The following is a 72,089-nucleotide window of genomic DNA, read 5'->3' on the forward strand; positions in this document are numbered from 1 at the left end:
AGGTTGAGCAGACAAAGAAAACAGGCATCCAAGAGTGGATTCATCCTAACCTGCCTCTGTTAGACCCTGGAGTCCAATTCGGGAAGGGGGTCATCGCGAGAGACCACTCAAGTCACACAGGCTGGAGGTATAGGTATAGGTAAAATTTATTACTGAAATGTCAAAGGTCCCAATTGTTGATGTGTCAGGGTCCCTCAGCACTCGGGAGGTGAAAGACCCCGAGTAGCTGTTACAGGCTAGTTTTAAAGGCAAAAACCACAAAGCAGGTGGGTGGGGTCGATGGTCTCTTGTATCCTGATTGGTTAGGGAGAAGGGGGAAACTTTTGAAACCTTTTTGTGCCATTAGGGACATCTGTCCTGGGGCAATTTTGCGGTTATCTATTCCTGGAACCAGGGGCCGGGTCAAGTGATTATCTATTCCTGGAACCAGGGGCCAGGTCATCAAGATAAAAGTTCAAGTTCTCAGGCTGTTAGCTGGGGTAGGAATCAAAATGGCTACTGCATCGTCTTCTATATTTTATAATTTTACGGTTTCTCACCTCCTCTGGAATCAGACACCCATCTGATGTTTAGTTTCCTGGTCTTTAAAGGAGATTAAAGAAAACATCAATCAAAACTGTACTGAATGCTGAAATAGCAGCACCCACCTATAGCCTGAGCTTCTGGGGAAGCTGGAGGAGGTATAATCATTTATACATAGGAGTTTGAGAGAAACTTAAGACCAAGTGAGACTTGTCTAAAAAATAAAATGGCACATTGGCTGGTGAAGTAGCTTAGCAGATAGAAGGGCTTGCTCCCAAGATTGATGACCTGAATTCAACCCCTTGAACTTGCATGGTGGAAGGAGAAACTCCTACAAGTTTTCCTCTGACTTCCACGCATATAAATATGCATGCCCCATGCCCACACACATTACTTTTTCAAATGCTTCTTAAAATGACACAGTGTCACTGGAGACCCAGTGACACACAATAAGTCTTTAATAATGACACTTTTTTCCCCCTTGGCACAGTGTCCAGGATCCCCATCTCCCAGGGGCAGAATAAGTCCATGCAGAAGATCTCTGAGCAACTGACACAGCTGAAGGATGAACTCTGTGAGTAAGAAGCCAGAGGTCCAAGGCCTTGGGTCCCTATATGGGATTAACTTTCCTGAAGCATCAAACCTCTTTGAGCCTTTGGCTTCCTCATCTGTGAGTTGAAACCACCAAGTAACAACAAGGATGGTATTTGCTTCTTACAGGGACTGTACACACAATAGGCATTCAGGCTCCATTCGCAGAGGTTGTACACAATGTATGCACTCAGTACTCACAAGGACCACATGTACACCAGGCACTTAATGTTCACAGAGGTCATATACACAATACAAAATCAATGGTCAAGGTGCTGTATGCAAAGTAGGTACTCATGTTCACAGAGGTTGTACACAGGATAGGCACTCAGTGCTCACAAGGACCATGCGTACATGAAGTGCTTGATCGCAGGGGTCATATACACAGTGTGAACTCAGTGGTCAAAGTTCTGCACATACAGTAGGCACTAAATTAAGCCAATATTTTGACCTCTGTTTGGGGTTCTATCTAAGTCTATTTCTTCCTGCCTGAGGAGGTGGGCAGGGGACTCCTGGGCATTCCTGGGGTTGGAATGGATTTAGGAAGCAAAGAAGGAAATAGTTCCCTGGGGTTCTGTGCCCAAGGAGGACCTTCATTCTGGAGGGCCTAAAGGTAGAACAGGAAAGGAACATAGGCATCCAAGTGTGGGTTCATCCTGACCCACCCAGCCTCAGCCCCAGGATGAGATGTCCATCTGTGTGTTTAGTTCACCAGTCTTCAAAAGAAATTAAACAAGACATCAACCAGAAACCGTCCCAGAATCTGGGGCAGCAACCTGTGCCTGCACTCCCAGCCACTCAGGAACTACAAAGGGTATGCTCATTTGTGCCAGAGTTTATGGCAAACTGTGACACAGTGCAGTTCGTGAAACATGACATAAGACCCCACCCCAGGGGCCCAGCATAAGCAATGGCACACAGTAGGTACTTAATAATGGCAGTTTTTAAATTTTTCTTGGCACAGTGTCCAGGATCACCATCTCCCAAGGGCACAATGAGTCTCTGCAAGAGAAGATCTCTGAGCAACTGATGCAGCTGAAGGCAGAACTCCGTGAGTGACAATAAACCAGAGGTTCTGAGGCCTCAGGTTGCTACAAGTATCAATTTTCTTGAGTCATCAGACCTCTTTATGCCTCAGTTTCTAGGTCTGCAAATTGAGGCCATGGGTAACAGGGAGGAAAGCAATTGATGTTTACAGAAGTAGGCTTTTCCAGGAGACACTCGGTGTTGGTAGGGACCATACATACACCAGCTATTCAGGGTTCATGAAAACCATGAACACTCAATGTTCACAGGGGCATGCACACAGAAGGTACTCTGTGTTCATAGGGATTATATACATGGCAGGCACTCAGTGTTACAATGCCTGTACTGGTCAAGGACAGACTGTAGAATGAATATATATATATCTCAAAAGGCTCTGCTAGATTAGTTTACACAGTATGGTCTAATAAGTCCATAATGGTTGCTTGCATGCTGCATACCTGGTAGCCACTCAGTCCATGAGTCTGGGTGTCTTGGAATTCCAACCGGGGAGGTGGGGGCGGGCAGTTGGGGGATTCCTGTAGATCACAGAACATCAGGCCACAATGAAAATCTGAAGGAGTGAGAAGCAACATCAGTAAAGGATAGATGCTCCAGAGGCAGCGACAGGATAGATGAGAGGATGGGCAGACAGCAGCAGCCTTGCTTTTTCCTCGGCAGTTTTATATCTGGCCCAGCATGGGGAGGTGCTGCCCACTAGGGGAGGGTCTTCCTGTCCTGTAAATCTTTCCTAAAATTACCCTCATATCCCTGTCCTAAGGTTTGTTTTCTCTTGGTTCATTCCATATACAATCATGTTAACATCAACTGTGCCATGAACACAGTAGGGACACCATCTTCACTGAACTTGTGCACACAGTAGGCAGTGCTTCTCAGGAAGCTGAGGGAAGCTGTGTCCTTGTGCCTAGGAGTGTGAGAGGTTTCAGGAACAGAATGAGATCAGCCTTTAAAAAGAAATGGCACAATGTCCCGGGGAAGCCAGTTCAAGTCAGTGCACACAGTAGTTGTTTAATAACTGAAATTCCTCCTTTTTTTTCTTTGCCCAGTTTCCAAGATGCCCAGGCTCCCAGGGCAGGATGATTCTAAGAAGGAAGAGATCTACCAGCAACTGGTACAGATGAAGGCTGAACTCTGTGAGTGAACAGAAACCAGAGGCCTGGGGGCCTCAGGCAGTCATTACTGTGGGTCAGTTTATTTGAGTCCTCAGATATCTTTGAACCTCAGTTTCCTCCTCTAAGTTGGGTCTAAAACATGACGTCAAGGCTGGCACTTGGTATTTACAGGGGTCAGGCAAACAGCAGGCAGGCAGTGTTCATAGGAACCATTTACAAATTAGGTACACAGTGTTAACAGGGCCTGTACACGCACAGTGGACACTGAGTGTTCATAGTAGTTTTGCAAACAGCAGAAGCTCAGTGTTCACAAAGGCCATGAGCGCATCTTCTAGTCTCTCTTCTGAGCTCTAGGCTCCTACATTTTCCAGCCAGGAGGAAGTGGAGCTTGGACTCCTGAGTTCCCCTAGAGTTTCAAAGGAGTGTAGAAAGGGAAAAGGAGATGGCTCCACAGGGTGCCATGTCAAGGGAAGAGAGTGACTCTGGAGAGTTTGAAGGCTAACCAAGAACAGAGTCACAGACATCTAGGTGTGAGTCTGTCCTAACCCACTTCCCCCAACAGCCCGCCTGTGTCGCCCCTGTCTCTGGGACTGGACATTCCTCCTGGGAAGCTGTTACTTCTTCTCCAAGTCCCAGCGGAACTGGAACAATGCCGTCACAGCTTGCCAGGAAGTGAATGCTCAACTAGTCATCATTGAAAGTGATGAAGAGCAGGTACATCTTGGGGGTTATGCCATCCTGTTCTGCTCTGTGCACCTGGATCCTGATCACGTGGGATTAGGACAATTTTCCAGAGTTGTATGAGGAAGAGCAGAAATAAGGGAATTCTGAGCCCTCGACATAGAATCAGGTACTGAGCATTTGAGTGCTTTAGGGACATCTAAAATGCAGTAGATATCATCTCTGTGCTGATCGGTATTTAGCCATCTGCTCTCTGAGACATAAAAGACTTGGTGTGCAGGCCGATTAGTTAGCATCACAGACAAAGGTGCTTGCCTCTCAGCCTCACACCCTGAGTTCAATTCCTAGGACCCCCATAGCATTAGGAGAGAGCTGACGCTTTTAAGTTGCCCTCTGACAGACATACTTTCACTGTGGCCTATGCCCATCCAAACAGACATATAAGTAGGTGTAATTAAAAGGAAAAATAAAATCCTGATGTGGGCCTGCATCGAGAGCTTGAGGACCTGAGTTCAAATCCAAAAATAAATAAATAAAAATAAATAAATAAATAGAGAAATGGAGTGAAATGGCTCACTTCCTGTCAAGCTTGACAACCTGAGGTTTATCCCCTGAACCCACATGGTAAAAAGAAGAGAACTAAGCCCTACAAGTTATCCTTTGACCTCTACATATGTGGTGCAGTATGTATGCCCACACCCACATATACATATGGACATACACATATTCACGTATATAGCACACACGTAGCACACACACTCAGATACACATCCCGTTTGCCAATTCTCCTGGTGTAAACATCCTCGTCATAGATAATTTCACATTTATAATGGGATGTCACTGAAGAGCTGATAAGAAGGGGTATGTAGCTTAAGCAACCATGAATTAGTATAATCTGCTTCCAGCGCATTAAAGCCAGCCACGAGAAAATTCTACAGACTCACTTATCCTTAAGAGCCATCCTGTATCATTATCCGTGTGTGTGTGTGTGTGTGTGTGTGTGTGTGTGTGTGTAGAGGCCAGCTGTGTATTTCTTTTATTTTAATGTAGTGTTGCTATCTTTCAGACAGGGTCTCACTCTGTAGTCCTCGCTGGACTGGAACTCACAAAAATCCTGTGGAGTTCTGAGATTAAAGACATGTGTCTCTATGTCCAACCAGCCGGGTACCACCCTGTGCCAGAGTGAATGTTCCCATGCCTACAGATGTAAACACAGCAGACATCACCTAAGCACACATGAGTGTGCCCATGGCCTGATAGAGCAGAGGGGAAAGATCAGATTACAAGTGCAACTTCCTGCAAGAGTTTAGGAAGACACAAGCTGAAAGGGGGAGAAATAGCTCTCCCCTGACTCTCCTCCTCTTCCCATCCAGACCTTCCTGCAACAGACTTCTAAGGCTAAAGGATCAACCTGGATGGGGCTGTCAGACCTGAAGAAGGAAGGCACATGGCTCTGGGTAGATGGTTCACCTCTATCATCCAGGTAGATTTAAGGAAAAGGGAACAACTGGTAGAGTGGGGTGTAGGCAGGTCTCTGATGCGATGACTTGAGCTACCTTATGGGCTCATCCTCTCCCTTGCCCCTCAGGAATAAGAGTGGCCCACATTTGTTGATAGAAGGAGGTCTTCCTACCCATGCACAGATAGAAGAGCAGCAAATCCCACTAACAAAACAACAAAAGTCCCCCTGATGGATGTTGACTTTAATGTAGGGTATCAGTATAAAATATAAAATAAAGTAAAGCTATCAGGTGAGGGGACTGTTAACACTCAAAGATGGCTTGTTGGGTTGGAGATACGGGTACGTTCATAAAGTAACATAGTGATTCCCAGCACTGTAGAATCTGGTGTGGTGGTCCATGCCTTTAATCTCAGCACTTGGGAGGTAGTTGGAGAAGGATTAGAGGTTCAGTGTTATCTTCAGCTACATAGTGGGTTCTGACCAAGCCTGGGCTACATGAGACCCTGCCTTAGAACATATTTGGCCCTGCCTCAAAACAATTTTTGAAAAGAAAGAGTAGAAAGAAAGGACATGGAGGAAAAGAGGAGGAAAGAAGGAAGGAAATGGAAGGAAGGGAAGGAGAAGGGCAAAAATAGCTTAAAGGTTGTTTATGAAGATGTTTACAAATCCCACTGTACTACCAATCAGAATAAAAGGGAAAGAACACACACTGGGAAAGATCCTTTACTTTGGTAGCCATGCATAAGAACAGGAGGGTCAGTGGCTGGAGAGATGGCTCAGAGGTTAAGAGCACTGACTGCTCTTCTAGAGGTCCTGAGTTCAATTCCCAGCAACCACATGGTGGCTCACAACCATCTGTAATGTGATTTGACACCCTCTTCTGGGCTGCATGGATGCATGCAGACAGAGCACTGTATACATACTGATAATAAATAAATAAACAAACATTTTTTAAAAAAATAAAAGAAAAAGAAGAAAGAACAGGAGAGTCAGGCTTGGCATCTTTCAGGGTCCTGATCTCTAATTGTCTATAAATTGGTATGGGGCAGAGTGCAAAACCCTAGTAGGGAAGATGGATTCCAGATTGGTTTGTTTACATCTGAAAACCACACTATCTCAATATAAGACATAATAAGAGTCAGAATCCGAAGCCAACTGACTCAGGCATATCACTGGACACAGAATAAGGTCCATCTACCATATGTATTCTGGAAGGATGTGAAGACATTGAGTTCCAGAAAGCTAAAAAGCATGGTTCACAGCATGCCACCAGAGCAGACTAACATTTTGTTGACTGACTTTTCAGATTCCAGAAGTATTGGAATAGAGGGGAGCCAAACAATATTGGGGAAGAAGACTGTGTGGAATTCGTTGGGGATGGCTGGAATGACTCCAAATGTGATATCAAAAAGTTCTGGATCTGCAAGAAGTCTGCAGCCCCATGCACTGCCAGCTGAGAGCTAGCTCCTCTCAACTTCCGCTTTCATTCTGCTCTGCGAGGTGGAATAACACACCTCACGTTCATGCTGACTCTTTCTCCCTCCCTGTTGGCCTCAGGAGATTGTAACAAAAGTCCTGGAATTCCTTTTTTTTTTTTTTTTTTTTTTAAATCAGAGTTCTCATCCTCTGTCTGTGTCCTAGTTTCATTTCTGTTGCTGTGATAGAATGTTTTGACAAAGAGCAAGTTAAGGAAGAAAGGGGCTTGTTTTACCTTATGTTCCATGGGACAGTCCATCACCTCAGGGAGGACAGGTGGCAGGAGCCTGAGACACCTGCTTATATAACACACGAACAGTCAGGAGCAGACATAAATGCATGCAGTTTAGGGACTCCGCCTAGGGAATGGTGCCTCCCATCTCGCATCCCCACATCTGTTAACATAATTAAGACAATTACACACACACACACACACACACACACACACACACACACACATGCAGACATGCTCACAGACCAACCCAATGCAGGCAATCCCTCATTGAGACTCTCTGCTCAGGTAACTCTAAGTTGTGTCAGGTTGACAATTAAGGTAACTGTCACAATGGGTACTGGCTCACTGCTGTCCTTTCGCTGTAAAATTTCACCGGGCTTCAGGCTCATGGTTGTACGCTCTTCAACAGACTTACCAGATGTGGGGTGCTTTCAGAACCTGGGTGTGTTCCATTAATCTACTCCACCTTTCTTACTGAGATCAGAGGTGTGTGTGTGTGTGTGTGTGTGTGTGTGTGTGTGTGTGTGTGTGTGTGTGTGTGTTATGACTGATACATACACTCAGATGCCAGAAGAAGACATTATTGGTGTCTCCTCTATACCACCCCACTCCATTCCCTTGAGACAGGAGTTGGAGTTCACTATTTTTAAGCACGGCTAGTACTGTCCCTATTCCCCTCCTAAAATGGGGCTACAGGCACATGTGCCCATGCCTCAGCTCTTACAAGTCCTAGGGGTCCAAGCTCAGACCCTTTCATTTGCACAGCAGCACTCTTATCCGCTGAGCGTCTCTCCTGCCCTTGGTCCGTTGTCAGGTGTTCTACATTCCTGTTGCTGTAATAAAACATCCTGGAAGACCGCAAGTTTGGGGGGAGAAAGTGATTATTTGGCTAACAAGTCCAGGTTGCAGCTCGTCACTTCAAAGAAATCAAGGCAGGAACTTGAGGCAGCTAATTACATCATATCCAAAAGCAGAAAGAATAAGTTGCATGCGTGCCTAGCATTTTCTACATGTATAGAGTTGCCAACTCCAGAGAATGCTTCTGCCGTGTTAAGATGAGTCTCTCCTCAACTGACTTAAGACATTTCTGTAAGCCCACCAAGACCAGGCAATCCCTTGTTGAGGCTCTTCTTCAAAGTTGTGTCAGACTGATAATGAAAGCTAACCATGACATCATGTCATATCTGCCTTGTCCCCTGAGACTTGATTCCCATTCCTGTATACTTTCATCCTATCTGCTCAATTTTCATCAATCTGCATGAAACCCTTTGGCAGGGAACCTTCCCTGGTCTCTGTAGACCAGGGAAGGAGGCAAGTCTTCCTACCTACCCATGACTTCCAAGCTTTGTCACACAAGTACTTCAGCTCAGGAGCTGGAGAAATGGCTTAGCAGTTAAGAGCACACACATTGTCCTCCCAGAGGAGGCCAGCTCCCGCCATCCTTTTCTAGTGGAACTCCAGCTCCAAGCGATCACCCTCTCATGGTTTCTGTGGGCATTTGCAACCTATGTGGGGTGCATATGTGTGCATACAGGATCAGGAAAATGGCTGGCTCCATATGCTACGGGTGTGGTGGAAGGACTGAAAGTGTTTTCTGCATGCCTCTGCTGATTACAAGGGAGGTGAAGACATCTTAATTTATAAATAGCAACCCACATAGGGTTCTCTTCTGGCTGACAGACAGAACCTAAGTGTTTATGTTGTGTGCATGAGCATGTGCACACACGCACACTCTAGATAGATAGATAGATAGATAGATAGATAGATAGATAGATAGATAGATAGATAGATAGATAACCAGCTCCCTCATGGTGGATACTGAGATGATCTCCCAGGTTTCTCCTCGGAGGAGAACAGGTTTCCCCTGATGCTAGGCATTCTGTCAGAAGCAGCTATGACCTGTCAGCCAGTTCACGTTTGGATGCTGATGTGAGGAGCTGCAGTCTCCAACACAAAACTCCTGCCTGGGACATCTCAGGTGTAAGGGACAACGATGTAGTCTATCCTGTTTCTTAGTTCATTTTTCTTAACAAATGTGTTTGCTTTACTTATTGCGTGTGGTATATTGATTATACTTATCTTTCTCTTCATTCCCAAGTCTGGTACCAGCCACGGCACTTGTTTGTGTTAGATTATGAGGCTGTACCTTTAAGATATTTTAACCTCTCATATTTATGAGAAACCAGGCCACTACCCCTCCTAAAGTTGACAAGCCCTCTGGAGAAAATTGAAGTTATCTCAAAGGGAAGAAGCAATCCCCAAACAGAGGAGACCTAGCCATGCCTCTCCTAAAGCTTCTGAAGGATGCTGGGACTGGCAGAAACTATAAACAAAGTCCCTCCATACCTCTGAAGCCCTGACCTTGAGTAATGATCAGCCTGATGCCAGAAAGCCTAGAGACCCTGGAGGGCAGTTGATAGACCCAGTAACATTCCACTGGATAAAATTGATTTTTTTTTCCTTTGCTAGTCAGTGTCAGTTGCAAAGACCTTCTTGGTTGGAGGTAGGACCCTGTGTCCGCTAACTTGTCTCACTTCTGGGCCCTCCATCTGATTTAAACCTCAGGGATTCTTCTGCACAGTTTCTCACCAGCTCACTTGAATCAAATAGTCCCCTTCCTAGACAGATGCGCATGTGAATACAAGAATCTTCTCCCACCACAGACCAGCCTTGGTCCTTGTGTATGAGCCTTCACCTTCAATGTTTGTGTATGAACACTCAGCCTTGGTCCCTGTATATGAAACTACAGCCTCCGCGACTGTGTTTGAGCCCACAGCCTCAGTGCCTGTGTTTGAATCCTCAGGCTAGGTGACGGTATACAAGCCCACAATTCTCAATGCCTGTGCATGAACCTGTAGCTTCTGTGCCTGTGTGTCCCCCCCTCCACTTTCCCCTGCCTCTGGAGTAGTCTTGACAGCCGTTTCTCTGTTTAACAACTGAGCAAAACACTTCCTTATCCTGTTCTTATTATGAGTGGTCCCCTCTCTTCTGCAATTATGTCAGGGAGCTTTGTTTTGTTTCCATGTTATCCATCATTCGTATTAACATCGTATTCCACAGAAAGCAATCTGTTTGCCATGGTCTTATTACAGTCACCCTACCCCCGGTGTTTCCCAGCACATCACCAACGTGTCCAATACACCCGCCAACGTCCCCAGCATATTCCCAATGCCCAGGCTTTGATTGCAGATGAGATCACAGAATGTGCCCTCCTTTGTCTGGTGAGGCACTGGTACCACTTTTGCAAAGGCCTTTTCATGTATTTCAGCTTTGTGGCTGTAGTTGAGAATCCATGGAGCTGCTGAGGAAGCTCATCGGATGACATCACTTGCTGCCAAGGCTGACGACCTGAATCCAATTCTCAGGGATCCATATGGTAGGAGAAGACTAACTCCTCACAAGTTGTCCTCTGACCTTCACATGGATTGGATGCTTTGAAGCCTTACAAGTATCAAAGGGGACACACACACACACACACACACACTAAAGAAAAATAATCAGAAACCCATGGTTACCCTATCACTTTGTATTTGTTTATAAATTACAAAATGACTACAAATCTTCCTTTCAAGGCCCCAATAATATACTTCATAAGCCTGCAGCAGTCACCCCCAAGCCTCCTGCTCCTAAGCTACAGCCAACCCCTCATCCTTCTGCCACCCCCCCACTCTCCTTTCCCTACCCTGTTTCAACCCACCATCCCTGTTGGTCCCCCTAGTACTGCAGAACTCATTATTGATCTCGCTAATGCCTCTATCCAGACCCTTAAAGGTACTAATTCCTCGATGTACCCAGAATGTTGGATATGTTTCTTCCCCCCCCCTTACTATGAGGGCATCGTGCTCTTTTCCACCCCTTCCTTTACTAATGAGACATCATCTGCCCTTCCCACATCTGAACCTGACAATAACATTACTGTACAATCTATTTCTGGTTTTGGCACCTGCGTTCTGGGCCCTAATATGCTCCCCCCCAGAGCCCTATTGGAGGTTTGCAATCAGACTCTTGTATTAAATACCACCTTCCAATTCGTCTTGGCCCCTAATGGTACTTATTTTGCCTGCTCTTCAGGCCTGGCCTCTTATCTCTTTACCCCTTTGTTTGTACAAAAACATATTTGGTGTGTGACGGTTCTCCTATTCCCTCGCTTTTCCGTCCACAACCCTGAAGACTTCCTAAACTTTGTAGATAAGGGCATCTCCATTCACCCCAGATCTAAAAGAGAGCCCATTATGACCCTCACCATAGCCACTATTTTGGGCCTTGGTGCGGTGGGGGCAGGTACAGGAATTGCCTCCTTGGTGACCTCCAAACAAGGTTTTGCTGAGCTCCAGACAGTTATTGATAAAGATATTTCTAATATGAGAGATGGAATTCAGGAAATAAAAGACTCCCTTGATTCCCTTGCAGAGGTAGTCCTTCAAAACCGCAGAGGCCTCGACCTCCTTTTCCTCAAGGAGGGGTGGCTCTGTGCTGCTCTTAAAGAGGAATGTTGCTTCTATGTCAGTAAAACAGGCTTAGCACAAAAGAGCCTTGACAAAGTTTCCAAGGCCCTGGAGGAACGCCAGCGAGCCAGAAAGAAACAGGAGTCCTGGTATCAGAACTGGTTCTCCTCCTCCCCCTGGCTCACCACCCTCTTGCCCAGCCTTCTGGGACCCTTTGTGGGCATTATTCTCCTCCTCTCCTTTGGTCCTTGGGCCCTTAACCACCTTTCCAGTTTTGTTAAAGCACAGGTGGATGCGGCTACCAACCCTGTTCAGGTCCATTATCATCGCTTGGACACCGAAGACCCCCCAGCTGACTTTACACCCAGGACTTCCTCCAACCCTGGGCCAATCTCGTTTGGCCGCCCCCTCAATTTCAGGGCCCTGGACAAAAAGCAGTGGCTAGGAGGCCGCTGGCTGGCAGGGCTCCGCAAAGACACCTCTTAGTGGCTCCTCCCTAAAATCTCCCCTCATTCTACTGTACAGTCGGGTTTTCTAATACAGGCTGGTGTCCACACAGACGGAGACCATGCCCTTATTATTCATGCCTTCTTGCCATTAAGGCCAGGTAGCCTCCTTAGGCTTGGCTGACAGCCTTTAAGCCCTAATTCTCATCATGTTCAGGGTGTGAGGCAAAGCACTACACAGGAGGTACATTGCCTGCTGTTAATGGCATCCTGGGGAGCGTGTCTGATTGCATGTGGGTTGACACCCAATGTCCCACCTCCAGCCAAAAGGTGTCGGTCGGATCCAGAGCCAGGCTGGGGCTGAGCACTCAGTTAAGCTCTGAGCATATCAGTGGCCCTATAGGGGCCGATCACAGGGTTGACAGCCCTGCGTATATCAGTGCCCTCTGGAGGTCAGACCTCTACTCTCACCCGTTTCGTCAAACATGGGCAAAATACAGAGAGCTGCGAAGTACCATGCCCTGACTTGGCGCTGGTTTCCGCCTTCCGCCATCCCGACGGCGAGCGCTCTCCGGGTTGAGACCTTGATTGGCAAGAGACTAGACTATGTTAATTGGCAATTGCCCACCAGTCACTGTATTAGTTAGAGTAGGGGGAGATGTCAGGAGCCATAGGACCTTGCCTGACCTGCCCCAGTGGCTGAGAGGCCCTGCTGGCTGAAAGCCACAGCTGTCTGCATACTTGAGATAATTATTCTGCCTGACTACCACAAAGATCCAGCCTGACCTTGAGAAAGAGAACATTCCGTGTATCGAGACTTCTGTATAATCGCCCCACTCCACACCTGCTGTCCTTGGGCCTGGCCCAGAAGATTTTGTAACTTTCCACTACATTTCTTCCTACCCCCGCACTTTGAGAAGCTTATTATATATTTGGATACCCCCATACAATAAACAGCCCTCGATAAGCAAAGTTTTCCTGGGCCCATGTCTCTATTCTTGCCTATTCTTTATTCACAGGTCGCGATCCTACTCGCCACTCCACAAATAACTGAACCCGCGGGTCGGGAACAAAATCATATATTTACTTCATACTCTCTAGTGATTGCCATAAAATACAGAGGATCCAAATACCTATATATCAAGATGTATCAGCAGATAAAGGTGTTTGCCAAACAAAGTTGATGACCTGAGTTTGATTCCTAGTCCCATGGTGAAAGGGGAGAATGATAGAAGGATGGACAACTGCAGGTTTTCAGCGGCTGTCTCCACAGGCCCTGGAGCGCATGCTCTCGATCCTCTAGCTAGCTCTCTGCTCTCTGCGCTCTCTCTATCTCCTCTCTCTCTCTCTCTATCCCTCCCTCCCTCTCCCTCCCTCTCTCTCTCTCCTCTCTCCCCTCTCTCTCCTCCCTCCTCTCCTCTTCTCCTCTCTCTCTCTCTCTCTCTCTCTCTCTCTCTCTCTCTCTCTCTCTCTCTCTCTCTCTCTCTCTCTCTATATATATATATATATATATATATATATATATATACACCACAAGTGTTTCATAACCTTATAAAGATTTTCTGGGTTTTGCCAAGCTGATGCGTTGCAGTTGGGTCACACCAGTGTTCACACTGATATGCTTTGCAGAGCACATTTCCCCCAGGAAACATTCTTTTCATGCCTCCCCATGGCACCCAGAAGAGCACTCCACACACAGTGGTTTATGCTGAGTGACAAACTTTGCTGGATTCTACAAAAATAATTTTCAAGACTAGCAAGATAGTTCAGCAGGTGAAGGTGCCTAAGCATGCACACATGTTTGTGTGTATACACACACACACACACACACATACTCACAAATGTACTTTCATCATATTCTTGCCCATTGTCCTCGCTTATCTGTTCACCTTCCCACCAATCTCTATTTCTTCTCAACAAGCCTCACTTCTATTTCTTTTATTTCTTCTTTCATTACTTCTTTTGTTCTCTTCTTCCAGGAAATTGAACTTTGCTTGTCAGGGTTGGCACCATGTAGCTTCCCCTAAGGCACCTTTCTGGCCTACTCAATCCCATTTTCATGTCCCAACCTAGCACTGGAATTTTTGCTTAGTAACCTATGGTTTCTGGAACCATGATTACCATCTCTGGTCTTAAAATACAGGCAGAGCCAAAAAGGTGCTGTAAACCACTGGTGATCTCCCCAGAAGGTGCCAACTAGCATAGGTGGTCTGGGGATGTCCCAGCATTGTCCCCTCAGGTGTCTCCAGTCCGTTCATGTGCGCCTTCTCTCATATTCTTTTCCCAATGCATCTTTTCTCAGCTGAGCATCTTCTCAACTGAACTTTAAACACTTGGGATTCCTCCTCCATTTTGACATCTGTTGACATCTAGTTGAGTCGCCTTCCCATTGGCTTCACATCTGGGCCCACAACTCCACCATAAAACTCATCCTCCACTGGAAGCCATGTTGGTACTAGAAACTAGAGGAGACTCCTGCTCTACCTGAGGCCGCACTAGTACTAGGAGCCCTAGGAAATCTGAGTTACCTGGAACTGACCAAGCCAGTTTCCCGAACCCCCAAACCCTAGAAGTCAGGTCACCAAGCCACTGAAACCCCAGAGAAAACACACTACCGCACCTGATGACCAGAACCATAGGCCACTTGGGACAGAAGACCAGAGAGGAAACAAAAACCAAGGAAGAAACACCCAAAAAGCATCGATCCAACAAAGATAAAGTCAGAAATAGTTACCTAAACCTATAATATCCCTAAACCCAGAAAACTAGAAGCCAGCATAAGAACACACTCAACAATTCCTAGGACAATATGGTACCATCAGAGCCCAGCTATCCAACCATAACAAGCAATGGATATTCCAACACAGCTGAAGCACAAGAAAATTACCTAAAATCTAATCTTATAAAGATGACAGAGGGCCTTAGGAGAAATGGAATGAATCCCTTAAACAAATCCAGAAAAAACAAACAAACAAACAAATTAACAGGTAAAGAAATTGAATAAAATTGTTCAAGATCTGAAAATGGAAATAAGAAGAACAAAGAAAACAGAAACTTAGATTGTTCTGGAAATGGAAAAACTAGGTAAGTGAGCAGGGACTACAGATGCAAGTATCAATGACAGAATACAAGAAGCAGAAGAAAGAATCTCAGGCACAGAAGATATGATAGAAAAATTGATATGATATTCAAAGAAAACTGTTAAATCTGAAAAGTTCCTGACACAAAACATCCAATAAATCTGGGACACTATGAAAAGACCAAACTTAAGAACAATAGGAATAGAAGAAGGAGAAGATTCTCAGTTCCAAGGGCCCAGAAAATATTTTCAACAAAAGCATAGGAAAAAACAATCCAACCTAAAGGAGCTTTTTTTTTTTTCCAAGCAAATGGACTCATGAAGTAAGCTGGTGTAGCAGCTCTAATGTCATACAAAAATAGATTTCCAACTGAAATTAATCAAAGTACATGGGGGATAATATTCTATTCTCATCAAAGGAAAGAATCCACCAAGAAGACACCTCAATTCTGAAGATCTATGTCCCAAACACAATGGTACCCACATTTGTAAAAGAAACATTACTAAATCTTAAACCACACATTGAAACCCACATATTAATAGTGGGAAACTTCTACACCCCACTCTCAGCAATGATCATCCAGACAGAAGCTAAACAGAGAAACAATGAATCTAACAAATGTTATGACTCAAATAGACCTGAAGGATACCTACAGAACATTTCATGCAAACACAAAAGAATATACCTTGTAAAAAATAAAAAAGAATGTACCTTCTTTTCAACATCTCATGAACACCCCCCCCAAAATTGGCCACATACTCAGTCACAAAGCAAGCCTCAACAGATACAAGAAAACTGAAATAATGCCCTGTGTCTTATCAGACCACCAAGAATTAAAGCTGAAATTCAACAAAAATAAAAAAAAAAATGAAAACCTACCAACTCATGGAAACTGAACAACTCTTTACTGAATGACTATTGTGTCAAGCCATAAATAATGAAGATATTAAAGATTTTCTAGAATTCAGTGAAAATGAAGGCACAATATACCCAAACTTATGGGGCACAATAAAAGCAATGCTGAAAGAAAAGTTAGTAGCACTAATTGCCTTCATAAAAAAAATTAGAGAAATGTTAAACTAACAATTTAACATCACACCTGAAAGCTCAAGAATAATAAGAAGCAAACACACCCAAAAGAGTAGATAGCAGGAAATAATTAAACTCAAAGCTTAAATTAATAAAATAAAAGAAAAAAAAAAGAATCGATGAAACAAAAAGTTGATTCCTTGAAAAAAATCAATAAAATAGATTAACCCTTAGCCAAACTAACTAAAAAACAGACAATAAATTAATAAAATCAAACTAAAAGAGGGACATGGCAACCAATACCTGGATACTCAAAGAATCAAATCTGTACTCTCAAAAACTAGAAAATCTAAAAGAAATTGACAACTTTATTGATAAAGACCACTTAACAAAGTTGAATCAGGATGAGATAAACCATGTAAATTTGCTTATAAACCCTAATGAAATAGGAGTACTCCACAGCAAAGCTGAGCTAGGAGTGTGACCCAAGTCCCATTGTCCACCATCTCAAGAAAACCTGTCAGGCACTGGAGCAGCTCATGGGTTAAAGAACTTTCTGCCTACTCCCCAGCTGCCTGGCTCACCTGGGTCAGAAACAGTGAGCTCAGCAGAGACAGGAAGTCCAGCAGAGTTGAATTCTGCCCTGAAGTGGCCTATGTGGTGACCAGAGCAGCTCTCTGCTCAAGGACCATTCTTCCTGACCCCAGTTGCCTGGCTTACCTGGGTCACAAACAGTAAGCCCACAGAGACAATGAACTCAGCAGAGGTGAGTAGGGCATGAGACCAAAGCCCCTTTATCTATACCTGCCCCAAACTCTCAGACCACCAGGGACACCAAACCTGCTAACACCAGAGACATCATAGTGGGTAGAGGTCAATGTCAGAGCACAAGCAACAGCTCCCAGAGCCATTTGACATCACCAGAATCCAGAAGTCTTACCACAGTAATCCCCGGAGACACTATCACATGCAACAAACAGGATAAAGATTTCAAATGTGACATTATGAAAATGATAGAGGCCTTAAAGGAGGAGAATAAATCCCTCAAACTAGAATGGGAATGAACAAAGAAAGAGGTGAAGAATTGAACAAATCACTTAAAGAAATTAGTGAAAGGCAGGAAACTACAATCAAATGGAAGAAGGAAATGAATAAAAGGATTCAATGCCTGAAAATGGAGATAGAAGCAGCGAAGAAGGCACAATCTGAGACAATCCTGGAAATGGAAAACCTAGGAAGGAGAACAGGAACTACTGTCACAAGATACAAGAGATACAGGATAAAAGAGATAGAAGAAAGAATCTCAGGGGTAGAGGATATGATTGAAGAAATCGATGCAACAGTCAAAGAAAATGTTAAATCTAAAAAGTTCCTGACACAGAACATCCAAGAAATCTGGGCCACTATGAAAAGGCCAAACCTAAGAATAATGAGAATAGGAGAAAAAAAAAAGACTTTCAGCTCCAAGGCCCAGGAAATATTTTCAACAAAATCATAAAAGAAAAATTTCCTGATCTAAAGAAAAAAGTGCATATAAACATACAAGAGGTCTGCAGAACACCAAATAGAGTAGACCAGAAAAGCAAATCCGTCTACAAAATAATAATCAAATCATAAAATGTACATAACAAACAAAAATATTAAAAGCAGCAAAGGAAAAGAGGTCAAGTAACACACAATGACAAACCTATCAGAATCACACTCAGATTTTCAGCAGAGACCATAAAAACCACAGGGGCCAGTCCAGACAACTAAACCCAGCAAAACTTTCAATAACTATAGATGGAGAAAACAAGCTATTCCATGACAAAACAAATTTAAACAGTATCTATATACAAATTCAGCCCTACAGAAGTCTCTAGAAGGAAAACCCCAACCCAAAGAGGCTAACTACACCCAGAAAAACACAGGAAATAGATAAAAATCACTTTAGCAAAACAAATACACAAACACACAACCACAACCAACATCAAAATAAAATGACCTAACAGTCACTGGTCATTCGTCTGTCTCAACATCAGTGGTCTCAACTCTTCAATAAAAAAGACACAGGCTAACAGAATATATGCATAAACAAAACCCAACATTCTGTTACATTGAAGAAACACATCTCAGCCACAAAGATAGGCATTACCTCAAGGTAAAATGCTAGAAAAAGGTCTTTCAAGCAAACAGACACAAGAATCAAGCTGGAGTAGTCATTCTAATGTCTAATAGACTTTCAAACAAAATTAATGGAAAGAGATTAGTAAGGACACTTGATACTCATCAAAGGAAAAGTCATCCAAGACAACATCACAGTTCTGAACATCTATGCCCAAATACAAGGGCACCCGCATTTACAAGAACCATTAATAAACCTTAAACCACACATTGATCCCCACACGTTAATAAAAGGAGACTTCAACACCTGACTTTCACTAAAAGTTAGGTCAAGAAAACAGAAAGTAAACTGATAAATAATGACACTAATAGGTGTCATGAATCAAATGAACCTAACAGATATTGACAGAACTTTCCACCCAAGCAGAAAAGATATCTTTTTCTCAGCAACTCACAGAACCTACTCCAAAACTGAAGTATAGTAGCTCACAAAGCAAGCCTCAACAAATACAATAAGATTGAAATAATACATTGTATCCTATCAGACCACTATGGACTAACGCTGGACTTCAATAACAACAGAAATAACAAAAGGCCCACACACACACATGGAAATTGAACACCTATCAACTTAATAACAACTGAGTCAGGGAAAAAAAAGAAAGAAATTAAGGGCTTCCTAAAATTCAATGAAAATGAAGGTAAAACATACCCAAATTTATAGGACACACTGAAAGCAGTGCTAAGAGGAAAGTTCATAGGACTAGTTACCTTCATAAAGAGGCTGGAAACATCTCATATAGGCAACTTAATGCCACATCTGGAAGCCCTAGGGGAAAGAAGGAGCAGAAACACCCAAGAGGAGTAGACATCTGGAAATAATCAAACTCTGGGCTGAAATCAATAAATTAGAAACAAAGAGAACAATTGAAAGAACCAACAAAAGCAAGTGCTGGTTCTTTGAGAAAACCAAGAAGATAGAAAAACCCTTGGCCAAACTAACTAAAAGGCAGAGAGACACTATCCAAATCAACAAAAGCAGAAATAAAAAGAGAGACATAACAACAGACACTGAAGAAATACAAAGAATCACTAAGTCTTACTTCAAAAGCCTATATGACACAAAATCTGAAAATCTAAATGAAATGGACAGTTTTCTTGATAGATTCCACTTGCCGAAGTTGAATTGAAATCAGGTAAACAAATTAAATAATCCTGTTTCTCCTGAGGTGATAGAAGCAGTCATCAAAAGTCTCCCAATCAAAAACAGCCCATAGCCAGATGGTTTATGTGCAGAATTCTACCACACATTCAAAAAAGAGCTAGCACCAACACTGTTCAAACTTCTCCACAAAACAAAAATGGAAGGAATATTACCAAACTCATTTTATGAAGGCATAGTCACCTTTGTACCTAAACCTCACAAAGACTGAACAAAGAAACAGAATTTCAGACAAATTTCCTTTATGAAAATTGATGCAAAAGTAATCAATAAAATACTCACAAACCAAATTCAAGAACACATCAAAAATATAATTCATAATGACCACATAGGATTCATCTCAGGCACACAAGGATGGTTCAATATACAGAAATCCATCAATGCAATCCATCATATGAACAAACTGAAAGAAAAAACCCACATGATGCCCAAAAAAAAGCATTTGACAGACTCCAACACCCATTCATGTTTAAAGTCTTGGAGAGATCAGGGATACAAGACACATACCTAAGCATAATAAAGGAAATATTCAGGAAACTGATAGCCAACATCAAACTAAATGGAAAGAAATTCCACTAAAATCAAGGACTAGACAAGGCTGCCCACTTTCTCCATACCTCTTCAATATAGTACTTGAAGTTCTAGCAAGAGCAAAGATAAAAGGATATCAAGGGGATCCACATCATAAAGAAAGAAGTCAAAGTATTGCTATTGACAGATGATATGAAAGTATATAAAACTGACCCTAAAAATTCCACCAAAGAGCTCCTACAGCTGATAAATATCTTCTGCAAAGTGGCTGGATACAAAATCAATTTTTAAAAAATCAGTAGCCCTCCTATATACAAATAACAAATGGACTGAAAAAGAAATAAGGGGAACTACATCCTTCATAACAGCCACAAATAATATAAAGTATCTTGGCGTAACTCTAACAAAGAAACTGAAAGACTTGTATGAAAAAAATGTCAAGACTCTAAGGAAAGTAATTAAGAAAGATATCAGAAGATGGAAAGCTCTCCCATGCTAATGGATCAGGAGCATCAACATAGTAAAAATGGCCATCTTACCAAAAGCAATCTACAGATTCAATGCAATTCCCATAAAAGTGCCTACAGAATTCTTTACAGACCTAGAAAAATCAATTCTCCAATTTATATGAAAAAAAAAACAAGAATAGATAAAAACAATTACGTGCAATGAAAGATCTTCTGGAAGAATCTTCATCCTGGATCTCAAGCTGTGCTATAAAGCAACAGTAATGGAAAAGGCATGGTACTGGCAGAAATAGGCTGATTCATCAATGCAATCAAATTGAAGACCCAGAAAAAACCCACACACCAGTGGACTCTTGATTTTTTACAAAGAAGTCAAAGCATACAATGAAAAAAATGATAGCATCTTCAACAAATGGTGCTGGTCTAACTGGATGTCTACTTGTAGAAAAATGCAAACAGATCCTTATTTATCACTCTGAACAAAACTGAAGTCCAAGTGGATTAAAGACCTCAGCATAAAACAAGACACACTAAATCTGTTAGAAGAGAAAGTAGGCAAAAATCTAGAACTCTTTGGTACAGGAGACAGTTTCCTGAACAGAATGCCAACAGCTCAGGCTCTAAGAAAAATTATTAATAAATTAATAAATTGGACCTCATGAAATTGAAATGCTTCTGTAAGGTAAAGGACACTGTCAACAGAACAAAACAACAGCCTACAGACTAGGAAAAGATTTTCACCAACCCTACATCTGACTAAGGGCTAATATCCAAAATATATAATGAACTCAAGAAACTAAACACCACCAAACCAAATAACCCCATTAAAACAGGGTACAGAGCTAAACAAAAATTCTCAACAAAAGAATATCAAATGGCCAAGAAACACTTAAAGAAATGCTCAATGTCCTTAGTCATCAGGGAAACACAAATCAAAATAACTCAGAGATTCCATCTTACACCCATCAGATGGCTAAAACCCAAAACTCAAGTGACAGAACATGTTAGCAAGGACGTGGAGAAAGGGAAACACTCCTCCATTGGAGGTGGGAGTGCAAACTTGTACAACGACTTTGGAAATCAATCTGGCACTTTCTCAGAAAATTGGGAATAGTGCTACCTCAGGACCCAGCTATACCACTCCTGGGCACATACCAGAAAGATACTCCACCATACAACTAGGACATTTGTTCAACTATGTTCATTGCAGGATTATTTGCAACAGCCAGAATCTGAAAACAACTTAGATGTTCATCAACTGAACAATAGATAAAGCAACTCTGGTACACTTTGAAAATCTATCTGGAGCTTTCTCGGAAAAAATGGGAATAGGGCTTCCTCAAGACCCAGATATTCCACTCCTTGGAATATACCCAGAAAATGCTCCACCACCCAACAGGGACATATGCTTAGCCATATTCATAGCTGCCCTTATTCATAATAGCCAGAACATGGAAACAGCCTAGGTGTCCCTCAGTGGAAGAATGGATAAAGAAACTGTGGTACATTTACACTATGGAATACTACTCAGCTATTAAAAACAAAGAATTTCCGAAATTTATGGACAAATGGATTGAACTAGAAATTATCATAATGAGTGAGTTCACCCAGAAGCAAAAAGAGTCAAATGATATATACTTACTTTTATTGAGACACTAGCCCAAGGGGCATGTCCCATGAAAGTCTTCACTTACCAGGAAAGTGGGACAGAGGGGAGGACATCCTATTGAGACTTTAGGTGAGAGAAGCATGGGAGAATGGGGAAATAGAAGGTTCCAGAGGGTCCTAGAAACCTACAAGAAGAACATTATGACAGCGGATCTGGGTCCAAGGGTTCTGCTCAAACTATGGCACCAGCCAAGGACTATACGTGCAGTAAACATCGAACTCCTACCCAGACCTAGCCAACAGACAGGACATTCTCTACAGTTGAGTGGAGAGTGGGGACTGACTTTCACATGAACTCTGGTGCCCCATATTTGACCACGTCCCAATTATGGGGAGACCTACTGGCACTCAGAGGAAGGGAATCAGGCTACCAAGAAGAGACTTGATACCCTATGAGTATATACAGGGGGAGGAGGTCCCCTCAGTCACAGTCATAGGGGAGGGGAGTAAGGGGAAAATGGGAGGGAGGGAGGAATGGGAGGATACAAGGGATGGGATAACAATTGAGATGTAATATGAATGAATTAATAAAAAGGAAAAAATAGAAGTCAATATCAATGTATTTGCCACTATTATCACATTTTACTATGTAAAGACCAACATTAAAGGCTCCTGAGTGAAAGACATCTAGGAAATTTTATTTTGCCATAATGCTATAAATCTGTAACTACTACAAAATGAGAACTGGCATTCTCAGAAGCGGGGAAAAGGCTGTGAAGGGGAGATAAACCTATTTCTGTTTTTATCCCAAGTGTGGGATGGAGAAGAGGGCAGGATGTTTACCACTTAGATGTGAGAAAGCTGGGTGTGTTTTCCACTTAGATGTCAAACTACTTCATGGGGGAGCTTGGTGAAAGATATGCTGGAACAGACTGAGAGGATATATATACTTGGTTTTTGGCTGTTCATCCCTGCACTTCAAGAGGCTCCTAAAGAGAACTGCTCCAGGGAAAGTTCCAAGGCTTTGGACTCCAGCTGAGGCTTGAGGTTCCAGCTGCTGCTCCCGGTTCCAGCAGCAACTTTGGTTGACTTGCTGGTCTGCTGAAATCCTGCTCACTACGCCAGGAGAAGCATTCTTCGGAACTGATATCCTTAGGTTTCATTATAGTATTCTTTAACATTCTTTTTTCGATTGTTTGGGTTACCCATTTGTTAAGGAGGTAGTCTCATTTAATAGGTCCATAATAAAATATAATTGATAAGAAAATTGAGCCTACACGCTTGTGTTAAAGATTATGCAAATCCATGGTGGTTAGATTTGATTGTTAACTTGACAAACCTAGGAGTACCTAGGAACAGAGTTTCAACAAAGGATTGTCTACACTGCATTGATCTCTGGGCATGTCTGTGGGTAGTTGCATTAAATTAAGTCATTGATAAGAAAAAGCCCAGTTCACAGTGGGTGGCACATTCCATAGTCAGGGAATCCTGCACTCTATAAGAGTGCAAACAGTATACTAAGTACAAACAAGCCATCTAGCATGATTTTATTTATCTCCCTGTTAGTCAAGAATATGATAGTTTTCTGAGCCCCTGCCTAGTGAGTTCCTTGTGGAATTATAAGGTGAAATCAACCCTTTCTCCCTTAAATTGTTTTTTGTCAGGGTTATTTATCAGAACAACAGAATCAAAATTAGAACGAATGATAAATAACTGAGCTTCAAAATTGTAGAGTGTTAAAATGACCACAGCTCAAAAAAATCGCCATGTGTAGGCCCTCTGAAAACCATTTTTTTGCTACCTCTGTGTTGTACCCAACATCCCTATGACTGACTACCAAAACTTGTCACGCAGCATGACGAATTGAGTTTGGACCCAATGTGAAAATCCAGGTATGGCAAGATTATATCTGTAATCCCGGTACTGGGAAGGCAAAAACAGGATTCTTGGGACACACTGGACAGCCAGTCTAGCTAAACCAATGAGTTCAAGGTTCAGTGACAACCTGGTTCAAAAAGTGGAAGGGGGCCAGCAAGATGGTTCGGTAGATAAAGGCACTCACCTCCAATCCTGCTGGCCTGAATTTGACCTCCCCCTTCCTGGTCCCACATGGAAGGAGAGAACCATCTCCCAGCTTCCATGGGCTTCTTTCTGTCCCTGAAGAGTTTCCCAGTTTTTGGGAGCAACAAAAATATGTAGCCTTTTTTTCATTCAATACGTGCTGACGGTTAGGAAACGTTTTGCTTTTCCTTGAGACTACTTGATTTCTCCTGGTTTTACAACGAAGATTGTAGAGTCATCTCACCATGAAATAGCTGTGTGACTATGGGCCTGTTACTTAATCTGGCCGTGCAGAAACGGAGAGCAGATCACATAGCAGAGCGTAGAGGGGGTAAAAATGAGTATATCTGCAGCAAGCGTTACATTAATAGGAGTGTGGTGATCCCAGCAGCACACCAAAGTCAGCAGAAATCTCAGTTGAGTCTGCATGCCAGCAAAGCACAAGCTAGTGGGGGCAGAGCTACTAGGGACGTGCGTTATGGCTCTCCAACCCTCAGCCCAAGTGAAAAGGGCCTAGCAAAGCAGATGTACTCTGTAATAGACCAGCTCTTCCTGCCACACACCTTAAAACTTCCCAAACCTCTCCCTAAAATTCTTACATTATCTGGCACCAGACAAGCTATGTCAGGGGTTCGGTTTCTCCCTGTAGCTTTCTGCACGCATGCCCAGTTCCTTTTTCCTCTTCCTGTCAGAACATCCGGGAAGTAGGCACTAGGGGACAACAGATAAAAGCTGTGCTCTCTGGCAGTCCCAGGCACTAAGAGATAGCAGTGACCATGAGTGACTCCATGGAATCAAAGATACAGCAACTGTAAACTCTAGGTGAGGATGCCCTGGGACAACTGAGGGGCAGCTCGCAGTTGAGCCTGTCCAGGCTTTGACTGGTGCTCTTTTCCTCCAGAGGATGAAGAGTGTCTCATCAGTGGTACCAGGTATTCTGTTGTCAGCTCTGAATTACGACGAGATTTTGGCATCAAGCGTTTAGCAGGTACAGCAGATTAAGGGGCTGAGGAAAAGTGGGCAACCCTCCCCAGAAGTGGGTCATGGGAAATTGGAGTCAAGAAAGACCCTAAACTTCTCAGTCCTGGGGAGATGGAGGCTGGGGGGGGGAGGGGGATGGAATCGTGGACCATAAGGAGGTAGAGGCTGAGAGTCCAGACTCATGGGTCCTTGTAGTAGGAAGATGGTGGCAGTAAGTCTGTCCTGTTGCCACACTGAGGCAGGTGCACTACGGCTCTAACAGCACTACCTTCTGTCCTGCAGAGTACCTGAAGCGGAGCCACAACTCCTTGGTCCTGCAGCTGCTCTCCTTCCTGTTCCTGACTGGGCTCCTGACGATCATTCTTGTCCTAGGTCAGGCACAATGAAGGGCTCAGCTCCATGGCCTGGCCATAGGGCCTGTCTGGGAGTGAGATGGGGAGTGCAAGTTGGGAACATAGCCTTCAGTGGCTTCCAGAAACTCCTCAGGGACGCCTCCCCTTCTCCAGTATAAAAGAGGGAAGGGAAAGGTCTCAGAGAAGAGCTGTGGTTTCTCCTCATGGTTCACCCTTCTCTGGGTGTCTAGTTTGCTAGCTTTTAAATAATATTAACCAAGGACGGGAGAATTGGCCTAGCAGTTGAAAGCTCTTGCTGTTCTTGCAGAGGACCTCGGTTTGGTTTCCAGAATACACATCATGGCTCACAGCCATCCATAACTCCAGTTCCAGGATATCTAACACCCTCTTCTAAATACCTCAGGCACAAGACAAGCACATGTAATACATACATACATACATACATACATACATACATACATACATACAAAGACTCATACACTTTAGATAGATAGATGATAGATAGATAGATAGATAGATAGATGATAAATAGATGAGAGAGAATATTTAAAGACGTTAGGCAGGAACCTTACTAGACACTGAAGTGGAAGCATGTTCCTGAAATCCTAACTACTTGTAAAACTAAGATAGGATGAGGGTGTATGCCCAAGAATAGAAGAAATCACTGACAAAATAGTGAGACTCTGCTTCAAAAACAAATGACACAATGTTTCAAGGGACCTGGTATAGGTCCTTTCAAAAAGTAAGTACTTAATAAATTAAGAGATTTCTTTTTCTTTGTTGCCTAAGTCTCAAAGGTCCCCAGCTCCCAGGTTCAGAATAAAATCTACCAGGAGCTCAGGCAGCTGAAGACCAAAGTTCATGGTGAGTGACCAGAAACCAGGGATTAGGGACCTCAGGTCTCCATAGGAGCAGAATCAATTTCCTTTAGTCATTAGACCTCTTTGAGTCTCAGTTTCCTTTTCTGGGAATTGAGATCACGATGCAGCACTGAGAATGGAGTTTGGTATTTACAGGGGCCATGCGCACAATAGGCACTCAGTGTTCACAGGAATTGTGGGCAATATAGATAAAATTCACAGTAGCCATTCACACAGAATTCAGTGTTCAAAGGGGTTGTATACACAGTAGGCATACAAGGTTCACAGGGGGCTATGCACACAGTAAGTACTCAGTGTTCACAGGAGTCCTACAAACAGTAGGCATTCAGCATTAACAAGGGTTATCCATACCATGGGCACTCTAAGTTAACAGGGGTTGTGCATTCAGTAGGCACTCAGTCAAATTAGTTCTGGCCCCTTCTTCTCCATGTCTGGAGAGGATGGGCTCAGGTCTTCTAGATTCTCCGGGGTGAATACTCAGACAAGGAAGCACAAAGGGGAATGGCTCCCCAGAGTGCAGTGGTGAGCAAGGGCCCCTTGTTCTGGAGAAATGGGGACGTGAGCATCGAAGTGTGTCCATCTGATCTGCTCCCCCCAACAGATGGTTTCTGTCAACCCTGCCCCAGGGACTGGATGTTCTTCCATGAAAACTGTTATTTCTTTTCCAAGTCCCAACGAAACTGGCACAACTCCCTCACAACCTGCCAGGAACTGGGGGCCCAGTTGGTCATCATAGAGACTAACGGGGAGCAGGTACACTGGGGGTGGGGTCCATCCTTTTCTAGAACATGCACCTGGCTGTGGTCACCTGAGAGTGAGACCATTTGCCCGACAAGGCTATGATTAAGATGACGCTTTTCCCACTTGAACACAGAAAGTTACGGATGAGCGACCCCGAATACTCTCCGCAGGATCACACACAGGACTTAAACATTCCGGATGCTCTGGGAGGACAGCTGAGATGTAATTACCACCTTTGTGTGCTGAGAAGTGTAAAATCCCTTCCTCACCGAGGGGTAGATGTCCTGCTATGCTAGACCACAACTAGGAAGATGTGTCAAGAAGGTCCTTGCAAACACAAGGACGAGTTTGAAACCACATTTTGAAAGCTGATCATGAGCTTGGGAAGATGTTCTAATGTGTAAAAGTGCCTACACACTAACTCAGGCATGAAGACCAGAGTTAGGGATCCTCAGCATCCATGGGGGGAAAATATCATGGGTCACAGGTGTCCCTAAGCCCAATGTAGGGGATGGGGCCTGCAGACAGGAGGATCCCTAGGGCTTGCTAACTGACAGCCTAGCTCCAAGCCCAGTAAGAAATCCTCTTTCAAGAGAACTAAGTGGAGAGCAATGCAGTGGGATGCCTGATATTTTCCTGTGGTCTCTGCATGTGCACTCATGTTTTAAAACACCTGGACACATATGTATACACAACACACACACACACATCTCCACACACACTCGTAAAGCTAGTTATCATGCCCACATTTTCAAATATATATTTCCTCTGCATGTGCACTCACGTTTGCAAACACCTGCACACACATACGCACATACACCACACACACACACACACGTGCACATGCACACACACACATATGAAGCCAGTTATCATGCCCATATTTTCAAACATATCATTTTTATTATTTGATATTTTATGCATGCATACAATGCATTTTTGTTCCTATTCTTACACACCTCCTTCTCCCTCTGATGCCTCCTGAATCCATTCCCCATCCCTCCCAACTTCCCATCCCCTCCTTTTTGTGTATTTCACTGAGTACAATTATGTTTCCCATATCTAATGGACATGGCCCACCCTAAAGCTTAGTCAGCCTGCTGGTTTTAAAGAAAACTGACTCTCCCTCCCTTAGAAGCCACTAACTTTCCTAGTACCTCATAAAAATCTTCCCTCTCTGTGTTACAATGCTTACAAGCTAGAGCTTGTGCCAGTAACCATACCTGTTGTGAGTTCATGGGCACAGCAGTCCTGTTACATCCAGAAGACTTCCCCAGCCTCTGTCTTTTACAGTCTTTCCGATCCTTCTTCCATGATGTTCCCAGGGCCTTGAAAGTACTCAGGATACATATGTCCCATTTAGGTCTGAGCACTACACAGACAGTTGTTCTCTGTGATTTGGCAAGTTATGAGATTCTGTCTTAGCCTCTATCCACTACACACACACACACACACACACACACACACACACACACACTTAAACAAAAAACCTTCTCTGATGAGGTCTGAGATATGCACTAATCTGGAAGTATGGAGACATGTATTTAGAGGGCAGTTTTACTGTGTATAGTAGTAGTTTCATACCTAGGCCTATGAGATCCCCAACTGTGGGTGGGTTCTTGGTCAGATTTAGAGTGCCAGGAATGCATTTCCCCTTGTGGAATAGGCCTTAAATGCAAGCATAAAGCAGTTGGCCACCACCAGATGTTGCACCCATGCACCCCTAGCAGCCTGCATAGCACTTCTAGATACTTTGCAAGCTAGTGAACCACCCCCTTAATGCCTCCACTAGGGAATATCCCTGAGTCTTGCTGAGCAGCTAGTCTACCTGATTTGGTGAACTACAGATCCGGTGAGAAATCTTATCTCAAAAAAACAGTAGATGCCAATTGAAGTAGATACCAAATGCCAACCTCTGACCTCCACCCCCATTTTCACATGCAGCCACACTCACCTATGCCACAAATATGGGCACACATATACGAACAGACACCACACATGTATGCACATGCAAAAAAACCTATCTTAATGTATAGTGTTTCCCATCTCCTTGTTTTTTCTCCTCATCAATGGGATGTCACCCATTGCAGAGCTGGACAGGGCTGATAGGTGTCCTGAGCAACCATGAACTGGTGCAAATGTTCCCATCACATTAAATCCAATCGCAAGTGAACTCCTGCACGCATTCTCAGAATGCCCAAGACAGACAGCCTTGAAGCATTATTAAGTGTGTCTAAAGGGAAGCCAGCTAAGTGCATTTGTGTGCCATAGTCCATCTGCCTATAAGATAGATACATGTAGATGGCTGAAACCACTTAGGTACCCACAAGTGCCCATGGCCCAGTGGAGAAGAAGGGTGGGAGCTCATGTTGCAACTAGAACTTCCTGCAAGAGTTTGGGGGAGAAAAAGGGCTCCCCTCCTTTCACTCCACCTCCTCCTACCCCACTCCAGACCTTCCTGCAGCAGACTTCTAAGGCTAGAGGACCAACCTGGATGGGGCTGTCCGACGTGCATAGTGAGGCCACATGGCACCGGGTGGATGGATCACCTCTGTCACCCAGGTAGGTCTAAAAATGAAAAGTATACTCTGTACAGTAGCACAGGTGTCTCTGACTCTCTGACTGGAGCCATCTTTGGGGGACCATCCTCCTCTCCCTGACCCTTTAGAAATAGATGCCCACACCTTCTAAATGGAGAGTGGTCTTCCTAACCCATGCACAGACAGAATAGCAGCGAATCTTACTATTAAATCAGAGAGAGAAACTTCCCTCTGGTGGGTATTAGTTTTAATGTAAGGTAATAATCGAAAAATAGAAAATAAAATAAGGCCACTGGTGATGAAGAGGACTGTTACCATAAAACAATTAGTTAGGCTGGATATGTAGCTGTTGACTGAGTGGTTGCCTGACATGCATAAAGCCCTGGTTCTGTCCTTAGCACCATGTATACCAAGTGTGGTGCTATAGGCCTATATCCCATAAATTAGGAGATAGAGACAGGAGAACCAGATGTTTGAGTTCACTCTTGGCTACATTGTGGGTTTGAAACCAGTCTGGGCTACACAAGACCTTATTTTAAAAAATAAAAATAAAAATAAAAAAGATGAAAGGAAGGGAGGGGAGCAGGTGGAGAAGTAAGGGATGGCACGTGCATCTAGGGAGGCATGAGGGCATCAAGCTTCCAGAAGCTAAAAGTGTGGTTTGTTGTATGCCACTGGGACAGTTTAATATTCTGTAGACTGGTGTGCTAGTTTTCTGTTGTGTGTTGGGGATGTTGTTTAGGAGGTTGGGTTTTGGTACTGTGATCACTATCCTGGCAAAAGCAACTTTAAGGAAACAAAGGGTTATTTGGCTCATAGGTTCAGGTTCTAGTCTGTCTTATTGCTGTGATAAAACACCATGACCAAAGCAAGCTAGGGAGGAAAGGGTTTATTCGGCTTACACTTCCTTAGATGTAGTCCATCACTGAAGGAAGTCAGGACAGGAACTCAAACAGGGTGGGGACCTATAGTTAGGAGCTCTAGTGGCCATAGAGGGGTGCTTTTCACTGGCTTGCTTCCCATGGTTTACTTGGCCTGCTTTCTTACAGAACTCAGGACCACCAGTCCAAGAGTGTTCCTACCCACAATGGGCTGGGCCTTCCACATCCATCACAGATTAATAAAATGTCCTACAGGCTTTCCCACAAACTAATCTTTTGGAGACATTCTCTCAACTAAAGCTCCCTCCTCTCTAATGACTTTAGCCTATGTCTAGTTGGCATAACTAGCCAGCACTCCATCCATTCTTGCAAGGAAGTCAAGGTAGGAACTTGAAACAGCTGGTCACATCCACCGTCAAGAACAGAGCGAGAGAGGATGGCTACACGTCTTCTCTCAGACATTAACAGGGCAGCCTGACATAGACAACGCTTCATTGAGAACTCTGTTCTCCAGTGAATCTAGATTGTGTCAAGTTGACAATTAAAACTGTCACAACTGGCTTTGCAGCTTTACACAGTATTGGAATAAAGGGGAGCCAAACAACGTCGGTGACGAAGATTGTGCAGAGTTCTCTGGAGATGGCTGGAATGACTTCAACTGTGATGCTGTAATTTTCTGGATCTGCAAGAAGGCGTCAACCTCACCATGCACTACCAAATGAAAACCAGTTTGTCTCCACTCTTGCGATCCAAACTACGCCGAGTGAATGAACGTGGCTCACGTCTGTGCTGTTTCTTTTATCTCTCTGTTGACAGCAGGATGTTAATAAAAAAGCACTCACTCTTTTCTGTCAGTGTCCTCATCTCCTATGTGTAGGGATTCTGCCGCAGGAGCGGTGGCCAGATCAAAGGCCACCGCCTCCTCAGTTGTGGCCTCCCAGACCTCTGCCACTGAGGTCATTGACACCACCACCAGGCCTCCACCACTGCCACTGAGGCCTCTCTAGGTCACTGATGATGATGATGATGATGCTGATGCTGGGGCCACCACTGCTGCCACCAAGGCACACACACAAAATCACATACACACACACAATCACACACACTCACACACACATTCATGTAGAGATCTCTCCACTGCCTCTGCTGCCTCAATGGCCTGCTGTCCCCACCTAACTCGATGACAGGATACCTTCCCCAAGCTGCAGGGAGCCCACAGCCCCCTTCCCCAGTCCTTCTACCCAGAGTGCCTAACACTACCACAACTCCCAAGAGCTATGTAGCCCTTCAGTAGTGAGCTACTAAATTTTATTTTTTCCTTTTTTTATTATTAATTTATTCATATTACATCTCAGTTGTTAGCCCATCCCTTGTATCCTCCCATTCCTCCCTCCCTCCTGCTTCCCCCCTATTCCCCTCCCCTATGTCGTGACTGAGGGGGACCTCCTGCCCCTGTATATGCTCATAGGGTATCAAGTCTCTTCTTGGTGACCTATTATCCTTCCTCTGAGTGCCACCAGGCATCCCCATCCAAGGGACATGGTCAAATATGGGGCACCAGAGTTTGTGTGAAAGTCAGATCTCCTTCTCCACTTAACGGTGGAGAATGTCCTGTCCATCGGCTAGTCTGGGTAGGGGTTCAAAGTTTACTGCCTGTATTTTCCTTGGCTGGTGCCATAATTTGAGGAGCTACTAAAATTTAAAGTGGCTTGCTGCCAGTCCTCCTTCCCACCTCAGGGCAGTCAGCCCCTCCTTCCTGCCCTGGGGCTATGGAGAGCTGGAGAGAAAATGGCACCAGCTCCTGTCAGCACCAGTGGGAGCTGTCCATGGTGACTATTCCTGCCTCAGCCAACTGCTTAATGAAAGCCACACACCCCTGAGCCTTTTCAGCTTGCATCTTACCTTTTTGTTGCTGTGACAAAAATGCCTGTGAAAAATAACTTCAGGAGGGAAGGGCTTGCTTGGGCTCACAGTTTAAGAGTGTAGATCCATTGCAGGGGTGAAAGCATGGCCCAGCAGGAGAGGCAGCCTGCATTGCAACTGTATTCAGAGACCAGAGATGCATGTCAGTGCCCCGCTCACTTTCTCTTTTTTCCTCAGTCTGAAACTACAGATCATGAAATGGTGCCGCCTATATATAGGATGTGCTTTCCCACCCCAATGAACCAAATCTAGAAGCTTCCAGAGATTCATCTCCTCAGTGATTTTCGATCTTGTTGAGTAGACAATAGTAACCACCACAGCAGGGAACCTTCCCTGGTTGGCGTAGCCCATGCTGCAGATGGATGCACCCAGGGACTAACTCCTCCAATCAAGCGGTGACTACAGGACACTGGGTTGTGAATACCCCAACTCCCTTTAGCCATGGATATTCCATGCTGGGTCATGAGGAGGGGAATCTCCCAGTTCTTGGCTCAAGTATAAACATGTTTTCCAGCTTCTGAGCGTCCTTTAAAACAGCTGTGGCATTCAGCCTGTTTGCGCTTTGATATAATGATATAAGGAGCCGACTCTCCAAGTCCTGCCTTCTTTCTGGTACAGCACTCATGGGTCAGGACAACCAAGTTCTAGACCCACCGGGCCCACGTGAGATTGTGCTGAAGAACTGTGCAGGGGCTGGTAGAGTCTAGACTAGATCATTCACAAGGCCATAGCCACAGCCGCTGTTAGGGAACGCCAAGACTCCCACTTGTCTGTGTGTTCCTAATACCCAGGTGCCTGGACCCTAGGAGAATCAGAAGCTCACAAATCTCAGGTTGCCAGGCTGCCTAAGCCATCGTGGGGACTAGTGGGAGGGACACATCCTCCTCCTGCCTTGGAATTCTCTGCCTTCTCTGCCTTCCTTGCCACTGGCTGGGGAATCAGAGACAGGCTAACCACCAAATCTTCCACTATCCTCTGAGAGCTAGAAGAAATGACCTCCCCACTCTAATTCATGTGCCTGAATTCTCCTTAGAGCCCCTACCATGTTGTCTGCTTATCCACGCAGTTGACTCCTCAACTCCTCTTGCCGCCCCTCCTGTATTGCCTTCTATCTCTCTGCATTCTCTTGGCATTAATAACTGCTAAGAAACTTCTCACTCAGTCTGACTTTCATACAAACTCTGGGGCCCCATTTCTGACCACGTCCCCTTGATAGGGAGGCCTGGTGGCACTCAGAGGAAGGATAACAGGTCAGCAAGAAGAGACTTGATACCCTATGAGCATATACAGGGGGAGGAGGTCCCCCTCAGTCACAGTCATAGGGGAGGGGAGTAAGAGGGAAGCGGGAGAGAGGGAGGAATGGGAGGATACAAGGAATGGGCTAACAGTTGAAATGTAATATGAATAAATTAAAAAATAAAAAGTATAAGGAAAAAAAAAAAGAAACTTCTCACTCACAAAGGCAATCCACCTTAGTGTTCCCTTGACCCCCACAGGGGAGATCTTTCAGAAAGTAGGGACTAAAGGCAGGGACCTCAAGATTGACACATAAAACAAGCCACTGGCAGAAAAACTAGATGTCCTTAACCACACGTGCTACAGGTTACAAACAGCATGCCGAGATACAAGTGACAGAGCAGCAGCTGTGTAGTGAGCTATAAAGGCTCCTGAGAAGTTTAGGGGCTTTTCCCTCAGCTCTCTGGCCACTCCTACTCTCGGAAGTGCCTTCTCTCTCTTCATCAGCACTCCACTCTCCCTTCAAACCATGTATCTCTGGTCCAATTCTTTGCCTTGGGTCGCAACAACCTTACAGCTTCAAAGGTGGCTCACACAGGATCGTATGAAAGCTGGAGCTTCCAGTCAGCCAGTGCTCTTTATGGCTCTTTCTCTATCCTCCACTTCCTTCTCTGCACAACTACAAAAGGCGACTCACACCTGGAGCACCTCTACTCTCCTTCCGTCCCCTACTACCTTGCTTTTCTTGGACTTGTATAGCGGTAGTGGGGAAGGTGTCATACCCTCTAAGCCGCTTTATGGGGTGTTAGATGAATTTATTAGTGGGATAAAGACACATATACTGGTCAGCAACTACCCAAGACTTTTAAGATGGCTAAACTTGAGAGGGACAGTGCAGATCCTCAGCCACAGGGGGATTATGCCCTCAAGAAAAATAAGATCTGGCTCACTCTGGGGCCAAGCATGAGTAAATGGCCTGGAAACGCACAGTCAGGTTTCCTCAGCTTCTGTATCCTATCATCATGGAAGTGGCTGCATAAGGTTTTATTAGTTGGCCACATAATGTTTTGTCAGTTACATCACAAAGCCATAAATCAAAGTATTGGCCAAACATGCTTGTAGGGATCATGGATAGGCAGGTTACAGAAAAATCAGGGAGACCTCCGCTACAGATTTCAGGTGGCATATGGCGATGTCCTCAGCCTTTGAATCGGTGGAAGCTAGTAGTCTGCCAATGACAGTCTTGTCTGGAACATTTCAATTCTCCATAATCTCAAATTTCTCTCATTTGACCTTGTAGAACATTTAATAAGAGGTGCATATCTCTTTCCCCCAGCTCTGTGTTTCTCTCTTTCTCTCATTTTCTTCCTTCTGGGCACTTCAATCCACACAATGAACTAGCCTATGCTTATTTGAACCACTGACCAAGCCATGGTGGCAACACCCACATGGTTCCTTGGCAGTCCCCAATGCCACTAGGTCCTCAGAGCACATCTTTAACTTCAGACTTTTTCATGCTGCTGACATTCATTCAAGCACCCCCAAACTTCCTTCCATCTTCAAATATGCCCATTGACATGATGGAAGGTGGTTATGGGTTCTGGGCCTCCCTGCCATCCTGTCCATGATGGCAACCCATCTCTGACTTCATGTTCTTTCTTTTTTTTTTTTTAAAGATTTATTTATTATTATATATACATTGCTCTGCCCACATGCCAGAAGAGGGCATCAGATCACATTATAGATGGTTGTGAGCCACCATGTGGTTGCTAGGAATTGAACTCAGGACCTCTTGAGGTGCAGTCAGTGCTCTTAACCTCTGAGCTATTTCTCCAGCCCCCTCATGTTCTTTCTTAATGCACTTTCTCTCCAGGTTTTACAGAATTCCACCCTTCTTTGGAGGCTCCACTCCTATTTTATGTTTTTTGTTTTGTTTTGTTTTCGAGACAGGGTCTCTCTGTGTTAGCCTTGGCTGTCCTGGACTCACTTTGTAGACCAGGCTAGCCTCGAACTCACAGCCATCCACCTGCCTCTGCCTCCCAAGTGCTGGGATTAAAGGCGTGCGCCACCACACCCGCTCATTCCTATTTTATAAGATATAATAAACTGTTACTTTCTAACCTCCCTACATGGGGTGTGGCTCATGCCTCCCATCACTGCAGTAACTTTGTCTTAATAAAGCTCATTCCTGGAAGACAACTTTGTATCACTTCCTTCCTGAACCAACCCACTCAAGTACCTAACAGCACTTACAAACCATTTGACTATGTCCCCAAGATACTCATTTGGTACATACACACTCTCACATACTCACATATCACACGCGCACACACACACACACACACGCACACACACATGTATGCATGCACTAGCCAGCTAGCTAGCACAAAAGTAAATCTACTCATCTGATTTTCTTTTAATGGGTGTGTATACATGAGTGCATATATGTGCACATGTGTGGGATACATATATGTGTGTGTGTGTGTGATTGCATGTATGTACATGTGTATGGAAGCCAGAGGACAACCTAGGCTGTCATTCTGATAATATTGTTCACTTTCTTAAAAACATCTTTACAATTACTTATTTACTGGGGGAAAGGGTATGTACATACCACAGTACAGGAGTGGGTCCTGGGGACCAAACTCAGGTCATCAAGCTTGATGACAAGAGCCTTTAAACACTGAGTCATTTCACTCCCCCCCAAAACACAAACCTTTTTCTATTTATATAGGGTCTGCCATTGATAGGCTGGCTAACTGTCTGTGCCTCCTTAGAACTGGGATCACAAACACTCACCATCATGCCTGGCTTTGATTTTTAAACAAAAATTGTGAAGCTTGAACACAGGTGCTTGTGTTTGCTAACTAAGTCACCTCTCTAGCTCCTAGAGTATTTATTTCTGAACATCTGCACATGCTGTTGCCCTTATTAGGAATTTTTTTTTCCCGTGGCTGTGTAGTCTTCATTCTGTCAACCACTATTTTTCTCCAATTCTCTTATTGATGGCCACATGGGATTTTCCAACATAGAACTATTTTAAATAAGTCTAGGCAGCCTTTTGTTTCCTCCTTAAGATTATGGGACTTTCTTTGGATAAAATGCATTCTGTGGAAACAAACCAGTATTTTTCCCCAGGACTTTAAAACATCTTTGTTGCAGTATAATAGCTGTATAAAATAACAGATGTGTTACATTTAAAAATGTCTCGGTGCAGCCTAAGATGCTAAATAAAGATACAGAGTCTGAAGTATACTTTAAAGCTGCTAGTACAACGCTGGGCAGAATCTAAACTAATACAAATCTTCTCCTAAACTATAGTAAACAAACTACTCTAAACTGATAATATAATACTTATACCCCAAGTCATCTTTCTTCCCAGTCAACCATCTCTCTCCTCCACTGCCAAACTTGCTCTTCCTCCCCCAGCAAGCCCCGCCTTCCACTTCCTGTCCTTCTGCCCAGCTGATTGGCTAAACAGCGCTTTATTGATGGTTGATACATCCACTCAGCATTCCTCCACACAGGTATCATTGCATAACTCTGTTTTTAAAGAGTCATTTCCATCAGCAAGCTCAAAATTGTGTATCAGTCACTACCATAACAGATATGTGAGAAGGCCTACAGATCCCCTACTGTGTTTATACCACAGCAGAGACTAGGCTGGAGTGACAGGAGCTTCTGTGCCAGCTCACATCACAACTGCATCCTTAACGCATGTCCTGTACAACACAGTTGGCCCTATCCTCCATCCCCTTACCCTGTGACTTTTAGAAATAGAAGAAATAGAAATTCATCATCATTAGGATAGCTTTCTTTTTTTAATGCTTTCTTAATATTTTAATTGTACAAAATAGTAGATTTTATCAGTGCCTTTCCAGTTGTGTACACAATGCATTTTGTCTTTGTTTATTTGTTCAAGACAGAGTCTCATTATGTAGCTCTGGCTGTCCTGGAACCCACAATGTAGACTAGAGTGACCTTGAACTCACAGAGACCTTCCTCCCTCTGCCTCCTGAGTCCTGGGATTAAAGTGGTTCACCACTACACCCTGCTATGTAGTGTATTTTTATTGTATACACACACACACACACACACACACACACACACACACACACACCCTCATTACCCCATCCTGTCCCCTCCCCACTCTTACCAATCCCATTGTACTTTTCTTCATAACACATTGAGTTGGAATTGTTCACAAGAACATTCACACGCAGTAAGAAGTTGCTTACAGAAACTTGAGCACCTTCCTTATCAGTGGCCATACCACTGAAAAAATGTTTTTCCATCACCCAGGAGACATTAACTACCTGTACACCTCCCACTAGCAACTATCAATCCTCAGGTAGGGAAGGGCATTGCGAGCACCTCTGCCTAGCAACCATTAATTGCCTCCTCCTACTGAAGTGGAGCCTCTTAAGCGCCTCCTATCACTTCCTTGCTCTACCACTTTTGACTGTGAGACCTTGGGCCCATTACCTGGCCTTGTTGCACCTCAGAGTGGCCCAACTGTAAATTGGGTCGGTCACATCAGAATGGCTAAGATCAAAAATTCAAGTGACACCACATGCTTGTGAGGATGTGGAGAAAGAGGAATACTCCTTCATTGCTGGTGGGAATGCAAACTTGTACAACCACTTTGGAAATTTATCTGGCGTTTTCTCGGAAAACTGGGAATAGGGCTTTCTCAAGACCCAGCTATTCCACTCCTTGGAATATACCCAGAAAATGCTCCATCACACAAGGACATATGTTCAACCATGTTCATAGCAGCCAGAACCAGGAAACAGCCTACATGTCCTTCAGTTGAAGAATGGATAAAGAAACTGTGGTACATTTACACTATGGAATACTACTCAGCTATTAAAAACAAGAAATTTCCAAAATTTGTGGACAAATGGATGGGACTAGAGATGATCAGACTGAGTGAGTTAACCCAGAAGCAGAAAGACTCACATGGTATATGCTCACTTATAATTGGGCAATAGCCCAAAAGGCATGTCCCACAAAAGTCTTCACTTACCAGGAGATTTGGGATAGATGTGAGGACATCCTACTGGGATTCTAAGTAAGAGAAATATAGGAGATAGGGAAATAGAAGGTTCCAGAGGGTCCTAGAAACCTACAAGAAGAACATTATGATGGGTGGATCAGGGCTCAGGGGGTCTGCTCAAACTATTGCACTAACCAAGGACAATACAAGTAGTAAACATCAAACCTCTTCTCTGATCTACCCAATGGACAGGACATTCTCCACAGTTATGTGGAGAGCAGGGACTACTGACTCTGACATGAACTCTGGTGCCCCATATTTGACCACCTCTCCTTGGTGGGGAGGCCTGATGGCACTCACAGAAAGAATAAGCAGGCTACCAACATGAGACTTGTTAACCTATGACCAATAGTGGGGGAGGAGGTCTCCCTCAGTCTTAGACCTAAGGGAGGGGAATAGGGTGAAAGCAGGATGGGGGGAGGAATGGGAGGATACAAGTGATGGGGTAACAATTGAGTTGGAAGCTGAATAAATTAATTAAATAATAATGTTTTAAATGATAAAATAAAATTAATTTAAAATTTAAAATTTTTCATGGGTCAGACCAGTTAAATGAATGAGACTATGAAGCACTTTAGAAAAGGAACTAATGGGAATCCGTACACATCCATAGTTATTGCTGCATTAGTCACTGTAGCAAGGAGATGGGATTGTCCTAAATGCCCCTCAACAGATGGATGCATAATGAAAATATACTTTATATACGCAATGGAATTTTATTCTGCTGTAAGAAATGAAATTTTCAGCATAGTGCACGGATCAGGATTTTATTATATCAAGGCTAATCAGACTTTGGAACACAAATACTGCATTTCTCTCACATGTGTGGATCCCAACATCTAATGTGTATAAGTGACTGTGAGTGTGGTGTAGACTGTGAAACTAGAAATAGGACCAGGAGAGGAGAGGAAGAAGTATGGGGAAGCACATGATGGCATTAGAGCCTGTGGCCTGACAGCAGAGGCCACCAGAAGTAGAAAGCTTCAGGGGAGGAGGGAGTGGGGAAGAAGAGAGGAGAGGAGAGAGGAGGGGAAAGGGGATGGGAGGATTAATAAAAACAAATCATGTTTCAAAATATCATGATGAATCCTAATACTTTGTGTACTGTTGTAATTTTTAATTGTTATTACACTTACTTGGTTTTGGGAGGTAGGTGGAGCTCAGAGGACTGCTTAATGGGATTTTACTCTCTCCTTCCACCATATGGGTCTCCGGTGTTGAACACAAGTCATAAGGCTTAGTGGCAAGCACGTTTACCCATTAAGCCATCTTGCTGACCCATTAACAATACATTAAGGAAATACAACGATGACTCAACCCAGCTTCCCAGTCAACAGAGATCACCATGATTTATAGTACCAATATAGTCTGGTGTAAGAGGGCAGGGCTTTCTGGGACGACTGAGGAAATTTAGGGCTAGAGAAAAGGCTGCACTAGAAAAATGCTTGCCTCAGAAGCATGAAGTCCTGACTTCAGTTCCCAAAACCACATTAAAAAAAAAAATCAGGCGTGGTGGCATTGGTTTGTAATGCCAGTACTAAGGAAGAAAGTACCAGCAGATTTGTGGGACTTGCCAGTTGCCAAGTTAAGTGAGAGATAATTCATAATCCTGACTAGGGATCTGGGGATCTGGGTAATCATTTTATTTCAGTGTGTGTGTGTGTGTGTGTGTGTGTGTGTGTGTGTGTGTGTGTGTGTGTAAGCGCTTGAGTGTGTGTCTGTGTGTCCCTCAGGATTCAGTTAAATATTGATGAGGAACAGACATTTTCTTCAGTGGAGTAGCCACTGATAAGATGTCCATGCTCCTGAAAATAATCTCTGACTTATTCTTCTCCTGTAAGCAAATCCCAATGAAACTTAGACACACACACACACACACACACACACACACACACACACACACACTGAGAGAGAGAAAGAGAGAAAGAGAGAGGGGGAGGAGGGAGACATACACGTGAGCATGCCAGCACACATACACACAAAAATACCTTGAAAGTAGAAAAAGGTATTTGGAAAGAGGGAGGGGATGGGCAAGAAGAAGAAAAGAGAAAGTGATGGGTGGATATGATTTTTAAAAACATTGTGGGTTGGACATGGCTTTGCAGTTAAGAGCATGTAGTGCTCTTACAGCGGACTTAAGTTAGGTTCTCAGTACCCATGTCAGATGGCTCAAAATAATCTGTAACTCCAGCTCCATGGCAATCTAAGACCTCTGGTCTCAGTTTCCTGCATTTACACACACACACACACACACACACACACACACACACACACACACACACACACACACACACTTAAAAATAAAACTTTTTGAAAATGCACTGTGTACATGTATGCAAATACTCTAATGAAACTCATTATTATGTGTAACTAGAATATACTAGTAAAGCTTTTTAAATGACTTTTTTAAAAAAAGTGTATGTGTGTCTATGTTTGAGTGCAATGCCTTAAGCGGCCAGAAGAGGGCGTCAAATCCCCTGGACCTTAGTTACAGGCGGTTGTGAGCTTCCAGACGTGGGTTCTGAGAACTGAAGTCGGGTCTTCTAGAAGAGCAGCACCACTATTAATTTCTAAGCCATCTCTCTAGCCACCCATACGTATTTTAAAGATGGGTAGTACTTGAAGAATGGCATCAGAAGTTACCATCTGGCTTCCACATGGTAAGCACGTACATCACATTCATGCACACGCATGTGCACTCACATATACAAGCACATACATGCATCCACACACAAGAGCTTGTATATAAACACAAATGTAAAATAGAGTTATTTTATATTACGAGTTATTATTTTCTTTTTTTACTTTATTAATTTATTCATATTACATCTCAATGGCCATCCTATCCCTTGTATCCTCCCATTCCTCCCTCCCTCCCATTTTCCCCATACTCCCCTCCCCTATGACTGCGACTGAGGGGGACCTCCTCCTCCTGTATATGCTCATAGGGTATCAAGAAGAGCATTATGATGGGCAGATTTGGGCCCAGGGGTCCTGCTCAAATTATGGCACCAGCCAAGGACAATACGTGCAGTAAACTTCAAACCCCTACCCAGATCTAGCCAATGGACAGGACATTCTCCACAGTTGAGTGGAGAGCAGGGTCTGACTTTCACACGAATTCTGGTGCCCCGTATTTGACCACGTCCCCTGGATGGGGAGGCCTGGCGGCACTCAGAGGAAGGATAGCAGGCTACCAAGAAGAGACTTGATACCCTATGAACAAGTTATTATTTTCATGAAAGTCATCCTATAGCTTGGCCATACCATAAGTGAACCAGATGCTTTTGCCATAGAGGCCATAACACACCCAACCCCTCTGAAATTCTTGGAATTTGAGGCCCCTGCTATACTGTGTCAAAGTCTTCCTCCTTCTCTACCCTCTTCCGGTGCTGGAACCAAGTTCCTCATTTCTCTTCCTTAGAAAGAATAGCTGCAAAGAGTAAAACACAGTGGGTGGCAGATAAAAGCTATCATTCCAAGCAGTTCTAGGCACCAAGGAACAGCAATTACTATTTGTGACTCCAAAGAAATGAGGACACAGAAGATAGGATCTCTGGGTAAGGATACACTAGAAGTATTGGGACTTGGGGAAGTAATTTGGGTGATGGTCAGCTCCGGTTTGGCCTACCTAGATTCTGACCAAACTCTCCCCACCTAGAAGAGGAACAGCTGATAACTGGTGGTAACAGATATTTGATAATTAGCTTTGGATTCCAACAAACAGTTTTCCAGCTATAGCAGGGTTTTGGCATGGGGCGTAGATATCTCCCAGCAGAAATTTGGTCCTAGGATATGAAAAATGAGTGTCTAAATCCCTGGGTCCCTGAGAGGTGGGGTTTCTAGAGCTGCACCCCTGGATAAAGGCTGACTTCTGAAACCCTAGGCTCCAGGAAAGTGGCAATCTTGGGTCTGGGTCCCTGTGTCCTGGGAAGGTTGACTCAACTATCAAGGTTGAGTCTCCTAAGTCCTAAGAAAGTGAAGAAGTGGGACTCAACACCTGGATCCTAGGCATATGGACACTCCAGATTTGGATATTAGTGTCCTTGGAAGGAGAAGATTATAGATGTGGACCTCTGGCTGGAAACCGACTTTGGGACTCTTTCCTGGGGAGATGGAAGCTAAGGGTGTGGACTCTGATATGAAGATGCTATGTCTAGGTTCCCTGAGCCAGGTAGTAGATCGTCCATCCTTCTCCTTGCAGGGTTTCTGGACAGAAGCCACATTCCTTTGCTGCTGCAGCTGCTGTTGCTCATTCTCTTTGCTGGACTCCTGATGGCCATCGTCATCCAAGGTCAGGATCGTCTTGGAGGTTGAGTCTCTTTTGGGTGACCTTTCAGCTCAGGTATCAAAGCCTAACAAAAAGGGGGTGTTGACAATAGGATTGGGTCCTTCATCAGCTGCTAGCACCTTCTTCGAGACTCTCTGCTTTTACATCAGTTTGAGAAGAGAACAGAAGCAGTAGAGGTTTCATGGGTATCAGGATTTTTATCTTTAAATGAGATTTAAAAATAGCACACTGGGTATCAAATATGTGTCTGTACAACATATGGCACATGGTAGATGTTTAATAATTGTATTTTTTCCCATCAAGTTTTCAAGATCCCAAGCTCAGAAGAAATGCAAGAAGAAAAAACAAAGCAGGAGAAAATGTACCAGGACCTGAGCCAGATGAAGTCCAACATTGGTGAGTGAGAAAAATCAAAGTGTCCCTGTGCCTGAGGGGGCCTTCATGTGGGGTCACGTTGTTCTCAGTGCTGGCCATCTCTGAGCTTCCACTTCCTTGTCTGTGAACTGGGAATAGTGATTTTAAAAAAAAATGAAGAAGCCATGTGGTGGTCAATGGGGGCCTTGCACGTAGTAGGCACTCAGCTAAACCAGTCATCTGTGGAAAAGATGGGTCCAGATAGCCTGGGTTCTCTTGGAATGGAGAAAGGGCTTAGGGAGTGGAGATAGAAAAATGGCTCGGCCAGATGCTGTGTCAAGGAAGGATTCTCATTCTGGAGGTCTTGACCCTGGACAAACATAGGAACAAAAAAGATTCAAGTATGTGTCCAACCTGATCTATCCTCACCAACAGATAGCCTCTGTCGCCGCTGCCCTTGGGATTGGACATTCTTCGATGGAAACTGTTACTTCTTCTCCAAGTCACAACGGGACTGGCACAATGCCATCACTGCCTGCCAGGAAATGGAGGCCCAACTAGTCATCGTCAAAAGTCATGAGGAGCAGGTGTGACTGCCTCACTGTCCTGGTACATTCTTCTGGAGACTGGCAAACTAGAGCAGAGATGGTTATTTATAGGGCATCTTCTAAAAAAAAAATAGACTACTGAGTCCACTTGGAAAGGGTGGAAAGAAAGTTCCCAGGAACCTTGGAAATAGGTATACACTAGTTTCCAACATGGATGAATACTGTGGGGAACATTTAAATGCGAGTGTGCTGGCCAGGGCATAACAGTCTGTTTGACAGGGTTCTTTTAATCCTTATTAGTCGGGTTTATGGTTTCTTTGATGTAAATGTTTTCACCAGGGTTGATTTCAAGTGAGCAATGAGGTGTCACTCAATGAAGGCCTGGAAAGATGTCATCACATGCATGACCTACAGTCGTAAACTGATGTAATCTGGCTTCAGCATAACTGGCCTTGAGTAAATTTATATGGACATACTCAGAACGCATAAGACACAGAAACATGTAGTGTTATCAAGTGCAGGTCATGGGTGGCCAGCTGTGCACACTATCAGTGTAAGTTTAAGCACATCTGCCCATAGGACACAGGTATGCAAACGATTCAGGACTTCTGAGAACATCAGGCTGAGGGTGGAGGTCAGCCAGGAGAGTCCTTGCCTAGCATGTATAAAGCCCTGAAATCAATCCTCAGTGCCACATAAGCCAAGTGAGAATGAAGACCTGTCATCCTAGCCCTTGGGAGGTGAAGGCAGGAAGCTCAGTTTAATGCCATCCTCGGCTACATGAGTTTTATGCCATGAGACCTGTGTCAAAGAAAAAATGAACTTCTGAGACATCTGGGGACTTATGACTGGTGTGCTAGAAATATAAAGGATTTTAAATCAGATTTTAACCAGAATCTGCTGCCAAGAGATTGGGGAGCACGATAGCTTTTCCCTTGCTGTGACAAAATATCTGAAATCTGCTCCAGGAGGAAAAGCATGTCTTAAAGTTCAGAGGATTCAGTCCAAGGTAAACTGAATCCATTGCTTTTATGTCTGCAGCAAGGCAGAAACACAGTATGAAGGCACAGGAGAGGAAAGCCTCCTGCCTCTCATGACAGCCAGGAACAAAAAGACAGAGAAAGGGGGGACCAAAGACAAGACACTGCCATCGTTGTCTAATTCCTCCATCTAAGACACATTTTCCAGATTCCATAGCCTACAAATAATGCTGTCAAATAATGAATCCTGCCTACCTCTCCCTGAGGATTGATAGGCAGTTACTAGTATTAGGAGTGGGAACATACCAAGGCCACACCCCTTCTCAAGAATTTATAGGCAGTTGCAGTTGCTGAGGGACGGGAAAACACTTTCTTTACTGATGCAGCCACTGTTAAGGTGCCCATGTTCCTGTAAGGGACCCATCGCCTATGAGAAGCCCTAACTAAATTCATTGATTTACCAAAAATATAAACTTTTGGAATCCACTGATGAACTTAAGGTTTGGTGGAAAAAGACGAACACAAGTGAGGGAATAAGAGGAAAGTTGCTTCCTGACCCTTTCTCTCCCATCCAGAGTTTCCTGCAGCAGACTTCCAAGAAAAATGGCTATGCCTGGATGGGACTGTCAGATCTGAACAAGGAAGGCTCATGGTACTGGCTGGATGGCTCACCTCTATCAAACAGGTAGTCCCAGGAAAGGGAGTAGCCTAAAGAATGGGAGGAAAGGGACTCTGTCTGACTTGTACCGCCCATCTAGTTCCCCTGCATCTGCCACCACCTTGACTGGCCCTCTAGACATAAGAGTCGATAACATTCACGGATAGAGGAAGGAGGACCTGGTGTTTGGACAAGAAAGAAGTGCTCAGGTCCCACCATTGGTGCTGAAGGAGTAGGCTGTAGCCTGTGTAGGTACTCTAAATGAAGCAGAGTCATAGATAACTTCATAAGTACAGTCACAGGGTCAAGGGGTTACAGCATTTAAAAAGGTAGCATGTTAGACTGAGGAGATGGCTCAGTCAGCCAACTGCTAAGAAGAAACAAAGTTTGATCTCTTGAATTCATGGGTGGTTGGTTGGTTGGTTTTTGGTTTTTGAGACAGGGTTTCTCTGTGTAGCCTTGACTGTCCTGGACTTACTTTGAAGACCAGGCTGACCTCAAACTCACAGTGATCCACCTGTCTCTGCCTCCCAGAGTACTGATATTACAGACCTGTGCCACCACACCAGACTTATGTGTTTGTTTTTAAGCTCGACGTGATGGTGTGTGCTTATAATCCCAAGTCAGCGGAGGCAGAGAAAGGCGAACTGCTGGGACTCGCATGATCACTAGCCTAGCCTGGTGGTTCCAAGCCAGTAGGAAACCCTGCTTCAGAAGAAAAGATGAATGGTTACTGAAGACTCCTGAAAGATGATAAGTGAGGTTCACCTCTGGCCTACACACACACACACACACACACACACACACATATATATATATATATATATTTACATTTTATATACACATATATGCATTCAGGCATGTGCACAAACACACTCATCACACACTCATGCATACACAGATACATACACACACATCATATGCATGAACATATGTGCCTGGACATACAGACATATCACACATGCATGCACTCACACATACACACACATCACACACATGCACATACATGCATGTATCCATCATAAACACACATGGATGCATACATGAAAAGATAGTGTGTTATGCTCACAGATTCTCCTAAGAGAAGGAATATTCATCACATGTGGGGAATATCAGCCAGTAGTTGTCAGGGGAAGGAGCAGGCAAGACTGGGTAAGCCAGATTAGATGTAGATAAGTGGAAAGTTCTGGAGTGTAGATATTGTCCTTGTTGTTTGTTATCTAGCCCTGAGCTTGTGTGTGTTGACTGACCCAGAGTACAAGAGTCCAGGGAAGGAGATGACTGGGAGTGGGATGTTTACATTAGATAGATGTATCTTATAGCCACGGCCTCTGTAAGACAACTTTTCTCAAGCATGGGAGACAAAAGTAAAAGTGAAAGTGGCATGAGAATATTATGAGGTCCCATCCAGGGCATGTCTGCCACACATATGCAAGGAAGCTATGAAAGCGTTCAATTTCCAGAAGCTACAAAAGAGGGTTCAAAGGGTGTAGGTAACATTGTGGATGCAGTTCTTTTTTTTTTTTAATGTGCATTATTTGTGCCTTGTTTAAAAAAAATCAGGTGGCTTTAGAAGTGAATTTTATCTGAGTCTTCAGTTCTATTCCATCAATCAATGTTTTCGTCCTTATGCTAGTAACTATGTTATTTTTTATTACTCTATCTCTGTAGTATGACTTGAAATGAAGGGTGCTGATACCTTCAACAGCATTTTCAATGTTCAGGATGATTTTGGCTGTCCTGAGTCTTTTAGTTCCCATATAAAATTTAAGACTTATTTCCATGAAGAACTGCATTGGCATTTTGAAGATTGTACTAAATCTGTAGGTTGTTATTGTTAGAGTGGCCTTTTCATAATGTTAACCCTGAGTGTGGCCGGTCTCTCCATCATTCTATGTACTTGTTTGTTTGTTTCTGGGTTTTAAAGTTTTCATTGTAGAGGCCTTTAACTTCTTTGATTGGGTTTATTCCAAGAAACTTTTAGACTATTGTGAATAGGGTTGTCTCTTTGATATCTTTCTTGGTGTGGTTGTCTTTCATATATAAGAATGGTACTGGTTTTTCATGTGTCTGTTTTGCATAATTGTGAATGGTTTTTGCAGCCTTGAGAAGTATTGGAATGAAGGACAGCCCAACAACATTGGGGGACAAGACTGTGTGGAATTCAGGGACAATGGCTGGAATGACGCCAGCTGTGACAACCTGAAACTCTGGATCTGCAAAAAATCTGCAACTTCCTGTTCCAGCAAGTGATGACCAGATCCTCTCTGCAGTTTCCACACCCTAAACATCCCCATTGGGCAGTGGACTTTCACTCATACTTTTCCCAGTTCTTTCTCCCTGTCTATGGGCATGGAGATCTTAGTATTATCTCTCTGGGACTCATCAGTCTCCTTTGTTAGTCACTATGGTGCTGGACCACTGATGTCCTTCATTTGATGTCTCCAAACTCCTACTGGCATAGTTGTGGTTCTCCCATTGGATTTAACTATATTAAAGTCCCATGGGGTGCACCGATGGTTTTAGTGTGTTCCATTCACCTCCCGTCTTCCTTGTTGAAGTCAGAGGGTTTACATTATCATGTATCATTATAATATGCATTATGTTGGTAAATTGTCACATACTGTTTGAGCCCACAGAAAATCTGGCTTTGGAATTAAGGTTAAACCCATAACACCACTTCAGACCAAAGTGTCCTTACCACAAAGTGTCCTTCAAAGACCCCTCACCCAGCTGTGTAACAGGGAGGGAAAACATCAGCAAATAGCTTAAGGGTAAACACACACATAACTGAGAACAGCTAGGAGGTGGACACTACTAAGTGTTACTATTGTTCAATCCCATAATACGGAAGTGCCTGCAGTGGGACAGAGAAGCCAGAAATTCACCCATAGGAAGCACAGGAATGGAGAGATAACTCAACACAAAACTCCAGCTGCCTGCCTCAACTTCCGAATTCAGTTTCTGCTGGCTTTTGCAAGCACCCATATTTGAGGGTATTGTCTCTGTCTATTGGTATTTGTTCTTTTGCCTGAGGGGCCTTCACTTTGAGCTTCTGGAAACCCAAGTGTGAGTTCCAGCTGGCTTCCTTAATAAAATGTCTTCAGTCGGTTTCTGCAGAGTGTTTGTAAGTCCTGACTTGGGAACATAGCCTTTCCACTGTTATTTGTGGTTTTTTTACTTGGAAGCCTTACTCAAGGAACACTGTTCTTCCCAGGACTCCTGGTGTTGGGAACTCCAGCTGGCTACCTAAAGGGGCTTCTCTCTTTGATTTCTGTTTGATGCTTTGAGCCCAATTTGATGGTGTTTTGTTATCTATTTATCTACCCACCACTTGCTGTTTATTATTTTACTTTAGCTTGCTATGTACTTAATAAAAATCATTCAAAACTGAAAGGGTCTGAGAGATGGAAAGTTGGCTCAGTAGTTAAGAATACTGGCTGCTTTTTACAGGAGATCTGCTTTCAATTCCCAGTGCCCACATGACCTCCCAAAACTGTCTGAGAATCTGATGCCGTCTTCTGGCCTCTGAGGGTACATGCACGGGGCAGACATACATACAAAACAACCTATACACATGATAAAGGAGGGTATGGCTATAGTAGATCGTTCTCCAGACTATGCAGAACACATGTGTGATTGCTAATATATATAAAGAAACTGCACGCAGTCCTTGCATGCTTTCTTCCATGCACCTCACCTGCATGCTTTAGCTTAGAGGTCTTTCTCTAGGTGTTATATCTTGTCCTATAAACGGAAGCACCAGGGAACCAATCTCCTCAGTTACCCAATGATGGTAGCAGCTGATGTGTGAATTCCCTACTTCTGCCCTCCCATGTTGACGGCATGGTAGACCCAGGTATGTCTCAATCCAAGGAAGGTATTTCTCTGGCTCCTGGGAGTTGTAGTGGTGGTAGTGGCTGTCTGTAACCCCCCTTTACCAACTTTACTGTGCTACATGGAGTTTCCTTCACCATTTCTGTCTGTCCACTGCTGCTTCACTTCCTAAGTAAATTGAGAGAAAGTAACAATCCAGGGATGTTGGGCCAACATGAGGTAGCTATGAAACTCTGTTCTAAAACTCCTTAGCAAGTGACTGTGAATTTCATCAGACCACCACTCCTGGGCTTGTGATCCTATTATATGCCTGTTTCCCTCCCTGTGTAATACATATATGCATGCATGAATACATACATACATACATACATACATACATACATACATACATACATACACAGAGAGAGATTGAGATAGATAAATATAGATATAGATACTCTTGGTCTACAATCCTGAGTAACATGAGTGTCTTTGTTATTTGTGCCTGTTATGGAAATTCTGTCCCCCTAGCACAGCAGCCTCTAACCTTCTTCCTCAGAGCAGCTGTCAGTGCCCTCAGGCCCTTGACTGTGTTTCTTCATGGGATAAGAAGAGAAGATCCAAGGAAAGGTGATGTGGGTAAAATGCTCATTGCTCTACCATGAGGACCTGGATTTGGATCTTCAACATCCACATGAAAACCTGTGCAGATGTGCAGAGAGATTCTGGCCTATAATGCCAGAACTGGAGAGGCAGAGGCAGAGACACTTGAGACTTGCTGGGCAGGCAGTCCAGGTTCAGGAAGAGACTCTGTCTAAAAAACAAAAGCTAAGACTTCCAGACAAGAGGACAGACTAGAAACGTCACCATTGGAACTCAGTGGAAGAAAACAGTCAAAGGAATCCACAGAAAGTGCTTAAGGCTGATGAGACAAGGTCTATAAATGAACTTAAGCCAAGGGAGATCTCAGTAGAAAAGAGATGGGAGGGCTGAGAATCAGAGTCCATTGGTTCACTCAAGTCCTTTGAACCTGTACCACCCTGAGCCAAATCAGGCTTCCGGGCCAAAGAAGTTGAATCTGCAGGGGAGGTGTTGCCTGACCTATAGGACTAGAGGAGGTGATAGTGGAATGCAGACATCTAGAGAAACTATGAGCAAAGGGCTTGAAAATTCTTCTCCCCAATAAAACCAGAACCCCTCTGAATATGGCAGCTAGAGAGCCAATGGCTCCTATGTGCACCTTTTTGCACACAGCACCAAGTGAAGGCTGCTACAGCTAAAGGACTGCCTGAGCCAGAACCTCATCTTTCAACTTAGCATATTTATGTCAACAATTCACTTCAAGAGTTCTTCCTATTTATTTTTTAATATAATTTATTCTGATCAGAGTTGTCTTCTCCACCTCCACACCTACCCAGCTCCTCTCTCTCTCTCTCTCTCTCTCTCTCTCTCTCTCTCTCTCTCTCTCTCTCTCTCTCTTTTCTCTACTCCCCCTCTCTCTCCTTCCTTCCCTCCCTCTCTCTAAAAAGTGCAAACAAGCAAAAAAAAAAAAACCTTAATAAAAAGAAAAAAGCACAAGAATCAAACATACTCACATCGCCACCAAAATCCATAAAAACTCACAAACAGAAACCATAATATACAATCAAAGGCCAGTAAGACAAAGCATGCCCAAGGAAAGCAATATGAGGCAAATAGTTGAGCACTGACGACACACGCCTTTAATCCCAGCACTTGCAAGGCAGAGGCAAGTGGGTCTCTGAGATTGAAGGCATCCTGGTCTACAGAGAGAGAGCTCCAGGAATCCAGGGCTACACAGAGGGACAAAATGTATACAAACTACCATTGAGTTTATTTTGTGTTGGCCATCTACTGCCGGGCATGGGACCTACTGTTAGGTGGAACAATATACCCAGTGAGACTCCATTGGAAAGAATTACATTTTTCCTTTGCAAGTGTCAGCTGCAGATCGCTTCTTGGTTAGGGCCCACTCTTCCCTCTCAATTCTGGGACCCCCTCATCTGGCTTGCACCTGCACAGGTTCTGTGTATGCTGCCAGTGTTGTTAAGTTTATATATGCCTCGGTTGTGTTGTGTGTAGAAGACACTGTTTCACTGGAGTCATCCATTTCCTCTGATTCTTACCATCGTTCTGCTTCTATTTCTGCACATCTCCCTGATTTCTGGGAGGAGGGGCTGAATGAAGACTTCCCCTTTAGGACTCCCCTTTACAGAGCTTCTCTGATGATAGGCGTAGCAGAATGCTGTTGGAAGTCATTTTACTGCTACGTTCCTTTAGCAGAACAATAGTGTTTAGTTTGATCCTCTGCTCACGGCTCATGAGATCTCAGATTCTTAACCACCCGAGCAGCGTCAGGCATGGGGTCGTTCTCATAGAGTGGGCCTTAAATTCAGTCAGAGAATATTTGGTTGCCCCAGGATGTTTGTCCTTTTTTCTCCAACAGCGTGCAGACTGTCTTCCGGTACTATGAACACTAGCCAGTAGAAGCAAAGGCTCTAGATAGGCACCAATTCAACTTCTCTATGCTCAGTAAGATGTGTTAAGTGTCGTCTTCATCAACGGGCCCTCACTATCAGTGTGTGTCAAGCAGCCAGTAGCCTTGGAAAGAGCCAAGGATGCTTGAAAGTTTTCACGGGGCCCTTTTTGGATACTCCCTATGACTTAATCTCCACTCGGGCTTTGTTTGCATATTGCTCAGTTAGGTTTTAGCATTGCTGTGAGTGTTTCTCCACCCACTCTACTGTATTGCATTCTTTACCATACCTTTTATTCACATTAACTCCACTAGTATTAGTACATATCTCCTTCTTTCAGTCATCCTAACCCTTCCCCTTTTCACTAGCTCATAATTAAGTTATGAGCTAGAAATGATCATAATGAGTGAGTTAACCCAGAAGCAGAAAGAATCAAATGGTATATACTCACTTATATCTGCATACTAGCCCAAGGGGCAGGTCCCACGAAAGCCTTCACTTACCAGGAAACTGGGACAGAGGGGAGGACATCCTATTGGGACTCTAAATGAGAGAAGCATGGGAGAATAGCAAAATAAAAGGATACAGAGGGTCCTAGAAATCTACAAGTAGAACATTATGATAGGTAGATTTGGGCCCAGGAGTCCCTCTCAAACTAAGGCACCAGCCAAGGACAATACAGGAGGTAAACTTTAAACCCCTTCCCAGATCTAACCAATGGTCAGAATATTCTCCACAGTTGAGTGGAGAGTGTGATAAGACTTTCTCACGTACTCTGGTGCTTCACATTTGACCATGTCCCCTGGAGGGGGAGACCTGGTGGCACTCAGAGGAAGGACAGCAGGTTGCCAAGAAGAGACTTGATACCCTATGAGAATATACAGGGGGAGGTAATCCCCCTCAGGAACAGTCATAGGGGAGGGGAATAATGGGAAAGTGGAGGGGGGAGGAATGGGAGGATACAAGGGATGGGATAAACATTGAGATGTAACAAGAATAAATTAATAAAAAAAGAAAAAAATAACTTTCCATAGCTTTAACAAGTTCTAAAAAAAAATCTCAACTTTTCCTTCCCAGTCATTTTACCCTCCCAATTTCCTTAAATTTTCAAAAACCAGTCTGACACTTAACCCTTATTCTCACACACTTCATTTTTTTATTTTAATTTTTGTTTGTTTTATTTTATTAACCAAAATATGAGTATATCTCATGCTATCTTAATTGTTTCCTTCAACAGTAATTGAAGTCAAAAGAGCCACTGTTGTTAATTGGTTATTACAAATTCTGCACAGTGATACTATCCAGCAACTACCACAGTTCTTCTCAGGGGATAGGATAGAGTTTATACCAGGCACTTCAAACTCGTGGGCGGAGGGCCTTTTCTATGAACTGCACACCTCCATTCTACCATATCTATGTCCCACTTGAACATTTCAAATGTTTCAAGGAGAATAATTTTTGTTTTTAAAACTCCACAAGCAACCAAACAACTCCAGGTGTGTAAACCCCCAGACTGTATCAAAGAAAACCAACATAATACACTTTCTCCAAAAATTACTGCCTGTGGTCATCTAATGAAATGAAATCCAAGACAGATAACTCAAAATAATAATTACAAGAATATTCAAAGAGGTGAGCTGTGGAGTGGCATTCCTCTATCACCTCTGCTTTAGTTCCTGCCCTCATGTTTCTGCCTGGCCTCCCTTGATGACAGACTATGATCTATAATTTTAAGGCAAATCGATCCTGTCTCTCCAAAAAAAAAAACAAAAAACAAAAAATATCCAAGCAAATCAAAGAATAAAAAAGCATGTGTCAAAGAACACAAACAGCTGGGTGAAGTAAGAAAGTTAATGCAGGATGTGAAAGAGGAATTAGCAGCCAGCTGGGCATCCAGTCACCCAAGGACCAGCTGGTTCCCCTGAAGACATGCCAAATACTATAACATCAAAATTAAATTTAATTTAAGAAGATGAATTTGGTAATTAAAATACTAAATAAGAGCCAATTTGAAATGCTAAAAATGAAAACTGAAGTCAAACAAAGAGTTGTGAAGAATGGGAGGACACAAGGGATAGGATAACCATTGAGATGTAACAAGAATAAATTAATAAAAATAAAAGAGTCGTGTGGAAAGTCTTACCAATAAAGATGCATCAAGGAGAAGACAAAATATCTGTGCCTCGAGATGAGATGGAGTAACTGGAAAAAATACAACAAGGACAAAGTTAAAATACTAATAAGGTGTACTTGGGAATCCTAAAATTCCCATGTCATTACTAAAAGACTGAATCTTCCGACTCTATGCATAGGAGAACCCTGTTTTAGAGGCATAGAAAATTGTTTTTAAAGAATCATAACAGAATGTTTCCCCAGGTTGGAAAAAGAGATGCCAATTCAGACCCAGGGACATTCAGATACCAGACAAACAGGAACAGAAGATGACCTCCTCTCTTCATATTATAACTAAAACAAAAATGTACAGAACAAGAAAATGTCTTGGAAGGAACAAGAGAGAAACACTAAGTCACATGTACAATAGGCCATCAGGGTAACACCAGAACTAAGGCTCATACTTTAAAAGCTAAGAGGGCTTGGGTGAGTCCATTTCAAGTTCTGAAAGAAAGAAGATACCAAGCCAGATTTCTATACCCAATAATTATATATCATAGCTAAAGGAGAGAAAAAAATTTTCCATGATAAAAGTGAGCTAAAGGAGCTCAGTCTGTTAAACTACCTTATAGAAGATACATGAAATGGTATTTCCAACTTAAGAATGGAGAAAAACCATCCACAATGGCAAAAAATCATGCTAGAATTACAGTTAAGCAAGAGGAAGGGAAGGGAACCAAATTCTATAACATCGGCAAAATGACAGAATGAACACACATTTTTCCATAATAACACTGTACTTCCCGGTTTTGAATTGTTTGTTGTGTGTTTAATGGAATGTCTGTGGACGGACTTTGGGAAGTGAGAAAGGGCCGATGAGAGGAGGAAATGGAAAACTCCTTTAGGAAGAGAGAAGGTATTAGAACATTTGTGGGGGTATCAGGACTGGAAATGTCTAGGTGGTGATAGGGGTGGGATGGTTGCGGGTGGAGGAGTATCGGGAATGGACAAAAACTGGAGATATAAGAGGAAGCCATAAATAAATGCATGATTATGTAAGACAATATTAAAATATATTTTAAAAGACTTTGGGTGGAGGTAGCCTGCATAGTTGGATAATGCCGCTACCAAAAGCCATGAGTTATTAAATAAAGAATTCAATGCCAAGTGTGAAATACCTCCTAGTGAGATGTTGGTCAGGAAGGCCCCAGGGGAGCCCCAAACAACACAGGCTGTTACCATTGTTCTGTGTTTTCCATCATAACTAAGTCCCATAACTAAGGCACCACATACTTTTGTTACAGTAGCCTTAGAGGTCATTGAGGCTTTGGACCACAACTTCTGTTTCTCAGGCAGCACAAGAAAAGTAAATATGACTTTGATCACTTACTCCTTACTATGTAAACTACAAAAGGTGGAGGTTTTCTGGGCTTTGTTAAGGCCTACTAGACATCACTGTATCCTCTTAAGAGTTAATCCCACTGGGCCACCAATTATCTGAGGAAGCCTGGTTCCTCTGAAGTCACGCTAACCAGAGGAGAAGACTCTGATTTTCATCAGAATTAAGTTATTTTTTCTTTAGTTATTTAAAAGTTGGTTTTAGGCTGGGCACAGTGGTGCACACCTGGAATCTCAGCACTTGAGGATGGCCTAGCTTACAAAGTGAGTCCAAGATAGCCAAGGCTACACAGAGAAACCCTGCCTCAGAAAAAGAAAAGTTGGTTTTAAATAATACATGTAGTGACTTCCTCCAGCTTTGCCATATTCTTTTCTGTCAGCTCTCATGTTCTCATGCTCTATGGGACAGTTCACCACCACCTCACCCCACCCTACCCCCCACAACCACGGTCAGATCTACTGTGCTGGCCAGGTGAAGTGCAGGGTCCACTGAAGCCACTGAAGTGGGGTCAGCTCTCCAGAATGCTGTAGTCAGTGAGGGGGAGGGCCAGCTCTGCACAGCCCTTAGACATCTGTGTGGTCCCAGGTGTCAACCCAGACCAGAACCATTCACATGGTGTTTGGTAATGAACATTATCATGGACCAGTCTGCTGGACGGCCATGGGCTCAGACCTCAGTGGCAGCATGGTCTAGAACTTCACCATGGCCTAGGTGGCAGGGTAAGCTACTAACAACAGACTATGTCTCTCTACCCTTGCGTATCTAGTTCCACCTCTTTTCATAACGCTCAAACTGTTTACATACTTGCACATTGTAGTGGCTCCCTCTTCTCCACTGCTAGTGGGCCTATGGGTATCCTCTACCTGCCTACAACACATGATGTGAAAATGGTGTGAGAGCGAATATTCAAGTTGGCAAAATTAGAAATGAAAAGGGGGCATAAAAACAGACACCAAGAAAATTTAAAGAATCATTAGGTTTTTCTTCAAAAACACGTACTCCACAAAATTGGAAAACCTAAATGAAATGGCCAAATATCTTGATAGATACCACTTAACAACATTAAATAGAGATTAGATAAACAATATAAATAACCCTATAACGAGGAGACCTGGGGGCACTCAGAGGAAGGATAGCAGGCTACCAAGAAGAGACTTGATATCCTATGAGCATACACAGGGGGAGGAAGTCCCCCTCAGTCACAGTCATAGGGGAGGGGAGTAAGGGGAAAATGGGAGGGAGGGAGGAATGGGAGAATACAAGGGAGGAAATAACCATTGAGATGTAATATGAATAAATTAATAAAATAACATTTTAAAAAATAACCCTATATCACCTAAGGAAATAGAGATGGTCATTAAAAGCCCCATGGTCCTGTGGCCACGGGCCAGGTCTCCAAAGCCAGAGTAGCCTATCAGGCAGTACCTGATCTCTTTCTAGCTGAGCTGTGGGTTACAGACTACCAACCTCAGTGTCTCCTGGCCCATAGTGTATTCCAGAGTGTGGATCTTGGACAGATCTGACTTCAGATCACCCTGCACATCCACAGAGGGACCCATAGCCCATGTTGGGGGCCCAGGCATCTGCAGACATGGTCTCAGCTACTGCACGATTCCCCCTCTCTCTGTTGGACTGAACCTAGGTCCACAGTGAGAGCAAGAATGGGCAGGCATAAGCCAAAGCCAGAAGGCAGCTCCAGCACTCTTTGTCAGATTGAACCTAGATCCCATAGCCAGCACAAGAACAGGCAGTAGCTTAAGACAGGGAATGGCTCCCACACTATCTGGAAGACTGATCCAAGGACCAGGGACCCAGTGGCAGAGGGTAGGATCTCCAAAGACCAGCCAAAGGCAGATAATGCCTTCACTATCTCTGACTGAACCTTGGGCTGCAGAGCACTAGCACCAGCCTCTGCTATCCCAATGGGGAGACCAGAGTGTGGAGCAAAGGCCCCTGGAGTTGAAACCAAGTCACCTGCCTGATCCACCTCCCCCACAGGTGAGGGGGTCTCGACCTACAGACACTCACTAACAAACTACTCTCAATGACCAGTAAAGGACACCAGAATCTACTTCCCAACATCAGAAATAGCAAGATGACCAAAGCCCAGCACAAAAACACAAACAAAAGCCAAAATAATATGGCATCTCCAAAACCCAGCTATCCTAGGAACTCAAACACAACTGAAGGAAAGAAACCTGTTTTTTAGGATCCCAAGTGTAGGATTGAATGGTCTAGTAAGAGAACAGGTGATGTCAATTCACTAGCAGGGCAACCACCTTGTGCAGGAGCTTAATTGCTACCAGATGAAAAAGATCCTGTGAACAGACTCTGGGAGGAGCTATATAAATGAGCCCAGAACTGGCACCAGGGAGGATTGGAGACTTGGGATAGATTTGGCTGTTCATCGCTGCCCTTCAAGACGCTCCTAGAGAATTCCACTTGAGGGAAGGCTTCAGAGCTCCAGCTCCTGCTGAGGCTCTGAGGTCTTATTACCCCCGGTTCCAGTGGAAGAAATCCTGCTGCTCCTGATCGGAGAATCGTTCCTTGGGACTGATATCCTTAAGGTTTTGTTGTTGGGTCAATTAATCTTCATTTCCTACTGTTTTGGTTAATCTGGTTATAATTGCCGTAGGCTCAGTCAATAAGTTGTTAATAAAATATTTTGGTTAAGAAAATTGAGTCTACACACAACTGAAGCACAAAAATAACCTCAAATACTTAATAATGAAGATGGTATTGGAGGAAGTGAATAAACTCAATAAACAAATACAGAAAGATGCAGACAAATTGAGGACCCTAGAGAGGCCATGACTATAAAAGCCTATAGAGAGGAAATGAAGAAATCACTGAAAGAAAATCAGGAAAATGCAAACAATCAGATGAAGGAAATCAATAAAAACAGTTCAAGATCTGAAGATGAAAGTGGAAACAATGATAAAAGCACAGACAGTAGAAAGCTGGGAACCAGAGAACTTAGAGAAGAAAACAGGAAAGTTAAAGGTAAGCTTCACTAACAGAATTGAAGAGATGGAGGAAAGAATCTCAAGTGTAGAAGATACAATGGAAGAATTTGATGCAACCATCACAGAGAATGTTAAATCTGAAAATTTCCTGACACAAAACATCCAAGAAATCAAGGATACCATGAAAAGATGAAACCTAAGGATAATAGGAATTTAGGAAAAAGAAGATGCTGGATCCAAGGCCCAGAAAACATCTTCAACAAAATCATAGATAAAAATTTCCCCAACTTAAAGAAAAAGAAACTCCTCCCTCCACATAATAATCAAAACACAAAATGTACAGAACAAAGAAAAAATATTAAAAGTGGCAAGGGGAAAAGGCCAAGTAACATATAATGCCAAACCTATCAGAATTATACCCGACTTCTCAGCAAAGACCAAAGGCAGAAAGGCCTGGGCAGAGGTCCTGCAAACCCTAAGAGAGCACAGATGCCAGTCCAGACTACTATACACAGTGAAACTTTCAATAGCCATTGATGGAGAAAACAAGATATTCCATGACAAAAACAAATTCACACAGTACCTACCTACAAATTCGGCCCTACACAAGTTACTAGAAGGAAAACTCCAACCCAAAGTGACAAGTTACAACCAAAATAACACAGGAAATATATAACTTCACTGTTGCAAAACATAACCACAGAAACACTCTACTGCAACCAACATCAAAATCAAGGGACTTAATAGCCACTGGTCATTAATATCTCCCAACATCAATGTTCTCAATTCTCCAATAAAAAGACACAGACTAACTGAATGGATGCATAAACAAGACCCAACATTCTTCTGCATTCAAGAAACACATCTCAGCCACAAGGTTAGACATTACCTCAGGGTAAAAGGCTGGAAAAAGGTATTCTAAGCCAACGGGCACAAGAAGCAAGCTGGTGTAGCCATTCTAATATCTAATAAAATAGACTTTCAACCAAAATAATCAAAAGAGATGAGGAAGGACTCTTCATACTCATCAGAGGTAAATTCAACCAAGATGACATCACAATTCTGAACATCTATGCTCCCAATACAAGGGCACCCACACTTGTAAAGAAGTATTAACAAAGCTTAAACTACACATCAGTCCCCATACATTGACAGTGGGAGAATTCAACATGCCACTTTCACCAAAGGATAAGTCATGAGACAGAAACTTAACTGAGAAATAATGACATTAACTGATGTCATGAATCAAATGGATCTAACAGATATCTACAATGTAATCCATCAATGTAATCCACCATATAAACACACTGAAAGAAAAAACACATGATCATCTTTTAGATTCTAAAAATCATTTGTTAAAATCCAGCACCCATGTATGTTTAAAGTCGTGGAGAGATCAGGAATACAAGGTACATACATAATAAAGGCTATATTCAGCAAACGGTGCTTGTTTAACTGAATTTCTGTGTGTAGAAAAATGCAGGAAGATCGATATTTATCACCCTGCACAAAACTCAAGCCCAGGTGTATTGCAGACCTCAACATAAAACCAAATACACTAAACCTAGTAGAAGAAAGAGTGGAGAATAATGTTTTTTCTTTTTTATTAAATATTTTACATATACATTTATATTACTACACATATGTACAATAACTGACTAAAAGGCAAAGGGAGAGTATCCAAATTAACAAAATCAGAAACGAAAAGGGAGAAATAACAATGGATACCAAGGAAATCCAAAGAATCATTAGGTCTTACTTCAAAAGCCTATATGCCACAGAATTTTAAAATCTAAAGATGAAGCATACCTATCCTATGAGAGAGAGAGAGAGAGCACACTACTGAAACTATTAATAATATTCTGCTATCCTTACATATAGGAGCCTAGTGTAACTGTCATCAGGGAGGCTTCACTCAACAACTGATGGAGACACATGCAGAGACCCACAGCTGACCCATTAGGCTGAGCTTGAGGAATTCTGTGGAAGAGGAGGAGGAAGGATTGTAGGAGCCAGATGGGTTAAGGATACCATAAGAAAACCTATAGAATCAGCTAGCCTAGAACCATAGGAGCTCACAAAGACTGAGCCACCAGCCTGAGAGCATGCATGGGACTGCTCTACGTCCTCTGCACATATGTAACAGCTGGCAGCCAGATCTTTGTGTGGGACTCATAAAGCAGGATCAGGGGCTATCTCTGACTCTGATGTCTTCCTTTGAGACCCTTTCCCCTAACTGAGATGCCTTGTCTAGCCTCAATAGGAGATGTGCCTAGTCCTACTGCAACTTGATATGCCAATATTGGTTGATGTACATGAGAGGTTTCCCTTTTCTGAAGAGAAAACAAAGAGGAGTGAATGGCAGGGGGCAAGGGGAGGATTGAGAGGAGAGAAGGGGGAAACTTCAGTCAGCATGTTAATTTAATTAATTATTAATTAATTTAACAAAGAAATTCTTAATTAAAAATAAAATTGTCACTAGTAATATTAAAAAATAAAATAAAATTGGCCAATTGTTTGAAAAACAATAAGGCACATAGCAATTTAAGAGGACACCCAAGATTAGGCTCCTGCCTGAAGGTGCACTATACATGCACACACATGCTGTGGTGGCTTGAATTAGATTGTCCCACATAGGCCTGTGTTGTTTTTTTAAGGAATTTAGTCAGATTACATCTCAATTGTTATTCCCTCAACCTGTATCTTCCAGTTCCCCCCTCCCTCCCTCTTTCACTCTATTCACCTCCCCTAGGTCTGTGACAGAAGGGGACCTCCTTCCCCACCATATGATCACAATCTATCAGGTCTCATCTTGGTATCTTGTCACCAGGCCTCCCACCAAGGAGAAGTGGTCAAATAGGGGACACCAGAGTTCAATCAGAGTCAGTACCCACATTCCACACAACTGTGGAGAATGTGTTGTCCATTGGCTAGATTTGAATAGGGGTTCTAGGTTTACTGCATACATTGTCCTTGGATTGTACAATAGTTTGAACAGACACCCCTGGGTCCAGACCCACCAGCCTGGATAGTCTTCTTGTAGGTTTCTAGGACCCTCTGGATCCTTCTATTTACCCACTCTCCCATACATCTCTCACTTGGAGTCCCAGCATCTATCCCAATCTCCTGCTAAGTGACGACTTTCACGGGTCATTCCTGTTGGGCTAGTGTCCAATTATAAGTGAGTATATACTATATGTATCTTTCCGGGTCTGGGTTAACTCACTCAGGATGTTCATTTATAGTTCCATCCATTTGTCTGCAAATTTCAGGATTTTCATGTTTTTTTAATAGCTGAGTATTATTCCATACTGTAAATATACCACAGTTTCTTTATCCATTCTTCAACTGAGGGACATCTAGGTTGTTTCCAGACTCTGGCTGTCACAAATAAGGCTGCTATGAGCATGGTACAGCATATGTCCTTATTGTGTGGTGGAACATCTTTTGGGCATATTCCAAGGAGTGGAATGCCTGGGTCTTGAGGTAGCCCTATTCCCAGTTTTCTGAAAAAGCGCCAGATTGATTTCCAAAGTGGTTGTACAAGTTTGCACTCGCACCAGCAATAAAAGTATGTTTCCCTTTCTCCACACCCTTGCCAGCATATGCTGTCACTTGTGTTTTTTATCTTAGCCAATCGGGTGTAAGATGGAATCTCAGAGTAATTTTGGTTTGTATTTTTCTAATGACTAAGGACATTGAGCATTTCTTTAAGTGTTTCTCAGCCAGTCAACATTCCTCTGTTAAGAATTCTGTTTAATTCCCATTAAATCTCATTTCTTAATTGGGTTGTTTGGTTTGCTGGTGTTTAATTTCTTGAGCTCTTTATGTATTTTGGATATTAATCCTTTGTCAGATGTAGGTTTGATGAAGAACTTTTCCCAGTCTGTAGGCTGTCACTTTGTTCTGTTGACAGTATCTTCTGCCTTAAAGAAGCTTCTCAGCTTCATGAGGCCCCATTTATTGTTGGCTTTAAAGCCTGGGCTGTTGGTGTTCGGTTCAGGAAGTTGTCTCCTGTGCCAATGAGTTCCAAGCTCTTCCCCACTTTTTCTTCTAACAGATTTAGTGTCTCTGGTTTTGTGTTGAGGTCTTTAACCCACTTGGACTTGAGTTTTGTGCATGGTGATAAATATGGATCTGTTTGCATTTTTCTACATGTAGACATCCAGTTAGACCAGCACCATTTGTTGAAAATGCTATCCTTTTTCCATTGAATAGATTTGGCTTCTTTGTCAAAAATCAAGTGTTCATAGGTGTATGGATTTATTTCTGGGTCTTCAATTCGATTCCATTGATCAGTCATCCTATTTCTGTGCCAGTACCATGCTGTTTTAATTAGTTGCTCTATAGTATAGCCTGAGCTCAGGTATGGAGATTCCTCCAGAGGATCTTTTATTGTACAGGAAGGCTTTAGCTATTCTGGGTTTTTTGTTTTTCTATACGAAGTTGAGAGTTGATCTTTCAATGTCTTTTTAAAATTGTGTAGGTATTTTGATAGGGATTACAATGAATCTGTAAATTGCTTTTGGTAAGATGGCCATTTTTACTATGTTAATTCTCCTGATCCACAAACAAGGGAAGTCTTTCCATTTTCTGATGTCATCTTCAATCTCCTTCTTCAGAGATTTGAAGTTTTTTCAAATGAGTTTTTCACTTGCTTGGTTAGAGTTACTCCTAGATACTTTATATTATTTGTGCCTATCGTCAATAGTGTGGTTTCCCTAATTTCTTTCTCAGCATGATTGTCATTTGTATACAGGAAAGATACTGACTTTCTAAAGTTAATTTTTTATCTAGCCACTTTGCTGAAGGTGTTTATCAACTGTAGGAGCTCTCTGGTGGAATTTTGAGGGTCACTTATGTACACTATCATATCATCTGTGAATAGGGATAATTTTACTTCCTGCTTTCCATTTGGGTCCCCTTGATCTCATTTGTTGTCTTATTGCTCTAGCTAGAACTTCAAGAACTATACTGGAGATATGAAGAAAGTGGGCAGCCTTGTCTAGTTTCTGATTTTAGAAAGATTTCTTTGAATTTCTCTCCATTAAATTTGATGTTGGCTATTGGCTTTCTGTGTATAGCATTTATTATGTTGAGGTATGTACCTTATATCCCTGATCTCTCCAAAACTTTAAACATGAATGGGTGTTGGATTTTGTCAAATGGTTCTTCAGCATCTAAAGAGATGATCATGTGGTTGTTTTTTTCTTTCAGTTTGTTTATATGGTAGATTACATTGATGGATTTCCATATATTGAACCATCCCTGCATGCCTGGAATGAAGCCTACTTGGTGACTGAAGCACCAACCAAGAACCATTCATAGACTGTTGGGCCTAGACCCCTACACAGATGTATCCGATGGGCAGCTCAGGCTTCATGTGGGTCCCCTAGTCAGTGGAGCAAGGTCTGTCTCTGAAATGAACTCTGTTGCATGCGTTTTGATCACTTCCCTCTGGTGGGGCTGCTAGTCAGGCCACAGGAAACGTGGACTTACTCGGTCCTGACATAACCTGGTAAACTGGGGTTGGATGGGTAGGCAGGGCTTCCCTTTTCTAAGAAGCAGGGGAGGGGGATGAGGAGAGAGGAAGGAAGGGTGGGACCTGGAGGAGAGGATAGAGGGGGCTATGATTGGGTTATAAAGTTAATAAATGAATTAATTAATTTTAAAAAGGAGAAGATTCTAAGGCCTTAAATCCCACGCTGAGGTCCAGGGTAGAAAGAATGCAAGAGTCGGAGGGTGGGGCCGAGTGCTGTGACAATCTGTCTTCTGGACCTGCCCCATTTGTTTCAATCATGAGTTCATGAGAGCTGTAATCGCCTACATAAGATTTTTCACACCAAAAAGAAAACATGAAAGTGGGAGAGAGATGGTTGGGAAGAAGGAAGGGTCCACAACATGAGAGGGATGTAAGAAAAAGTCATGGCAGAGGAAAATACAACAACAATGTATTTGTACAACTTAAAAAGTTTAAAAGGCGTTAGGGAAAACAATGAAATACAAATAACGTGTACAATTTAATGAATTCATAGAAGTCAACAATGGGGGTGAATGTGTGGTTCAGCTAGCCAGAGCACTCAGGAGGTGGAGGGATGAGGTAGTTTAAGTCATCCCCCAGCCTGGACTACGTAAAACCTTGTCTCAAAACAGAGAGACAGAGAGACAGAGACAGACAGACAGACAGAGACAGAGACAGAGAGAGACAGAGACAGAGAGACAGAGACAGGCAGACAGACAGACAGACAGACAGAGACAGAGACAGAGACAGAGAGACAGACAGGCAGACAGAGATAGAGAGAGACAGAGACACAGAGAGAGACAGACAGAGACAGAGAGAGACAGAGACAGACAGACAGACAGACAGAGACACAGAGAGAGACAGAGAGACAGACACAGAGACACAGAGAGAAAATCACCATGAGTGAGGCCATCTGTAAGCCAACACGGCAATGCCTGACATCAGTAGGGTGGGGTTTCTGGGAAGATACAGTGTCACTTGCCCACCCCACAACATAAGTGAAAAAGCCACAAGATGTCACTTTATTCTACAAGTTACTACTTCTTATGAAAGACACTCCAGAGCTGAGCATACCAGGAGTAAGCCTGCTCTTTCTGCTGTGAAAGCCAGGCTCTCTCACCCCTCTCTGAAATTCCTGGAACATATTTCTCCTGCCTGTTGTGTCAGATGCTCAGCTCCCTCCCTTTGACTCTTCCGGTACCAGTACCCACTTCCCAATTTCTCTTCCTAAGAAATACTACACTCAGGGAGATGGCAAATAAAAGCTGTAGTCTCCATCAGCTTCTGGCACTGAGAGGTGGCTATGAAACATGACTGATTCCAAGGAAACAGGGAAGAAGAAGCTTGGCCCGCTGGGTGAGACTGTGCTGGTACTGTGGGAGCTTGGGGAAGGGCACCTGTGGGGCAGTGTGTATCTCAGCCTACCCTGTATATAATCAATGCTCTGTACACTTAGATGAGGAACAGATGATAACCAGCCACACCAGATACTCCATCCAAGACTTTGGCTTCCAACCAAATTCTGGATTCAGTAGTATCACAGGTAAAACAGGATAAGGGACTATGGAGTGAACATCTCCTGGTCAAAACCTTGGTTCCTGGGGAGATAGAGATTGGAACTCTGGCAACTGAAGTGCAGAGAGTTGGAAGCTCAAGTCTTGAATCTGGGACCTAGGCTCCTGGGAACCACAGAAGCTAGGATCTGGAATCCTGTACCTTGGGAATGAGGGTGGTGGACTGCCTGTCTGGAACCACATTGAGTCAGGAACACCAAGGTGTTAAACTTCCATGCTTCCCTCCCACAGGGTGGCTGGGCCACAGCCATGTGCCCTTGGCAGTGCAGGTGTTCTTCTTCATTGTCTTCTCTGTGCTGTTGGTGGTCGTCCTTGTCAAAGGTCAGGCAAGACTAAGATTTGGGTCCCCTAGGTCTGGCTCTTCAACCGAAGGGATCTGGAGGAAGAAACAACTGACTGTGGCTGTGTCTTCATGGTCCTCTGAGTAGAGGGGTTCTTTGGGGGAGACACTGGTTGCATTTGCTTTAGACATCCAACCTTCTTTGGGTGTTAGATCCCTTCCTCATCAAAGACATCTAAGTAAGACCTTGGGTCTTGGACATGATGGACTGGAGGCATTGCTCAAGTGGTAGAATGATTGCCTAGAAAGCTCAGATCCTGTGTTCCATCCCCCAAATGGAATACACCTGAGTTTGGCAGTGCATGCCTACAATCCCAGCACTCAGGAAGCAGAGGCAGGAGAATCAAGAGTTTAAGGTCAACCTCAGCTATTTAGAAATTTCGATGCAACCTACATGAGACTATCTAGGAAAGAAAGAAAGAAGAGGGAGGGAGGAAGGGGGCAGGGGAAGAGGAGCATCTCAGTCCTGGGGGCCCAGTACATGCAAAGAAACATAGTAAGCATTTAATAACTGCACTTACCATTTCTCTTGACCCAGTCTGCGAGATCCCCAGTCCACATGAACAAGAGCAGTCCAGTCAGACAAATATCTACCAGGAACTTACCCAGTTGAAGGCTGGGGTAGGTGAGTGGCTGGAAATGAGGGATCTCACAGCCTGAAAAGGTTTCCAGAGAGTCATTTTGCTTAAAGAACTGCTCTTCACTGAGCCTCGGTGTCTTCCCCTGTGGAATGGGCATGCAGGGTAATACTAAGGAAGGAGTCTCACTGGGGTTGACTACAGTCCATGTACACATTACGCAGTCAGTGTTCACATGGGTTGTGCATAAAATAGGCACTCAAGAGTCACAGGAGTTTGGACAGACTAGGCACACAATATTCACAATAATATGTACACAGTAAGCCATTAATGTTCACATTAGAAAATCAGTGTTTACAGAGATTGTATACACATTAGGCACTCAAAATTCACAGGCTTATGCACACGGTAGTTAAACCTGTCTCCTGGCCTCCATTCTGGGCTCTAAGCCCCATCTTCTTCCAGTCTGGAAAGGATGAGGCTAGGACTCTTAGGTTCTCCTGGGTAGAAAAAGGACTCAAGAAGTGGGCTAGGGAATGGCTCTTAATTGTTCCATGTCAAAGGAGGGGCTTGATTCTGGCGGGCTTGAAGGTTGATCATGTGTCCATCCTGACCTTCCTCCCACAACAGATCGCCTGTGCCGTCCCTGCCCCTGGGACTGGACACTCTTCCAAAGAAACTGCTACTTTTTCTCCGTGGCCCAACGGACCTGGAATGATTCTGCCACTGCCTGCCAGAATATGGGGGCTCAGCTGGTGGTCATCAAGAGTGATGAAGAGCAGGTATGCCTGGTGAGGCACAGTCCTCATCCAAGGTTGCACCTCTGGCCACAGGCTAAGGGGAGGTGGTATTTGGTTGAATAGAATGTTCTGGGAAAGAAGTTGTTTGCCTGGAGAGGGAGAATTAGGTTAAGAATGAGGCCAGAGCACTTGTAAAAAGACACACTCTAGGGCCGGGCACAAGGCTCAGTGGGTAAAGCACTTTCCAGGCAAACATGAGGATCTGAGTATGGACCCCTCAAATCCACACGGAGCCCAGTGCACTCACCTGTAATCCCAGTGTTCCTGCAGTAAAATGGGAGGTAGGGATAGGAGGTAGGGATGGTCAGCATCTTGTCTGGCACACACAGTGATAAACAAAAGACCCTGTCTCAAACAAGGTAGTTGTCCTCCGATGTACACATGTGCATGCGTGTGTGCACATACAGATGTAGATGCACATGTGTGCATGTGGAGGCCAGAGGTCAGCCTTGAATATCATCTTTTGGGTATCATTTACCTTTTTGTAAGGCAGGGTCTCTCACTGACCTGGAACTCACTGTTTAACCTGAGCTGGCTGGCCAACAAGTCCCAGGACTCTTCCTGTCTCTGCCTGCCCAGTGCTGGGCTTAGAAAATGTGCAACATCACAACTGGCTTTTTCACATGGTTGCTAGTGGTCAAACTCAGGTCCTCATGCTTGTGTGGCACATACTTAACTGACTGAGCCATCTACTCAATCTCACTACTATAGTTTTTAATGTGGCTGATGTTTTGTGGAGAACACATAAAATATGTGGCTGACATTTAACAGCTTCCTTTGTTGACTAAAAAAAAGAATCCCAGTGTGTGCCTTTTGCTAATTCCTCTGGTGTAAATAGTACCAGCTTTTCTGATTGTAAGCACCATTGAGACAATTCAGAGCTGAGCAGGTGTCACTAACACACTCAGCAATCAAGAACTTGTTTGATCTGGTGCAGCCAACTAATCCAAGTCATGAGTAAATGCATGTGAACATGTACAAAACTTTCAGACAGATAAGTGTATGGTGTTATCATATCTGCCCATACTGTGTGCCAGTGGTAACACATCTGCCCATAGTATACAGGTGTGAAAAGACCCATAAAGTTCATGGCTTTATAAAGTACCAAACTGAACATCAGATTGTAGGCAGAACTTCCCACTAGGAGTTAGGGTAAACACTGGTTATAAGAGGAAAGCAGAGCTCCCTTATGACTCTTCCTCTTCTACTTTTATAGAACTTTCTACAAAAGGCTTCTAAGATGAGAGGCAGCACATGGATGGGGCTCATTGACATCAACAAGGAATCCACATGGCACTGGGTAGATGGCTCACCTCTGACACTCAGGTAAATCCTACAGGAAGGGAGCACCCTACAGAGTGTGATGAGACTCGGACTTGAGGTACCTTTGGGATTCATCTCCTCTCCCTGGTTGTCTTGGGCATTTGAGCCTTGAGCATTTTCTGAGTGTCAGAAGGAGAGGAGGTCCAGATAGGATGGCAGTGCCTGAGACCCTATCATCAGAACTTCAGGAAAGGCTTGCAGATAGAGGGGTGTTAAATAACAATGCTGCTGTGGGAAACCCAAGACTGGGAAATGGCTCCAATGTTCAAGTGCATGCCTAAGACCATGTAAAAACAACCGGTATTGTAGTATGTAATCTCTGATTAGGGAGGGCCAAAACAAAAGGAGGATTCCTAGGGCTTGATGGACAGTGAGCCTAGCCAAGTTCCAAGTGAGTGAGAGACCCTGCCTCAAAAATCAAGGGGAAGAATATCGTGAGGCACAATAGCTGAAGTTTTTATCTGACTCTGACATGAACATATACACATGTGTGTACACACACACATGAACACACAGAGACTGAAAAATTACTCTTGCCATTAGCAACATAACTTGTACGTTGAACTGGAGAGATGGCACAATGGTTAAGAATCTGAGAGTTCTTAATTATGGATCTGAAAAATATCTGAAACTTCCAGGAGACTCAAATTTGGTTCCCAGTGTCAGCATCAATTATCTCACAACTACCTGTAACTCCAGCACCAAAAATCTTATGATCTCTGCATGCACCTATACTCACATATGTGCACATGTACCTACACACTCAGAAACAAACACACACACACACACACACACACACACACACACACACACACACACACACCACAAAAAGGAAAGAATATGTATACAGCTTATTGTACTCAAAAGTCCAAAGAAGGAGTTTACATCAGCATTTGATGGTGTGGCAGGGGAGCAAGGACCTGACCTCGGGATGTAATGGGATCAGGAGACTTGAGCAAAGCCTTGGTTGTCATGTCAAGGGAAGAAGTAGATGGTGTGGGTCAAACAGGCTTAAGTTGGGGTATTTTGAAGTGTGTTAGCGACGTTCAGGTGCTATCTTTCCTAACTCGCCTTCTACTGAGGTGATGAGCACCATGACAAAAAAGCAGTGTGAGGAGGAAATGGTTTATTTCATCTTAAAACTCCCATCACTGAGGGAACTAAAGCAGAAGCCATGGCAGAACACTTCTCACTGGCTTGCTCACCAGGGCTTACAGAGTATGGCTTTGACAGAATCTCGTGTCTCATGGCTTTTGCAGTTTCATGAAGTATTGGAATAAAGGGGAGCCCAACAACCTGGGAGAGGAAGACTGTGCAGAGTTCAAAGAAGAAGGCTGGAATGATGCCAAGTGTAACAACAAGAAATTCTGGATCTGTAAAAGACCTGAAACTTCCTGCCCTAGTGAGTGATAGCCAACCTCTCTCCGCTATCCCAACCGCCCAAAAACCCTGCCAGATGGAAGAACTTCACCCTTAGCTGTGTCGGTTTAATCTACCTGTACATGGCCATTGGTACCTTGACAAGATCTCAGCAATTTTTATCTGGATGATAGCTTGTCTCCTGCATGGCTGGACCATTGCTGTATAATCCTCTGGTGTTTGTGTGTTCTGTTTGGGTTAACTGTTGTGGTTCTGGTACACCTTTGCCATTTGATGAAATGACCAGGTATGATGTGTATGCAAGTCCTTAAATGGGCTCATTTCATCTCCTCTGTCTTCCTTTCTGAGTTCAGACCATGTATTTCCATGTGCAACTAATGATACATCCTATGAGGCTTCGTAACATCTTTGAGTACACTCCTCTCACCAACTAAAATTTGATCTGTCTGCTCTGCACTCCTTTCCATGGGAGCCTTCTCTGATCTCAGGAGTTCAACCTGTAGGCTATAAAGACAGGAAAACCAGTTATTCATCCATTAGTCACGATTAGGAATTATTGTGTTAATACCCTGGTTCCATTTCCACCTTTTGGTGGACATGGTGAACCTCAGTGCTATAGACCCTGAGATTGACCTCCCAAATATTTGAAGGATACATAATTTTTATTGAATTTGCTCATCGACAATCATATAAGTATATATGTATGTATATGTATATGTAAAAATAAACATTCTGATTATTGTCACCCTCCACCAATCCTGAATCCCTCTCTCTCCTTTTTACCTCTCCTTTCCTGGACTTTTTGTCCAGCTCTTGACTCATTGAATTTAATCAGAGCCATTATTATGTCCGTGCATTTGAAACTATCCAGTGGACTCTGGTAGGCGTATCATAAACCGAAGACAATGATTGTCACTCTCCCAAAATGCATCAGTAACCAATAATTTATCAGGGAGAGAGAGGACCCTGTGAGCACTTCCTTGATTCACAACTGACTGTTGGGATCACATTTGCACCCAAAAATAAAGTTTAGGGAAAACAGAATTTCACAGCCCCTTCTCCATCCCCAGATCATATATATTCCCACCATCTTTCATATCATTCCCTGTAATCTTCTTTATTCAAGGGACAGCATGGTTTCCCAGCTGCTAGGAGATCTGCTGTCAGCCCTTCCTGTTCTAGATTCACTACAGCACTTTTCCTTCTCCAAGGCCAGATCTCCTGGTGAAGCTCACACAGACACAGGGTGGTGAGATATATCCATGTTTGGGACAACCCTGCAGGGATCACTCAGGCTCCATAGTACCCCCATGCGGTCACCAATTTATAGGTATCAGGCCTCCTATTCTATGCCTTTCCGTCTGCTAGTCTTGCTCATCTTTTATAACATAATTTTAAAAATTGGCCTTTGTCTGCATCACGAGGTGATGGTTTTCTTTTCTTATTTACAATGCGTACCTTTGACCACTGTTGCATTTATGGCAGTGCGGTGACTTGGTGTACATCAGAAAATCTCAGCATGGGATCAGGCGCCAGGAGGATCAAAGAGGTAGTTAAAGCCTGGGATGGTTATCTACATCCACCACCATCCAGGTGTGTGGAGACCGAACTGTGTCAGTTCCCAAGGTGTAAGAAAAACACAGTTTGATAGACTTCCCCTTCCTCCACTGGGGTTGACCAAAAGAACTATACTAAATTTTATCTCACTTAAGTCAACCTTCAACATGCAGTGTATCTCATGGCTCCCTGAATCCTATTTCCCACATAACAGTCCTAAGGCTACTCATGTGCTTGTTCTGGTGTCCTTCCTTTCCCTGCCTGTCCCTTTGGATTTTCTCCCACTTCCACCTGCATGTTGTTCACTCTCCTCTTAGATAAATTACTGATGTATTCAGACACCTGTCTCGGGATCCACTGCTGAGGAAACCCAAACAAAAATTGACAGTACATTTTTCTGAGTGCCCATCACTCATGGCTCTCCACCTCATTCATTCTTGTGTAATTTTTCTTTTGGATTAGCCAGTGTACACCTGTAGGTTGTGTGTTCTGTGTGATACACATATGTGCATATTTGTGTATGTGCTGTGTGTATAGGTGTGTGTTGTGTACATCCTGTGGGTGGTAGATATGTGTGTGTGGTGTGTATTTGTACTATCTGTGTGATATGTGTGTGCATACGTGAGGATGCTGAACGGGTGTGCAATGCATGTGTGGTGTGTGTTCTGTGTGTGCTTGTGTGTTTGT

General features: G+C 43.5%; 4 protein-coding genes across 4 annotated transcripts in view; all 4 read left to right on the plus strand.

The window, feature by feature from the left end:
• Positions 1-6,953, plus strand: part of LOC127203318 (CD209 antigen-like protein B) — a 9,576-nt gene extending 2,623 nt beyond the window's left edge. The window contains exons 5-10 of the mRNA XM_051162101.1: positions 1,013-1,096; positions 2,078-2,164; positions 3,204-3,290; positions 3,832-3,983; positions 5,324-5,433; positions 6,719-6,953. Of these exons, the coding sequence (XP_051018058.1) occupies positions 1,013-1,096; positions 2,078-2,164; positions 3,204-3,290; positions 3,832-3,983; positions 5,324-5,433; positions 6,719-6,869 (671 nt within the window). The 3' untranslated portion in view covers positions 6,870-6,953. The remainder of the gene's footprint in view (positions 1-1,012; positions 1,097-2,077; positions 2,165-3,203; positions 3,291-3,831; positions 3,984-5,323; positions 5,434-6,718) is intronic.
• A 17,426-nt stretch (positions 6,954-24,379) lies between these two features.
• On the plus strand, positions 24,380-31,214 carry LOC127203319 (CD209 antigen-like protein D). Its single transcript, XM_051162102.1, has 7 exons — positions 24,380-24,515; positions 24,990-25,103; positions 25,379-25,468; positions 26,239-26,313; positions 26,932-27,083; positions 29,524-29,633; positions 31,061-31,214. Exons 1-7 carry the CDS (start codon positions 24,380-24,382, stop codon positions 31,212-31,214), a joined length of 831 nt encoding a protein of 276 aa, XP_051018059.1.
• A 10,964-nt stretch (positions 31,215-42,178) lies between these two features.
• On the plus strand, positions 42,179-48,259 carry LOC127203128 (CD209 antigen-like protein E). Its single transcript, XM_051161929.1, has 6 exons — positions 42,179-42,270; positions 42,915-43,004; positions 43,305-43,397; positions 43,791-43,942; positions 45,459-45,568; positions 47,644-48,259. Exons 1-6 carry the CDS (start codon positions 42,243-42,245, stop codon positions 47,792-47,794), a joined length of 624 nt encoding a protein of 207 aa, XP_051017886.1. The 5' UTR covers positions 42,179-42,242; the 3' UTR covers positions 47,795-48,259.
• A 16,827-nt stretch (positions 48,260-65,086) lies between these two features.
• On the plus strand, positions 65,087-69,875 carry Cd209 (CD209 molecule). The gene is made up of 6 exons (XM_051161930.1): positions 65,087-65,206; positions 65,656-65,745; positions 66,303-66,389; positions 66,973-67,124; positions 68,359-68,468; positions 69,725-69,875. Exons 1-6 carry the CDS (start codon positions 65,161-65,163, stop codon positions 69,873-69,875), a joined length of 636 nt encoding a protein of 211 aa, XP_051017887.1. The 5' UTR covers positions 65,087-65,160.
• The last annotated feature ends 2,214 nt before the right edge of the window (positions 69,876-72,089 follow it).

This window comes from Acomys russatus, chromosome 19, assembly GCF_903995435.1.
Source record: "Acomys russatus chromosome 19, mAcoRus1.1, whole genome shotgun sequence".
Lineage (NCBI taxonomy): Eukaryota > Metazoa > Chordata > Mammalia > Rodentia > Muridae > Acomys > Acomys russatus.

Bases quoted from the DNA above. Each gene is read 5' to 3' on its own strand.
- LOC127203319 (XM_051162102.1), top strand. From the start codon at position 24,380: ATGGGCCTGTTACTTAATCTGGCCGTGCAGAAACGGAGAGCAGATCAC. The intron at 25,469-26,238 runs GTCAGGCACAAT...TTGTTGCCTAAG, and splicing joins GACGATCATTCTTGTCCTAG to TCTCAAAGGTCCCCAGCTCC. The intron at 27,084-29,523 runs GTACACTGGGGG...ACCCCACTCCAG, and splicing joins TAGAGACTAACGGGGAGCAG to ACCTTCCTGCAGCAGACTTC.
- LOC127203128 (XM_051161929.1), top strand. From the start codon at position 42,243: ATGAGGACACAGAAGATAGGATCTCTGG. The intron at 43,005-43,304 runs GTCAGGATCGTC...TTTCCCATCAAG, and splicing joins GATGGCCATCGTCATCCAAG to TTTTCAAGATCCCAAGCTCA. The intron at 45,569-47,643 runs GTAGTCCCAGGA...TGGTTTTTGCAG, and splicing joins GGCTCACCTCTATCAAACAG to CCTTGAGAAGTATTGGAATG.
- Cd209 (XM_051161930.1), top strand. From the start codon at position 65,161: ATGACTGATTCCAAGGAAACAGGGAAGAAGAAGCTTGGCCCGCTGG. The intron at 65,207-65,655 runs GTGAGACTGTGC...TCCCTCCCACAG, and splicing joins GAAGAAGCTTGGCCCGCTGG to GGTGGCTGGGCCACAGCCAT. The intron at 67,125-68,358 runs GTATGCCTGGTG...CTACTTTTATAG, and splicing joins TCAAGAGTGATGAAGAGCAG to AACTTTCTACAAAAGGCTTC.